Source organism: Lissotriton vulgaris, unplaced genomic scaffold, assembly GCF_964263255.1.
Source record: "Lissotriton vulgaris unplaced genomic scaffold, aLisVul1.2 SCAFFOLD_1289, whole genome shotgun sequence".
NCBI classification, from domain to species: domain Eukaryota; kingdom Metazoa; phylum Chordata; class Amphibia; order Caudata; family Salamandridae; genus Lissotriton; species Lissotriton vulgaris.
In genome coordinates, this window is record NW_028242064.1 from 244369 (window position 1) to 316457 (window position 72089).

Consider the following 72089-nt stretch of genomic DNA (forward strand, 5'->3'; position numbering starts at 1 on the left):
TTGTATTATAATTTGTTATCTTTTGACTTGCCTTTTTACATTTGATCTGAATTTGTGCATGTTGAAATCTTACTTATATTCAAAAACATACCAATGTGTAATGCATATATGTGTAATGTTATCATTTAACAAATGTAAATAAACACACCTGTATAATGTTATTGTAATTGTGAATTTTTGAGCAAGTAGCCTTCATGATAATGGACACTTACAAACGAATGGGTATCAATCAGAAATCATAAACTGAGGACACAGGTGTATTAACCTTATTTTGCTAAACTATAAAATCAGAAACATATGCATTACACATTAATGGGATAATTTAAATGTAATATAGTGTAGAAATTACACTTAACAAGGTGAAACTTCCCAAAAAATAACTGTAAAATCAATGTTAGTTCCAAACCCTAATCAGTTAGCATATTTATCAATTTAACATTTTCCCTTGTCCTAGTGCATTTCCAATATTTCATTAAGTGTTATTTGTGTAATTTTTATTTCAATGTGTAATGCATAATTGTTTATGTTTCTTCACTTATCAAGTACAAATGAACACATCTGTATTAACACATAAAAAAATGTATGACAAACCCATGTGTTGGTGTAACTGTCAATCATCATGATGAGCATTTGCCCCAAATTTTAAATGTCCAGCACATACTTTTCTTACTGATGAATGGACTTAGATAATAAAAAAAACTGTTGCATTTTCTGTCATAATTGTAAGTTAAAATATCTAAATCACATTTTAATCATTTATAGGATTCAAAGAATAGTAAATGAAAAATAATGTCAGGACATACTTTTTATGAAAAAATTAGATAAGTTTCTCAAATCAATATTTTATTTCAAAACATAAAATAGTAAAGATTGTAAATGTAACAAACACATGACGTTGAATTGTTGCCCCAAACTTGCCCCCTAAACTGACTGCTAAAGGGGAACCTCCTCAGAAACGGGCATCTAGTAGGCACAGACCAGGCACCTCAAGGATCTTTTTGGGAGGGGTTGGTTTGGGGGTTTGGGATTGGCAGGTGTGATGGCCAGGTAAGCCATGAATTGAGGAGGAGGAGTATGGGTAGGAGGGCTGTGAGAGGATTGGGCTTGGGAGAGAGAAGGAGCTGTAGTGTGTAATGGCATGTGTCTGTTGGTTTTGCAGTTGCATGTGGGTCTGGTGTATGTTTGTGTGTTTGTTTCTTGACAGATGCATGATGTTTTAGTGACTGTTTGCGTTTGTGTTTGGTGGGTGCTGGTTTGCGTGTAGGTGTGCTTGTGTGTGAGGGTGCTTGTTTGGATGAGTATTCTGTTGAGGTGGTTGGTGTGGTTATGGTCTCTGTGCTTGTATGTTTTGCAGTTGCATGTGGTGTGGTGTATGTTTGGATGCGTGTGGTTTTTCAGGTGTTTTGTATTCAGATGAGTGTGCACATTTGAGTTTGGTAGGCGTTGGTTTGCATGTAGGTATGTGTTTGGATGAGTCTGCTGTTGTGGTGGCTAGTGTAGTTGAGGTGCCTGTGGGTGTATGTTTTACAGTTGCAGGTGGGTCAGGTGTATGTTGGTTGTATATGGTTTTGCAGATGTTTTGTATTTAGGTGATGGTGTGCGTTTGTGCAAGGTGGGTGTTGGTTTGTGTGTAGGTGTGTGTTGGATGGGTCTGCTGTTGCGGTAGTTAGTGTGGTTGTGGTGCTTGTGGATTTGCTGTTGTTGTGGGTGAGCTGGTGGTTGTGGTGCTGGTGGTTGTGAGTGTGCTGATAGTTGTGGGTGCAGTGGTGGATGTTGGTGTAAAAGTGATTGTGGTGCTTGTGGATGTGATGATGGTAGTGGTTGTGTGGGCGTGGTAGTGGTGGTTTGGGTGCCTGTGGGTGTAGTATAAATAGTGTCTGTATGTTGTTTGGGCGTTTGCTTGTGTTTTTTTGTGTGTTCATGTTTATGTGTGTGTTGGATTGGGTGCCTGCAAAGAAGTGAGTGTGTTTCCCTCTTGGTTTGTAGGTTTGTTTCCCTCCTGCAATTGATACATCTGATCTTGTAGATGACACAGGCTTTGAGGGGAGCCAGTGAAGTTTCTTGAGAATCAAGGCGATATGGTTGAATGTATTCCACCTTTTGATGAGACATTCTGCAGAGTGTCAGTTGTCCTTGAGTAGGTTCAATGGAGCATTGGGAAGGCAAAGTATTTCCTTCATCTAGGTGGGACCATGCTAGTGCTTACCCTAATCAGCTGAGGTCAGATTAGGATATGAAGGCCCTGATTTACAAACATTTTGTGCTGGGTTCAGCACAATTGTTTGCTTTTAATTTACTTTCCAGTGCAAAGCTTGCTGAGCTCTGGAATGTTGACTGAAAATAACGCAAGGTAGGGCAAAATGCTGCTTTGCACTACCCTGCATCATCGGGGTGTTTCATAGGTGGTACATGGGTGATCTCATGCAGCCACCAATTGTTTTTAATGCAAAACCCTATCTACTAACAATAGTGGATAAAACTTTAAGTCAAAAAATAATGCCACTTTGATGAATGCTTTAAAAAGAGAAATGTTTTTATTTCTTCTCACGTTTTCCATTTTGTATGCGTGCTGCACTGTGCAGCACACATCTGAATTGGGCAAAGTATTTGTAGTCATAGTATTTGTACCGGGAGGGTAGCCATCCAGCACAAATCATATGCTAAACATCACACACACACTTGCACTATGGTGTGGCATGGCGCAAAGCAGCACAATTCTGCGCAAGTGCTAGGAGAGATCAGGATAGTGCTATTTCTCGTTTTGCTGCTCTCTACCTTTCATGCAATCCAGTGCAGCAACTGTGGGTGCTGCTATGTTCTGCACTGCGTTCTGTGACATCTTTCTTAATCTGAAACTAAGTGTTTCCCATTTTTTTCAGGAGGGAGAGCTCTTACCATGCTGTTTTCATTATACTAGTGATATGTTCCTATAAAGCGAGCTCTCCGTAAAAAGTGAATCGAAGTACTTTTGCTGATGGCTGAGGTTAAATCCAGAGATTAATGTCTGCTGTAGCGGATGAAGATGATGGGGCAATGGATTGGTCATTGAGGGACTCCGTAGTAAATGGGGAAGTTCAGGCATTTTGATGGTCCAATTTGGATTAATTGTTGGTGGTTATTCAGTTAAGAGATGAACCATTGCAGAACAGTCACTGCAAAACCAATGTATGTTGATCCATGCTTGGTGGTTGACTGTCCCATAGGAAGCAGGTCGGTTGAGTAGAATCAGAAGGGAGGGGTAATTTTTATGATTGAAGAGCAGGGCGATGTTGGCTACTTTCAACCAAATACTCTCCATGCTGCAGTATTGTCAAACACTAATTGGTAGATCTCTAGGAGGATCTTCGTGGTGATCTCATGATCTTACTGCCGGATGATGACTTTGTTTTCTGATGAAAGGGGGTGAGTGATGAGGTGGTGGCTTGCAAACGCTTCTACATTTAGAGGAAGGCATTCAGATGTAGGGAAGGATTTTCTCAGCATGGAGAGGATCTGTTCAGCTATGGACAAAACATCAGTGAGAACCAATGCAGGAAGTAGACCTAAACAATAAAAAGCAATACCCTCCTAGGCTAAATCGCTACATACAAAAACATGAATACATTTCCAAAATAATATTCAAGAAATGTTCAGTCCTCATCTGATGTAAAAGCAACATTATTGTTTGCCAGACTCATGAAGCTCATGTAGTAAGATAAATAGAAGAAACAAAATACGTTGGGATTAACCATTACAGTTATTTGTGAGGAGAAATATCTAAACCAATTTCCCTAGGCAGTGGTTTTTGGTGCTCTACTAGTAACATTTACAAAGGAGATGTAGATTTAAATTCACAATGTTGGTACATAGAAGGCAATGTTACCCTCTGGTGGTATTCTCAACAATATTCAAAGTAAAACTGGCAATATCCAGAACATTATCCTGTCAGGAAAGGCAGTGCTTCATACTGTAACCCCAATTAAACATCTCAAATTTGCTGATATGGCTCTTGATCACGGCGCTGAACTAGAACGCTAAAATGTGGCAAAGTATATGCCTGTCTCAGTAGGTAAACAAAGGGAGTAGGGTAGAGCCCTCACTGGCTGTGCAGGGGGAACTTCTACTGTACCAGGGTTTGTCTTCCATGTCACAGATGACTTTACAAAAGTAAGACAAATGCAGATAATACATTTCTGCTTGTCACTTCTACTGCTCCTCACTACTGTGGTACATTGCAACAATGATTACAAAATGCTCCGTACCTGGCACCTTACGTTACCAAGCATGTGTGTGTGCTGAAGCACACTGGATTATAATTCCTATGGGCTTTCCTACGAAGGTCCTGAGCTCCCATGTTCAATCATTGATAATGTGATACTGGTAGCCTTGATTTACAACAATATAATCACAAGTCCTGTTTTCATTTTTGTTTGGTAAGGGTTGGACACGGTTTATCCGCCATCTTGGCAAATACTATAATCACTCTCAAATCACGAATGCACAATAATGTAAGCCTTAAAAGTCTCATGTGCCAAGAGTCAGGTGTGATATGATTCTGGTACTCTAACTCTGCAAAGTCTTGCAAAAGACTAACAAAATTTTGCAGGCAAATGCCAGTCTTTGTCAAATATGTGGCCTCAAGTTCCACCCACTAGGGGGCTCAGTCCTGATGGTGGGAGCACCTCCTGTGAACAAAGCAAAAATATGCTTGGCAGAGATAAGGACATTACATTCTTATCCATCAATGTGCTCAGAGCCCTGAATGACTGACATATATTGGATCAGAGTGACTGATTTTGGTAAGGAAATACTACATGGATGTGGGTAGACATGAGTGTGCATATGACATCTGGACACATGAACCCTAAGTCTTGGGCAGAATGTCTGACAACCTGCCCCTATATGAGCTACTAAATGCTAATTTATTTTCTGTTCAATTGAAAAGCAAGCAGATATCAGCAATGGTATTATACAGTACAAAAGGTTTTCCAAGTGTTAACTTGCTTGATCACTTTCCATGACCGTCTGGACATTAAGGGTTTTCAGAAATGGCAAGTGCCTATGGATAGTGCCAGCATTAGGCAGAAGGTTTACATGGGCTCATACATTAACTATGATGAGTGCTTGATTTTATTTAAAAGCTTGCCACGCGGGTGTTCAAGTAGCTATCATCTAGATGGCCAGATTGTTAAAGGAAAGTAGGCATCTTCCTTACTGAGAGCTTGTAGTAGCCCTCTGGACAAGACTATCCTTTTCTTAAAAAGCCCCCTAATGCTGCCCTGGTGCATCCCAGAGTGCAGCAGAACACCAACCTCAAATGACAGAGCATGATACAGTGAAAAATTCAGCCATCCAAGTAATTGCAATTCCTTTTTTAATGATCGCATTTGAAGGGTAGACCAGTTTGAAATGTATTTCAGTCTCTCTTTCCAGTGTATCAGTTCTGTCTCATTGGTAGAAGTCATTAATCTGTTGCAAGTTTGCTACTCCACTGCAAAATGAGCACATTTGAGAAAGCAAACTTTCTTGTTCAGCGGAAAAATAGCCACTTTAACTAAGTTTGCCTAACCCACAAGGGCTTAGGCAAGATTAACAATATAGTATACCACACAGTCTTCACATTTTTAGTTCAAGTAAGCTAGTAAAATATCTCAGTCACAAGACTGGTCAATTTCCCAAAGTTGACCAGACCTTCAAGAGTCTAAATTTAGAGTGCCAAAAAGACTCCTACCAAACTCATAAACCAGTGCCAATGCACATATATTGTGTTTTAAAAATATATCATCTTTTAAAACAGTAGTAGTTGTTTTCTCTGGCAAAGGTGCCACTCTACCATGTGAGAACAAGAGATAAGAAGCTGGTATTAACCATCGTAACTAGTTGAACACGTTCTCTGAATTCCTAATCAGGGGAAACTTACATGTGTGTTATGTATACTTTTGAAATATTGGATAGTATGAGTGAAATTATTTTATTTCTAGAAATAGAAATGGCCACATAGTTCCTCTGCAGCTAGAACGTCCATTTTGTATGAGTAAATCGATGTTGTACTCACTTGTACATCAATATGTTGCATCATTTCCTCTAAAGGCTTGTTTGAGTCTCAGGTAAGCAGGTAAGACTCCCTTATAAACACAGCAAACCTGAGGAGAGCTCAATACTATATACTATACTGTTTGTACTTTACAGCCAAAAAATTGAAATTGTGCATAGGATTTGTGATGGTCGTCAAGAAGGTCTAGCATATCTTTTGGCTCTGAAAATATATTGGGAAAAGGTGGTTCAATTTCTCGACGGTTTTATGGATCAGACAGTGACTTCAACTGAAAGGTTTTTGCTCATGTGATGTGAAGGGACGATAAAATGTGAAGACAGAGCTGAGCATATGATATTTCTGAAAACTTTCAGGGAGTTAAACACAGTTACACAAAATTAGATATCAGAGCATCTGCTCACCTCTGTAGATAAATTGCAACCACTGGTTCAAATTAAGCACATTCCTATTTCCATGGATGGCTATCTTGATGAGATTGGTGTCAGTGACTCATTACTTTCATGGAAACATGGTGTACGGTCCTATTTAATAAACCTGATGTAAAAAATATGCTTAAACACATTATAAGGTAAATATAAATGAAGGGAAAAATACTTGCAAAGACCATGAACATTTCAATAAAAATTATATAAAAACCTAAAAATAATAATAATCAATTATCATACCATAGTAATGCATTGTATGTTGATTGTTTTCACTTTTTTCTGCTATTTTATTGTTTTAAATGAATTGTTTATGATTTATAGTTTGAAAGAAGGTAAATGTTTTTGTGGATGCAATTTCTGCATTACATGAGGTAGGGATACTGATTTCCATGCATTTTTAATTGAGTTCATATATAATGCCAAACACCAATTTCCTGAGGGCCAAATTGGAGTAAAGTATGCACTACAAATGGCAAATCCCATTATCCCCCAGTGAGGTAGTTACTGGCCGGGTAAATGGCTTCTAATCCACAAATCTCTCTTGGAAATGATGCATAACATGAGGAATCTGTATTTAAAGCACCACATTCTACATGGTTTGCCTATTTTCTGGGTCCTTTCTCCAGATAAATGCAAGCAGGTGTGAAATGATTAAATCTGTCAGGGGAAATCCGCAGTGATGTGATAGTTACATAACTTCAAATTCTTATTTCTCTACAAGTCCCACAAATTTGACTTTAAAAACCAGCTTGTAATCTGTGCCAAAGCTATTTTTTTTGCCAATTTCCAGTGTTTAGCCCTATTCTGTCCAAGGAGAAAGCATTCAAAGTTGAAGGAAAATTAGGCAGCAGAATTTCTGCTACATCTCACAGAGTATCTTACTGCAGAAATAGAGTTGAGTGAGTTATATGAAATATGGTGTGGATGATTTTATTGGCCAACAGTAGTTGAAGCTTCATATGGTATCCCTTGTGAGGAACAGGCACATCAATCCTTGCCTGCATGGCAAATAGAGTAGTCTGGATGGTGTATGTGAGGGAGGATTGCACTATGGAGTGTCAGTGTGCATGGGTCAACTTATGTCTTAAGTTAAACACAGTAGCTCAAAACTGAACCCCTCTCACATGTGTGTCAATAAATTGTGAATGTCATTTTTTTAACTAAGGCCAAGGCGGTGGGTGAACTTTTCAGAGGAGCAGGCGCTATTTATCATACACTATAAAGTCCACCAAATTGTGAGACGTTATTCAATGGGTGCACAAAATAGCACCCATTCCACGTTTTTGATGCTTATTGCACCAAAATCTGAATGTTAAACCACATAGCATATTGTTTTCTCATACTAATTTTCGACATGTTTGACCTGCCAAAATCTATGAAATGATAAGGCGTTTAATGCACTTACTTACTTAGTGTGGTAAATATCATACAACTCGGAATTACAACCTGTGCACAAACAGGGTTTTGCACAGTGGTTGGAAAACACTAACCCACTCATTATGAGGGCCTAAAAACCTTAAAGTTAAAGTCTATGTATCAAATGTTCAGTAGAAAATAACATTTAAATGTGTGACTAAATGTACAAGAAAATTATTTAATGGAACTGAAGAACAACTGGGTGGTCTAATTCAGTTAATAGATTGCAAGTTAAACACTGTATGCCCTTTGAACTGAAATATTCAGAAGGAATGACAGTCAATGGGTGATGGATGTAAAAAAAGTAGTTAATGAGATTGAGATCCCTTGACAAGGAGAAAGTAAAGATCATCCTCATCTGTAATTAGATTTAGACAGGTTACTAGCATGAAGTTTTCAACCATCTGTAAATTTGAAGTTCTGAAGGTGCAATAACATCCAATCTATTTGTCACATACGTCACTGCATCTCTTAACAATGTTTGCTGTTCAGTGGTTTTCCCGCATACTTTATTTTAGTCCCTCCATTATCTCAACCTTGTTTATTTTGCTTTCGCCCCTTAAAATTGTATTTTATTGAAATGAATGACACACACGATAAACTGCATTTATTCACTGAATGAACCCTAACCATTTAAAGTAACTTTACACATTTAGGTAGAGATTAAATATAGGAACATATTGGGAATATTCTCATAGTTTTTTTTGTTATAAAAAGTATTTTAGTGTAAATTATTAGTGTAAATTAATTTAAAATATGTATTAACCTCATAATAATAAGTGTATAATTAATAATTATTTAATTCAAGTTTATTAAGTTTATTAAATTAAAGTATAAACAACTTAAAACAAATAATTTGAAAAACATTACGCATTTGTTTTTATTTCCTATGTAGTACATTTTGTTATGTGTTGAATTAATTTATTAATTTAACATTTGTAATGATAGTTTAAAAGAGGAAGCAGTCTGTTTGTTGACTTCCAGTATTCTATTGTAGCTCCACCACCATGGTCCAATGAACAACTAGAGTGTCAGCATTTTACATTCAAGACACAATAGGCTTTCGTGTATTAAAATCCTTAAATTTTAGCCATTCCTATGGAACAGCCTGATATTCCTTGCCCACATTAATCATCTTTTCTGGTACTTAATATATCCTCAGTTTTAAAATAGTAACATTTTCTTACATATTAACTTATTTCAATCTTTCATTTGCATCTATGGGGTTAGATTTTTAGAGGTGTGGGAAGCAATTTACATACATATTGAAAACAACTAGATTTGTGTTTCAATACTTATTGAGACCCTCTAAAAGAGTTGCCGTTTGGACACTTTATTTGTTCTTTTTAGTTCTTGTACTTTTTTTCCCAGTTCCTCTTGATAGTAGCTGAATCTGCCTGCATGAATATGATTGAGTTCAAAATAACTTCCATAGTCAGTCAAATATAAGGGAATGGCACACGTATCAACTACATATTTATTGTATATAAAATGTTGCTCTGCATACCTTATAAATAATTTGTTTCAAGGTTGAATAATTAAAGCATATTATAAAACAAGTAGCAGTGAAAATCAGAAAGCCCGACAAGGCTTCTATATTTAAAAAACAGTGAAAACTATCATGGACTAAACAGCTGTCACAGATGGGGAACAATTTAAATATGTAACACAAACAAATGGTAAGGAAGGTTTTGAATGCTAGTTTATTTCAGGACTTTGTAGCAGCAGCGATAAGAAACATTTTCATGAGCATATTCCGCTCTCTTCAAAGGAAGTGAATGATTCTAAAGCTGTGTGCTCCAGCAACATGTCTTTCATTTTAGACACAGAAAAATGTGTTTATTTTTTGGGAAAATTCTAGTTTCCTAAATCTGTTGCTAACTAATATCAGTAGTAAGTAGTAATGCTTTATTGATTGATTAATTAAAATCTTTACAAAAGGGCAAATATTCCATTATGTACATTTGAATTACAATATCTCATTAAAATTGCCTTTTAGATAGCAGTAAGTCTTTAAAATTATATATACTCATTATTAAAACTGCTTAAATAAAACAACTTCATATGTTTAAGAGTTAGTGGAGAATATAATCATTATAATAATCAATGTTATATTTGTTCTAATTTTATCCATACAATTGTTAAAAATGTTGTCAAAGCAGTAATAATGGGTACATCGTCTGGGCAAAGACATCAAATCAATGCCTGTCTGCAAGTCCTTATCCCTCTTTCATTAAATAACCTTTTTAATAATGTTAGTCTTTCATTTTTTAGTTCTGGACAACGGTACAGGAGATGTATAATATTTTCCTCTCCAGATTTACACAACCTACACAATATGTTGTGTTCGAGTTTTTTCCAAGGTAGTGCATGGGATTCTCCTGGCCATATTCCAAATCGTGCTTTGATGAAGATCTGTTTACTTCTCAACGACCATGCCGTGCCCAGATATTGCTGAGGCCTCTTTTTTTTATAGCCATTTATTACGTACCATGCATGTTTCCTTTTAAAAAAGGTATCTTTATCGCTTATCAATGATAAGTAATCTGTTGTTTTATTTTTTTTATTCACAACTTTTTTAAACGATGTCTGAGTTATGGTAGAGGTCCAAATCCGCCTAACCTCAAATTCGTCCAGAGCTGTGTCCAGATATTTCCATGCGGATGATTTCTTGTTGCCTTCAATTTCTTTCCATAAAAGCTGTGAAATTAAGTTCTCCTTATCAATTTTCACTCTGTTCCATACTTTGATTGTATGACCCTTTAATGCAAATAGTTGATTATTCAAGCCGAATTACAACCTAATTTGGGCTTGTTGGCGTTTTTTGGTAGGAGAAAGAGAGATCGAAATGTTTTTGAGATAGCGTTGTTAATATTTATTGCTTCTTTTCCGTTTAGGGCCTCACGGCCATAAGTTATTGATGGTAACAATTTGGCCGATATTACCTTAAGAAGTGGTTGATAAGTTAGATTACTTGTAGATTTTTTAATTATCCCAAATGCACCTGTTAAAGCTTTCCTGGTGATATCAAGTTTCTGGGGGATGAAGTTACCAGTGTCGTTGAATATAACTCCCAGGTATCTATAGGTATTAACTTGTTCCAGGTTCTCCTTTCCCAGGAACCATTTGGAATTAAACTTCCGTCTTGAATTTTTTGTAATAACCTTAACTTTAGATTTGGATTAATTTAGTTCCATATTATTTTCTGTCGCATATTCCTGTGTGCGTGTTATTAAACGTTGTAAGCCCACCTTTGTGTTACTTAGAAGGATGACATCATCTGCATAGAGTAGGTTTGATATATGTTTATCGGCAAGCTTAGGTGGGTGAGCATTTATGTTGTTCAAGGCCTCCATCAAATTGGCTAAAAATAAATTGAATAATAAAGAAGCCAATACACACCCTTGCTTCAATCCACCTAGCTTTGGCATTTCCTTGGTTAATGACAAGCGTGGAGAATCATGACGCGCGCTCTTAGGACCCGGCCTCTCCGAACCCCGCCCGCTCCTGGTCTCTGGTGGTTGGTCGGGCGGACGGCCCAATCGGCGTCCGACCGACCCATTTCCGCTCTGGTGATATCGCGTGACCCGAGGGTCAGGGTGTAGAGACTCTGGGCCTATTTAGGGTCAACTCCCTGTGACTGGGGTCTCTGTTCCCGCTATCACTCCTGGATTCCTGACTGCACGCCGGCTCCTGACCATTCTCAAGACCCAGGCCGGCTTTCCGAAATTCCAGAAGCAGAAGGACTGAGCATCGTTTGTGTAGCCAGGTAAGGGGTCGAGTGCCTCGGGGGCCTCGTGGGCAGCCGTGAGTCACGGTGGGTGCAGGGTAGGGATTGGAGTGTCGCTGCCTTACGGGGCTTACGGCTGTGTGCGGGGTTCTTCGTGGTGCGGGCTCCTGCCGGGCGGCGTGAACGGTGCTTAGGGGTGTGGGAACAGGGAACTCAGGGCGCGTTAGGTGCTATAGCGAGGTAGTGCGAGGCACGCGATAGTTAGCATGGCGCCAAAAAAGGGTGGACAAAAGCGAAAGGACTCTGAACCTGAATTAGCGCAGATTATGAAATTGCTGCTAAAAAAGTTGAGCAAGGAGACCCCCGATAGCGGGGACGAGAGTGATTCTTCCCAGGGGGAGCAGCCCAAAGTAGTAGAGCGGCCGCGCAGGGGGGTGCGACCGAAGGCTGCTTGTCCTCCATTAAAGAAGAAGGCCAAGGCGCAGCCAAAAGGGAAAGGGACGAAGAATAGGCCTAACCCTGCTGGGGGGATTCAGGACGAGGGATCAGTAGGTCCCGTCCCCACTCCTACTCCAGATGCAGAACGGGTCTTTCCTTCAGACCCTGAGCCGGGTGCGGACACACCAGAAGACCCAGTGGGGTCAGTTTTGTCTGCGATTAGGGAAGCGCTGAGGGCGTTGGCGCCGGTAGGCGCGGTACCATTAGTTGCGGTCCATCCGGCACCACTCCCACCGCAGCCGGTGGCCGCAGTGGTAGCCTGGGTCTCGAGAATAGCCAGGAGCCGGCGTGCAGTCAGGAATCCAGGAGTGATAGCGGGAACAGAGACCCCAGTCACAGGGAGTTGACCCTAAATAGGCCCAGAGTCTCCACCACCTGACCCTTGGGTCACGCGATATCGCCAGAGCGGAAATGGGTCGGTCGGACGCCGATTCGGCCATCCGCCCGACCAACCACCAGAGACCAGGAGCGGGCGGGGTCCGGAGAGGCCGGGTCCTAAGAGCGCGCATCGTGATTCTCCACGCTTGTCATAGGACCCGTACCCTCCAGATATGCCCCCACCGCCCAACAACCCTAGACATGCAAGATCTCCACATTTGAAATCACCAGAGATTCAGGTGGGGTTAAAAAGGCCATGTTTATTCACACATTGTATAAACATGACAAGCAATAACATGCATATCAAAATCACAAGTTATAACATAACTACATTTATGAGCATATCAGCTCGATGAGCATATCAGCTCCATGAGCATATCAGCTCCATCACCTTCCCAACCCTAAGGGAGGAACACCATCTGGTTCACATCTCGCAACTGGGTATCCTACGCCAAGTGCCGTGCACCTACCCCTTAGAGTGGCGGGTCCCGCCCTTCTATCCTTGTCCGCCATTACCGGGGCCCACCTCTCGACCACCAGGCTGCCCAGGGTCACCCGGGAGGCTTGAAATCTGTCACCCTAGCCTCCCCAGCCGGTGGCCACTTCCTCCCAGTGGAGAGCTTGCCATATCCCCCCTCAGATCTGGCCTATAGAGCCCAGCAAGCGGGCTCCCATCCATCTTGTTTAGCCACTATTTACTGATTGCAGGTCTCTTCTCCGCCACAAGGGTGGCCAAGGCCCACAGGTCTGACACCCTCCCCACCTGCGTTCAGAATAAATGACCAGAGTGCTTGGATAAACGTATCAGTTCCATAGTCCGACAAATGCACCCCATCCTGGTGGTACATTGTTTCTCCGGAAATCATCCGGTGCTGGAGGTAGCGCAAGCGGCCCTTCACTGAGCACAACCTTGCTAGCTCGCCGTTCAATCACCTCACCAAGACGTTCAAAGATCTAGGACGCACTCCTGGGCCCCATGCCCTGCGTGATATCATGCCAGACCAGACTAGTTTTGTTGATGGAAACACATGCCCCAGCCAGGCAAACTCCACTAGTAGGGCTTCCTTGACAGCCAAGCGCCCCCTGTCGACCATGTCGTTGCCTCCCAAATGCAAAACAATCCAATCCGGCGATTTGTGCTCTCGTGCCCTGAGCTCCTCGACGATCCGCCTCAAGTGTCGGATCCGCATCCCTCCAACGTCATGCCATACGAATTCGGTCTCGCCCAATGCGGCCGGTTTCACCACCTCTCTTCGCTGCAAGCGCACCGCCCCGCGACGCACGAAAGAGTGCCCGATTACCCATACCACGGAAGCGGGCATACTAATCAAAAAGGAGAGAGATGGAACCGTTAGACACTGCACACATATGCATTACAACAATTCAGGCCTTACATATCGTTTGTAACAATCAGAGGTCCAGCGACCTACACCTTTCACCACAATGGGGGGGGAGACCCGCGCCAGCCGCTAAAGTTGCGGCGCCAATCCTAAAGGAATGAGAAGAATAGCCCGCTGCTCCCAGTACCAGGTTCCCCAGGGCCAACCCAAAGACTGCCTTACACTGGTATTGCGACAGGCAATCCCCGTTTTCGTGGACGAAAAGAGCCGACCCCCCCCTGCTGGGCGTCGAGCTAGGTACGCCTGCATACGGGATACTGGGCAAGCTGCTATCCCTGGGGCAGACCGCAATTGAATGTTGACCCCCTTTCCTGTTTGGTCTGTTTTGGACCGTCTTAACCGTACTACTAGGCCCCCCGGAGAAATGGAGATATCCTTGAGCTGCAGGCCCCCCCGTGGTCTACTCTGGAGGCATCCACAATCTCACCCAGGCGGAAGGCCCCATAGAAGGCCAGGCAGAAGGCCGCCCCCAGCATGATTCCCTCGAATGGTGACTGGCAAATAACAGACAGTACCCCAAAATATCAATCAAGGTCGGGAGATCCAAAGGCCTACGTCAGTCCCGCCTTGTCCCGTCTAATCGGGCCAATCCCGCTAAGGCCTTCCTGATCAAGAATGACTATTACCAATACGTACTCTAGCCCAAGTATTTGTGTGCAGAAGACCGATAAGGTGAATTAACTAGGGAGGAATCCCTTGAGTATGTTGTTTTTCCCGTAGGCGTTCTCTGTCTATAAAATCAAAAGCTGATCTAAAATCAACAAAGCATAAATACAAAGGTTGTTTTTTTGTGATTGCTTTGTCGATTAAAACAGATAGGGCTAAGATGTTGGTAGCTGTTCCTAGGCCTTTAATGAAGCCGGTTTGATTAGGCGGGAGAACGCTGTTGTTCTTTGCCCAGTCAGATAAAGTTGTTAACAAAAGCCCTGCAAATAGTTTTGCATCGGTGTCCTGTAGGGTTATTAATCAATAGTTTCCGGGCAACGCCCAATCTCCTTTCTTGTATATGGGAGATGTTAAAGACCCTCTCCAGGTTTCCGGTATCACCCTTTTCCTGACTACTTCTTTGAAGACCCTGGCAAGATGTTCTGCCCATGTGTCAGGATCCTCTTTGCACAGAGCAAAGGGTATACCGTTTGGCCCCGGTGCTCCATCTTTCTGTTTCTTTATTAGCTTGGCAACTTGTTCTTGTGTTATTTCAACATCAGTTTCTTGCCTTGGAATTAGTTTTTCCTTCCATGAGCAGTGCTCTTTGCTTCTAGGTTTAGGTGGTGCCCCAAAAAATTCACCCATTCCGTCTCTGTTAGTACCGAAGAGACTACAACTTTGTCAGGCCTGGTTAGGCTATTTATCATCTTCCAGAACTCCCTTGAGCTTCCTTGATTACTGGCATAAAAAATTTGAGTCCACAGAATATTATTTGCTTTAGTTTTTTCAATCCAGATTAATCTCCTTAGGTTTTGATTTAAATCCTTTAAACCAGCTTTAGTTTCTTCTTTATTCGGGAACTTTGTCAGCCCTTTCCTTAGTCGATTTCTAGTTTGTTTCATTTTCTGAACCGCATATGGAAGATTGATAAGGGTTTCCCTTTTTTCTGTAGTCGCATATCTGTTTCTAGGGTCGCTGTGGTTACGATTATGACTAGGTAGTTTGGAAATAAAACTAGCCCATTGATTGATTATTGATGTAGCTGGCATCTCTTGGAAGCATTCCATAGCCAATTTTAAAGCCAAGGCACTGGTCAATCATTTGTTGTTTGTTTCCCAATTAAGTTTCCGGTAATTAGTGGCTCCAATCTGACCTTGCGTTGTAAAATAGATTTGATGTTTTTTATTTATAAATGATATGGTGATGATTTGCTGACTGTGATCACTCTCTGGGACCTTCTTTAGATGATACGAAGTAAAGTTGTTAAAGATATTCAATGATGCCATAGTATAGTCAATACGAGATTTGGTATTATGGGTATAGCAGGACCGTGCCAGTGGTGAATCCGTTGGGAATCTACCATTAAGTATTCGTAGTCCCAAAGCTTCCATATCCTTCAGTAAGTTTAGGCCTATTTGATTTTGTCATTGTAGACACACTCTGTGAGCTAAGTGAACATTCTAGTTCTATATTAGAAATCCGTGATGTTCACAGGCAGCTGTGAATTGTAATAAGGAGTAGTGATAATGTAGTTTTATACTGTAATGAGGTCTGTCTCTGTACTGGCTTTGAATCTCCTGAGTAGGTATCCATCAGCTCCGAACCAACCAAAATGCAACATTTTTATTAGTGTACAGCAGTATGATTTATAATTACATATATATTACAATATAGATTTAGAGCCAACTTTAGCAGGCTCTACCAGCCATTCAAGGTTCGAGCCAAAGGGAAGGCCCTTTAACAAGGCAGCAAGCAAATAATGGCAGGTAGAGGCCACTACAGAGGGCTCTAAGGCTCTTAGAACATTCCGCCCCCAGAGGGCAGAATGCTCTAACAAGTAAAACAAAGGTCTCACAGAGCCCGAATGGATTAAAATCCCCTCGGGCTCCTTGAGGCCTTTTGTTCACAGCAACAGCGGTGAACAAGCATTGGAAATTTAGAGTTTGAGGCTTCTACCAGCCATTAGATTCCAGGATCACTCCATTGTCTTCAATGGAGCTCCCAACATTCAAATGCTCTAATATGCATTAGAACATTGGAATGTGGAGCACTCCATTGCAGACAATGGGGTGATATGTGCTTTTACAGGCCGGTAAAGGCCTGCAGGGCAACATTCCAATGTTGTTGAAACAAAGACCTCTCGGAGTCCAAGGGGATTTCAATCCCCTCGGACTCCAAAAGGCCTTTGTTTAATTTGTTAAAACATTCTGCCCTCTAGTGGCAGAATGTTCTAATAGCCTTATAGCCCGCCATAGCGGCTCGGGTTTTTGATGCTGGAGCGTGCCTTTAATAGCCGGTATATATTATCTATATTAACTCATTGTTTGGAAAATATAATTAAGGATAAAGACAACTTGCACTGTGCCCTAAAGAAGTGAACCCTGATGTGAGTGCTCAGCATTAGAATGAGGAGATACACGTCGAAGAATAATGTGACATTGTGCTAAAAGATATTTGCTACAGCAGAAAGGTGTTTTATTTGCATAATGTGCTGGTATCACAACAAAGAGTAATGTCTTCATGATAAAGACCTGGTTGCCCTTCGAGTGGAGCAATCCACTTTAAACATTTGCTACATCTTCATCAAACCGAGCCCTTTATCATTTGAGCATTGATAAAGTGAGGTCATGCCAGCCAGGAATGTATACGCTGAAATGTTTACTGATAAATTGCTGAAAGGTCTTTAAATCTGCTTGTATTACAAACCACCATAAATGCTACATGAAAATCATATGCTCTGCCTTAAGAGTCTCCCTGTGTTTATAAGGGACGCGTGTTATCTACTTTAGTTTCTGCTATGCTGTTGAGTAACCCCCTTCCATGGGTTTTATGGGCAGGGTGTAGTAGCTTACACTTAAAGGACCCAAATAAATGCTGGGGATGCATTTGTTCCTGCATATTTCCAGAGGAGACAATGTTATGGTAATTACTGACCGCCTCAGCATTTTCTGACATTGCAAAGGTTGAGCTTTATTTAAAGTGTCCTATCTGACCCTCATTTCAGAGATGTGGGAATTTTCCATTGTATTCCTGCAGGGCATATTGGTATTTCTACCTTCAAAGGTCGAGGAAATAGGCCCCTGTGTTCGGAATTACTTTTCATTCACTGTTGTGCAGAATTTTAAAAGAAATGAGACAGAATAATAATTTCCATAATGGTCCTTTAATATGAACAACTATGCTTTTATGTGGAAGAGCAAATCCCCTGCCCATCCTATGTACCTGTCCCTTTTCGTGTGGAAACCTTTTAGTACAGGAACATTTACAATCTACATTTAAACTTTCACTTGATTAAACCAGGCGCAGGTGCCCTCTGAATGCACACCCATTGTTCCTTTGATTGTGCTCTAAACACACTTCAGTTGCACCATAACTGGGGGGAGAGAGGGAGGGGGTTATTAGGAATATGTATCCCTCTGAAGGGCGATTATCAGCCGTGCCCGATACACAGACAACAAAACGTCGACAGACCTCTCTAGATGCAAAATCTGCACTTAAGAATTGCTGCCATTTGACCATATGGGGAACGATAGTAACAAGTGTTGTTGTTGGTAACATTGCATGCCGCGGCCTCCATCTTTATATAAAAATGGGCACTGCCACCTGCACCAGCTGAGAGCAAGAAGGTGGCAGAAGAAGCTGTCATCAGGCTGATAAGTCTGAGCAGATTGTGCCCCTGCGAGTCAGGAAGGCTACCTTGCTCTGGAGCCAAGCCTCCTTCTGCTCCTCTGTTCTGGTGAAGTCTGTTTCCATCTCTGTGCAGAAGGCAGCTAAAAAAAGCCAGCTAGTAAATGGCACGGGAAGCTTTAAAAAGGTCCAAACGAGATGAGAGACGGGTCTGCATTTAGGAAAAGCTCAGAACTACATTCAAAGAAAATGCTGCATTGATACAAACTCCAATTCAAAAGTGAGCCCGTATTAATCTACTTTGAAATGTGTTTGAAGAATAGCTAATCGTATTGCAGAGAATGCGGTGCAATTTCTGGAAGCATAGAGCCAGCCTGGATGTTATAGGTCATGGAGTAGCTGTTGCCATAGCAGCCCCCTGTGCTTTGGCTTCAAACTTTGTACATGTAAAAATGCATTTGTCAAGAACAGTTCAATTTGCATTCCAGGCTCACTTGAGAAGACATTGGAACTCGTGCTGTTAAAATGCTAAGATTAAACTTTATTTTGCTGTTTAGTACCACAATTAAATTGTCAAATGAATATGACTCTGGAACTGGTACCCAAAATTCGTTTATCATTTTTACTTGTGGAAAGAAAGAGTGCTCATGTATGGTTTTATTTTACTTCAGCCTTGCGAGTTAGGACGTCATTTGGAGTTTCGCTCCGACAGAGACTTTTGCACCTAGAAGTGTCCCTTCCATGCGAGCAGCAGCAGCTCAGCCAATGCGATAGACAGGACCAATATGAACAATTACAAGGGATTTTGAAACGTACAAGGACCTTCAAGCGCACATATCCCTGTGGCGTTTCACAGAGTATCATCTTCACCCAAACCATGGGTTCTTCTTTTCATTAGATCACTAGCACCGAGTTACCACTGTTTAGGGTTACACTTCAGATAATTATCTAACTCCTATTACACTTTTACCAGGGTGTGCGACTGAGGAACTTGCACTCATAGGGACACCTATCCACTCAGCAACTCTACCTATTAACTTCATGTTAGACCTGGGATTCCTGGTTGGCTGAGGTATGCACCAGGCCACACAGGAACCGCCACTCTAGTCAGGGGAAGCGAGATACACAATAAGATAACCTTGTGCTCACCCTCTGGTAGCTTTGCACAGAGCAGTCAGTCTAATCTACAAAGGCAATGTGTGAAGTATTTGTGCAACCTACACAAACATTAACACAATGAATAGACCACAAAAGGACTCCACACCGGTTTGCAGATATAGGTTATTATATTCTGAACAAATCAAGAAGAAAACAACATATATTCAATCAGTGGATCTCATTATATGCTTCTTTAGAGTAAAAAAGGTTAGTTGTGGTCACGCAGACCGGAATATTGCGTGACAAATCCCTCAGAGGCTCACCAGAAAGACTTGATCACAATTGTGACGGACCAGACACCCTAAAAGTCACCACTGATCCAATTGTTAATTCTGGTCAATGAGACCGAGGTATTTTTACATGTTCCGCTGCTTGCAAGGGAGTGCAGGCTGTCTACAGGCACCCGCAGGTCCCGTAGCACACAGTACCTTAGAGGCTGGGCCATGTCGGTGAGTCTCTAGGACAGGAGGGCATAGTACGCACAGCGTGGATTCTCCTTACTTAGGCGGGCAGCGACTTCAGTCAGCCTGCAACATGAAAAGCACTGCACCTGGACACACTCCACTGCCGGAGATACAGCACTGATCTTAGACAAACTCTGCTGTCACTCAGGCACAAAGCGCTGATCGTAGACAAACTCCACTGTCACTAGGGCCTGAGGCACTGATTGCAGACAAGCTGCTGGGTTACTCAGGCATGAAGGGCAGCGCCAAGCCACTGCGCAGGGAAAAACAAAATCTTTTTTGTCCCTGAAGTTTTTTGAAAAGAGGGCAAACCAACAAGCCCCTGTAGATCACGTGGCCGAAGACAGAGTCCAGCTCTCCTTCAACAGAGTCAGAGAGAAGTAGGCAGTAAGACAACAAGCAGAAAAGCAGTCCTTCAAGAAAAGCAGTCCAGGTGAGTTCTTCAGGTAGGAGAGCAGTTTTTATGGCAGAGCTTCTTTTACAAGTACAGTAGTGTCTGATTTTAGGGGGTCAGAGACCCAGTATGTATCCCCAAAAGTGCTTTTGATGTGGCGGGAGACTTGAAAGCAGCTCTCTGAAATTCACAGTTCCTCTTTCAGCCCAGTCCTGTCTGCCAGGCTATATATGGCAGGTAAATAAGCCCTTTGTGTTGGGTCAGACCATTACCTGCTCAAGACACACCTATCCTTCCTGTTTTGTGGCTGTCTAGAGGGAATGCACAAAGTGCAGCTGTCACCCACCCTAGATGTGTACTGGAGACAGGCTCACAGAGCAGTACGTGTAGAGAAATGTAGGCCTGGGCAACTAATTCCGTTCTGCTTGCGGAATTTGCGGAATTTGGGTAATTTCGTGATACGCGGAAAATGTGAAATTGCCCAAAATTCTGCGTTCCCCGACTTCGCGATATTTTTTGCTTGTTTGCATTCACAAAATGCATGTTCGCAAGATATTTTCCCCCGAGCACGCAAACAGCGATTGCGAACGGTAAAAAAACATTGCAAACAAGCAATTCCGCGTGTTCGCGGAATTTCTGAGTGTTCGCTGTGATTTTTTACAATTTCATCGAGATTTGCGTGACGCGATTACACGAATTCCGCCCACCCCTAGAGAAATGTCCACTATCTAAAAGTAATTTTAAATCCAACTTCACCAGTAGGTAGGATGTATCAATGCCATTCCAAAGGTGTGAAACATGAAAAAATTACTCCTCTCCGAGCAGGAATTACTGCTTAAAAGTGTATTAAGGAATTCCCAATACCAACCTATAGGAGGAGTAGGCCTCACAGTAATGAAAAATGAAATAGGACGTTTGTTACTACCAAGACATTCAAAACGTACAAGTACATGTCTTATCTTTTAGTTACATAGCACCCTGCCCTTAAGGCTACCTTAGGGGTGACTTATATGTAATAAAAGGGGAGTTTAAGGTTTAGCATGTAGTTTTAAATGCCAAGTTGAGGTGGCAGTAAACTGCACACACAGGGACTGCAGTCGCAGGCCTGAGACAGGTTTAAAAGGCTACTTCTGTAGGTGGCAGAATCTGTGCTGCAGGACCACTAGTAGGATTTAATTTGAAGCCCCTGGGTATACGGTATACCATCTTACAAGGGACTTGTTACATAGCACCCTGCCATTAAGGCTACCTTAGGGGTGACTTATATGTAATAAAAGGGGAGTTTAAGGTTTAGCAAGTAGTTTTAAATGCCAAGTTGAGGTGGCAGTAAACTGCACACACAGGTACTGCAGTCGCAGGCCTGAGACATGTTTAAAAGGCTACTTCTGTGGGTGGCAGATTCTGTGCTGCAGGACCACTAGTAGGATTTAATTTGCAGCCCCTGGGTATACGGTATACCATCTTACAAGGGACTTACCAGCAAATTAAATAGGTCATTCAGGTGCACCACTTACACAAACATTTAGGGAAAACCCTATTCACTTTAGCACTGGTTAGCAGTGGTAAAGTATTGAGAGTCCTAAGGGTAAAAAAAAGTTCAGCAAAAAAAGGAAGAGGAAGGCAAAAAGTTTGGGTGACCCTTCAGAAAGGGCTATTTTCCAACATGTTAGAAATAGGGGTCTCTAGTAGGCAGAGGTAGGTAGCTTTGTCCAAATAGGAACCCTTGCTTCTTGTCAGGGTAAGGGGGATACACACTTTTGATAACCCCTGCTCACTCCCTGGGAAGCTTGGCATGAGCAGACAGACTTATCCTAAAGTAAATGTATAAAGTATTTGTACTCAAAACACACAGTGATACCACCACAAATGGAAACCACACCAGTTTAGAAAAAGAAAATATGTTTATCTAAACTCCATAAAAACTAAAACAACAAAAATCCAACATACATGTAATAAGAATATGACTTTAAAAAGGTTTCAAGCAACTTAGTCCATAGAAAACTATGGATATGTGATTTTTCACAAGGTACCTGTGGATGTGACAAAATTCACAAGGCCAAACAGCTGCAGAGATGGGAAGTGTCAAGAAAGTAAGAGAAGGGTCAGTTCCCAATACCTTGGGGAGGTGGTGCAATAGTTCTGCTGCACGCAGGAGAAGTGATGCGTAGATTCCAGTCTGTAGGGAGAAGTGATGCGTCGACGCCAAGACGATTCTGGTCCGTGGGTGATGTGTTGGGAAAACTTGGCGCACAGGTACGATGCATGGAAATCCGGGATGCAGCAGAGATCGATGCAGCAGTGTTGAATGTCGCTGCATCGGTTTCTTCAGCCATGACCCTCACGATGCATCAGTTCTTGCAGCCACAACAGGTGCTACGGCAGTTCAGCGGCGATGCAGCTATGCATGGAAATTCTTTTCGCACAGCAGTGCTGTGTCGGAAAAAAACTGCCACAAGAAGAGCGATGCATCGATTTCTTGAGTTCTTTATGTTTCTTCCAGCTCCCAACAGCAGGAATAACCTCCAGAGGCCCAGAACTGGAACTGGCACCTACTGGCAGGTCAAAACTCTCAGCAGCAGAATTCAGGTGAGCTGGGTGTGAAGTTTTTGTGTCCTTGAGACTTCATAACAGGAGGCCAGAACACACAGACCCTTGGAGATCTTCTTCAAGCAGGTTCAAAGCAAAGTTCCGGTCTTTGTCCTTACCTTGGCAGAAACAGCAACTGCAGGCCAACCCCACACAGCACACAGCAAAGGGGCAGTACTCCTCCCCACAGCTCCTCAGCTCTTCTCCTTGGCAAAGGTTCCTCTTGAGTCCAGAAGTAATCTAACGTTCTGGTGTTTTAGGTCTAATACTTATGCCCCAAAATGTCTTTGTTCTCTTTGTGCAAGGGTCTCTAAGCCGAGGTCTCGCCAGTTCTGTCCTCACTGGTGCAGTCTGACCACAGGGGTGGAAACAGCAATGCACAAGGGAGACAGGCCATATTCAGGTGCAACGAAATCTCCTCCCACTACTCTAAAAGTAGTCAAGCCCCATTCATCTCAGCCCGAGTCATCCAGGAAGGGCCAGGCACAACTCAACCCCCACAGTGGCTGTCTACAGTGAATGCACATCCCCAGCCCCTATAACTCCAAAACCAGACAGTCAATAAACAAACAGACAGAGCCATTCATAATGGTTAGACAAGAAAATGCCTACTTTCTAAAAGTTAGAACAAGGAAAAGTGGGAATCCCAATACACCCTTGGAGACTGCAGGGACAGCGGCACGTCGGAGGAACATCGCCCAACAATACGCTAGACGGTTGTTAGCATAAGAACAAGCAAATCCACGAGGATTGCTCCAGGTGGGTTTCATCACAAAATACTTTGTATGGACCTACATCAAATATGATAGCTTTCGTCAGCTCCACCTTCTGGGAGATAACGCTCATGGAGACCTGCAAAGCTTTGCCACACTTATTCATCTGAGCCACAGGGTAAGACTTTAACCTAGCCATATCAATCTCCAAAACTTCGGGTACAGTTGCAGGTGTAGGTTCTCCAGATTGAGACATAATTTAGAAGCACTACTCAACATAATTTACAATGCATTGACCAGTTACTGACTTCTCAAAGGTGGTGTGTTAGACTTGGCATCTTTTGGCATGTTTCCCCTGAGTTTCTGCGCACTCTTCTCACTGCTGATCAGTGGTAAAGTGCAAGTGCTCCTGTGGTAAATTGTGTTATGGATTGGTTTTTCGATGATTGAATATTTGATTTACTTGTTAGACCCTAGTTAGTACCTAGTAAAGTGCACTGAGTGTGCCAGGACCTGTGAATCAAATGCTACTAGTGGGCCTGTAGCACTGATTGTGCCACCCATGTGAGTAGCCCTGAAAAGGTAACTCAGACCCGCCATTGCAGAATCTGTGCGCAGTTTGTAACTACCATGTCAACTTGGCCAGTGCAAACTCTTTCCAGTCCCTCACCTTCCCTTTTCTTAAATGTCAGCCATCCCTATGTAGGCCCTAGGTACCCATGTGGGCCATGCAAAGTATATGTGAAAGGTAGGATATATCCTGATGTGCATGGCATGCCCTGATAGCGAATTACGGCCAATTTCATTTTTTGCTATTCAAAGGCTAACTGTTCCCCATAGGACAGAATGGGGAGTTTGTTTATAACAACTTATAAACATAACTGGCCCGGGGAATTATGTGGGAAAATAAAGTTTAGTATGCCTGAACACAGAATCTAAAGATGCATCTTTTAGTGAAGGTGATTTTTACATTCTGTGTTTGAAAATACTCTTTTTAGAAAGTAGGTATTTTCTTGCTCAGTCATCCTTTGTGCCTCTGCTGGAATGTGGATTGCCTGTCGGGGTTTTGTATGACAGAAGGCTGGGGACCAGGATTGGCTCCAGATAGTCTAGGTGGGTCAGGAAAGGGTTAATAGACCTGGACTGCAAAGGGTGTGGTCTGCCTCTGACCATGCCGTCCCCGCCTCCTGCCAAGAAGTCACACCAGAGAAGGCAGAACTACCACTTTGCGGTATGCTTTGCTGTGTTGGCCTGCAGTGACTGCTTCTGTCTCGGGATGTGAAAGGACTGGACTGAACCTTCTGAAATCTACTTTTGTGAGTTTCTCCAAGGGCTTGAGGTAGGGCAAGTTCTTCTGCCCTCAGCACTGGGGCCTGGGTGTTTTGTTTTGTGCTGCAACAGAGGAAAAAGCATCCCGACGCCGTCTACGATGCCGCTGCCGACTTCGTGTCCTGAAGGCACCGCAGAGGGCACCGTCACAACGCGACCCTGGTCTCACCGACGACGCCTGCTGATGCTGACACCGAGCCGATGCTCACACCATGACCTGTGGACACCGCACTCCACACTTCCTCACTTCAAGACGATGCCTTGGCCTCACTGACGACTGAGCTCCACGCCAAAATTAACGCCTCTGCTTGCACCGTGGATCGATGGCACCACTCGTAAAGTTACACAACGCACCACCTTCATCCCGCACCGCAGCCTTGGCCAACCAACGCCGGCGCTATTGACTACAGACAACAGCACTCCAGCAACGACGACGCCGCTGCTTGAACCACGACCTGCCAGCACTGCGACGAGCACCACATTCACTTCACACCGCAACCCTGGTCTCACTGACTATGCCATCTGATGCCACCACCAAGCCACTGCTCGCATGGCGACCTGGGGCACCGAATGCAGCATCGCTGCACTTCGCCCCGCAGCACCCGATGCCTGCTGACGCAAGCGCTCCTTACTTCAACAGAGAGGAGTTCGATCTACAATGCATGTGACTTCGAGGGCCCGACGTCTCCTGCACCGACCTCCGGAACCGATGCCTGCGGATGCTGTGCTGTGCTTTCATAAGCTCAACAATAGGTCGCCGACACCCTGCATTTCTAAAAGGTACTGTTTGCGGGTCTTCCCGACACCGTAGCTGACCCGCGACACCTCGGTCAGCCAGAACTGTTTGGATTTGTTTGTTCACGACGCCGTGATAGCCCCGAACGGAGCCATCGACTTCAAGGAACTGTTTTCCAAGGTTATTTGGATAACTGAAGATTTCTAAGTACTGTATTGTGGATTTTTATCGTTTTTGGTCTTGACTTAAGTATCTAAAAATGTTAACAATGCAGGCGTAGGGAAAGCTCAGTCTACTAGCCCCTTGGGTAAACAAGCTTCTAGAGAAACGCCAAGCATTATTAACACTATTCCCCATTAAGATCACCACCAGTTAAGGGAAATGTTGTTGGGACTCCTGTTCCTGAACTGATACCAACTGGCTCTAAAACAACCTCTAACTCTCAAAACCTTCCAGTCAATAATAATATTTCAGTTGCACCGCCCCAGGTTAGCGGTAACCGTATTCCTAAATCAGCTTCGTCCCTGAATAAGGATGGAAAAGTGGGCAGTAGAAAAAATGCAGTGGTTAGGGGTGCCTCTGAGGCGAGGGTAAACCATTTGAGCGAAGAAGCCAAACACAATAGAAATATTCCAGTAAAGGAATCATTAATTGAGCTCCCGACCATTGACCTCCCTCGAGAGTCCCTACCTTTTGTAGTAGTGCTTGCTGGGGTCCCACCCTTAATCCAGGGGAAAATTGAGGATCATATTGATCTCAAAAACAAATGTATAAATTGGATTAACAACAATAGGTCTCCCCCCTCAAATGCATCTGGTGAAATACTATGTCAGAAGAGTAGGATGGATTGGGTCTGGTCCTAAAACTATTGCAGGAAATTGTCTCATAACTAATTTCAGGCTTACTTGTGCTGTAGAACACATCTGCAGTGGGTTGCCAACTTGGTCTAATACCCAAATCCTTCCCCTTCATTTATCGTATTTCTATCCCACCCCATGGGTGAGGAATAGCCAGAGTAGAGGTGTCCAGTATGAAGGGGGCCAAAATAATCAAACACATAGATTCCAACAGGGGAGAAGGACCTGGGAGGGTTTTGACCCGTACATCCCTCAGCCATCAATATTTCCCCAAAGAAATAGGTTCAGCATATTGAAACAGGTAGACTGACTCCCTGGGAGGCAAGACTGCACACTGGTAAAAGGGTACACCTTAGATAACTGTGAAGCTACACCCAAGGACAACGCTGCTATCACAACTCAGGTTAATTTAACAGCAGTATATGATTTGCCCGATGATGGTAGGATGGCCTCGATTGAGAGGGCATATAATCAGGAGATAGACACATTAAATGTTGCACTAGTAAACGGTGAAACTAGGGAAGGGACAAACAACTACATGGTTTTGACTGATACTGGTAGTTTGGAGAGTGGCAATAGGAAACGGCCAGCAAATAATGGGGTTTTAGATGGTTGTATAAAAATTCTGTCATGGAATGTGGCCGGTTTGAAAAACAAGATGCTTTTGCCTGAGTGAAGGTCCTTTATGGCAAATCACGACATCTGCATGATGCAAGAAACCTGGGCACTGGAGGCTAGCGTAAGTCCCAGTTATTCAACATTTGATATTTTAGCTACGACTAGGGGTGGGGGCGACCATCAGGAGGCCTATCAATATGGGTGGGTACACATTTAGGTGTTCAGGCTGTTCAAATACCCACCCATTCCCTTGATGTCCAGTGTGTTCTCTTAACCCCCCAAAATATGCCTCAGGTGGCCATAATAAATATTTATTCACGGCCAGTTAAATATGGGCAGGAATCTGTTACAATTGATGTATTAAAGGATTTTATCCAGTTTCTTGACCCGGCAACAGTTATAGTGCTTGTGGTGACTTTAATTGCCAGTTTGAGCCCCTTGTTAATGTTGAGTTGGGTGAATAGGAAGATGAGGACCTTTTTTGGCATGTTCTTGACCCACAGATTCCACCTGTCAGGGCATGGACCCCGCTGGTCCTCCAAATAAATTCATTGTCCCTTGCAACGTCCTTGCGGGCGTGCAATGGGAGGCTGGATCCTGATAGACCGGGGTCTGCTACATTCAATAGAATTGAGCAAAACTCAATTATCGACTATATAATGATGGAGCTTAAATACTGGGATAGGCTGAAGGAATTCAAAATCTTCCCTAGGAATGACAGCGACCACAATGCCCTTGTTCTAACACTTAAACCCGGGAGTTTTGGGTTGACAAACCCTGGACCCGAAACCAATTCTAATTTGCTGCCTCTTACGGTAGCAAATAACAGGCGCAGGGTTAAATGGCCTCAATTCCAGGACTCCCCTACCAAACTCGCTGAAATTTATAAGATAGTTATACCTCTGATTTCTGCGATGGAGGACTTGGGCCCTCAGGGTAGAGCTGTGGAAACCCATGAGCAATTGGCTGGTGCCCTAGCGAATGTGTTTAGCCCTGTGAGTGGGAATAAACCCCACCGGGCCAAGACACACCCCTGGTATGGCGACGCCTGTAGGAAGGTAAAAAAAGAACTCCTCTTGGCAATTAAAAACAAAAGTATTTATTTATTTCAAGGGTTTTATATAGCGCTGCTGGACCCTGGAGTATCAGAGCGCTTTACAACAGAGTTAAACACAATACAAATAAATATCAGTATATGCAGAGTTAGAAAACGGGATACAGTATTGAAGAAGGTATATGATAAGGGGGAGTAGGAGACAGGTAAAAATTAGAATTAAAAACAGGCGAAACAATTAACAGGGGAGAAGAAGAAGAATTCTGACAGGGTGGGGGGAGGGTATAAGAGTAGAGAGAGTGGACATGCTAGGTGCCCCAATATTTGTTGTGGAGAAGTAGTTTGAGTTCTTTTTTAAAAAGAGAGTAAGAGGGGTTGCAGCGAAGGTCTTTGGGGAGTGAGATGGTAGGAGCATTTCCAGAGAATGCACGAGATTGAGTTTTTTGACACTTTAGTCTGGGTGGGATCAGGAGAAGGGAGTCGGTGCTTTTCAGGGACCTGGTGCAGCCTGCTTTTTTTTAGTTTAGTTGCACGGTAGGCGGGGGTATTTTGATGAAGAGCTTTGTGGGTGATACAGGCAATCTTGTAAGAGGATCTACCTTCAATTGGGAGCCAATTAAGATTTTTGAGGACGGGTGATATGTGGTCAAATCTTTTACAGTCTGAGATAAGTCGGGCAGCTAGATTGAGGACCGATTTAATCGGTGCAAGATGGGATTTAGGGGTGCCGGCAAGGGTGGCGTTACCATAGTCAATCCTGGAGAGGACTAGCGATTGGACAACCATTTTGAAATCATCAGCTGGAATGAAAGGTTTGACTTTCTTGAGGTGGAGAAGGGTGAAAAGAGCGCTTTTGGCTGCATTTTTAATGTGGGGGATGAGGTTCAGATTCTGGTCGATGCTGATGCCAAGTGATTTAACAGAGTTAGAAGTGGTGAGGGAGTAATTGAGAGCTTTGATGTCATCGATCCAGATTTGGATGGGAAGGGTATTGTTTTTGGGGGTGAAAAGAATGATTTCTGTTTTTTTGGGGTTCAGTTTAAGGTGGTTTAGATGGAACCAGGCTTGTACTTTAGTAAGGGTGTCGTTGAGGTGAAGGATGTCGTTGTGGGATTTGATCTTGTAGTATAGTTGGGTTTCGTCGGCGTAGAGGTGGTAACTTATTTTAGCTTGTTTGAGAATATGGGTGAGTGGTTCCATGAAAAGGTTGAAAAGGGTTGGGGAGAGGATGGATCCTTGAGGGACCCCGAGTGAGACAGGTTGAAGATTAGAAAGGAAGTGGCTAAGCTTGATTTGTTGTGATCTATTTTGAAGGAATGAGCAGAACCATTTGTGAACAGTGCCTTCCATGCCAAATCGATCTTTGAGGGTGTTTAGAAGGGTGGGATGATGGACAGTATCAAATGCCGCAGAGAGGTCAAGGAGGATCAGTAGTGAGGATTCACTATTGTCAAGGGAGCGATGAATGTCATCTGTGATATTTAACATAGCAGTTTCAGTACTGCAACCTCTTCTGAATCCTGATTGAAAAACATCAAGGAGATTGAAGTCTAGGATATGGTTCTCAAGTTGTGATAGGACACATTTTTCTAGGGCTTTAGAGAGGAAAGGAAGGTTAGAGATAGGGTGTAAGTTGTTAAGGTGATTAGGGTCGGCAGAGGTGTTTTTCAAGATGGGAGAGATTTGACCAAGCTGAAGGGAGGCTGGGACGCAGCCAGTGGCAAGGGAGGAGTTGATGATATTGGTCCAGATAGGAGCAATGGTAGTTTTGAGGTCTTGGACCAAATGGGCGGGAAGAGGATCTTTGGAATGGGAGGAAGGTTTGAGTTTAGTCATGATGCTAATGATCGATGACACAGAAACTGGACTGAATTCACTCCAGGATGCATTATTTTTAGTTATGAGTCTATTAGGAGAGAGGTCTGAATGTGCAAGAGCAGGAAGGGTAAGAGATGGGTCGGGGAGAGTGGGAAGAGTTGACGAAAGAGATAAAGGGGTGTTGGGGAGGGTGTGTTGAGTGTGGGAGGGTTGGAAAGAGGGGGGGAGGGAGGAGAAGGATAGTTCTATCTTGTTGACTTTGTTGCTAAAAAAGCTGGCGATTTCTTCACATTTGTCAATAGAGGCTGATATTTTAGGAGGGCCAGTGAAGGTTTGTTTTTTAACAATGCTAAAGAGTTCTCTAGGTCTGTTTTTAGATTGGTCAAGTTGTGACCGGAGACAGGAGGCTTTTTTATTGTAGATGTGTTTTTTGTATTGGACTCTGGCAATTCTGAGGAGGGTAAGATTGTCATCGGTGGGCTGATTTCGCCAAACACGTTCAGATTGTCTTAGGGATCGTCTTTCATTATTAAGTTCGGAGTTGAACCAGGATTTGGGAGGGTTATTTTTTTGTTGTTTGAGTTTAATTGGGGCAATTTCGTCAAGGGCTTGGAGAATAGAGTCATTATAATGGTTGGTTAGGTCATTGGTGTTGTCAGAGAGAGGGGGGCGAAGTAGGCAGGTTTTGATTGTGGATTCTAGGTCAGCAAGAGGATTAGGTGAAGGTTGCGTGTGGTTTTCTTGGGTTGGGTGTTGATGGGCGCGGGTTATTCATGGGTCTCTTCACGTCAAAGAGGACAAGGTAATGGTCAGACCAGTCGATAGGTATTATACTAGAGAGGGAGGCAAGATCAATGCTAGTTATAATAGCATCTAGGGTGGAACCTTTATTGTGAGTGGGAGAATGGCAGAGTTGGGTCATGTTGGTGATTTCCATGGTATTCTTAAAGGTGATGATAGCAGGGTCATCAATTTTGTTCCAGTGGACATTGTAGTCACCAAGGAAGATATTCTTAGAGTGTGATAGAGAGGATTGGATAATTAGGTCGGACATCTCTTCAGTAAAAGAGATACAATTTCCAGGGGGGTGGTAGATGGTATGCAGCTGAGTGGTGGGGGAGTCGTGAGTAAAGAGATCTGCGGAAAGGTATTCAAAGGATGAAGGGTCTTGAGACTCGACACGCGTGATGTTAAGTTCAGTTTTGAAAATGAGTGCAAGTCCTCCTCCAGTTTGTTTGATTCTGTCTTTCCTGATGATTGAGTAACCTGGAGCAAGACGAGGATCGGAGTGGAGTGGGCGGTGAGCCAGGTTTCGGTTAGGAATGCTATGTCGATGTTTTCGCTGAGGATCGTTTCTGCGATCGCAGTGGTGTGTTGGGAGGCAGATCGGCAGTTGATCAATATGCAATGTAGGGGAGAGGGGTCAGGTTGTTGTGTTGAGGGGCAGGGGGGGATAGGTCTCAGATGCTGAGGAGGTCTAGGGCACTTAGTAAGGAGGGGGGGGTCTGCTAGTACCTAGGAGAACTGGGATAGCAGATTGATGAGTGGGGATATGTTTCAGATGTTGAGGAGGTCTAGGGGATTTCGTAAGGAGGGGGTCTGCTAGTACCTAGGAGAACAGGGATAGTAGATTGATAAGTGGGGTGCATAGTGGAAGTAGATTGAAGAGGAGGAGGCTTAGTGGCTGGGGGTAGGCAGGGAGCGGAAGGTAAGTTCGTGGGAGTTATACGTTCTGGGGTTGTTAGGCAGGTATCCAGTTGAGGATAGTGTGGCGTGATGGCATTATGGATTGGAATGATTGAGGAAGGTTGGTCAGGTGTGGAATTGGTGGAGGTTTTGTTAGTGAGCGGGGGAGTGTTGTTGATGTTTGTAATCATGCTAGGGGGGAAGAAGGTTGAAGGGTTGAGATTAAGATTGTTGTTAGTGAGCGGGGATAGGGTGTATTGTGAGGGTGTCGGAGAAAAGGTATGAGTGGAGGCGATGGCATTGGTTAGGAGAGAGATAGCGTTTATGAGTGAGGAGAGTTCTGAAACGAGGGATGAAAGGAGAGGTTCAGTGTAAGGGGTTGTTGAAGTGTGGATTGGATTGGGTTGAGGGGGGATCTTTATTTGAGTATGGGGGTGTATCGGAGGAGGATGAGGGAAAGGTATTACTATTGGGCGAGTAGTTAGGTGGAGGTGGTATGGGGACAGTAAGAATTGGCGTAGATGGAAGATTGTGTGTAATTGAGGACAGTAAGGGGGTGAGAGAGAGGGGTAATGTTTTGAGTTGAGGGGGGATCTTTATTTGAGAGTGGGAGTGTATAGGAAGCGGATGTGGGAGAGGTATAACTATTGGGTGAGTAGTTTAATGGAGGTGGCTTAGGGACAGTAAGAATAGGTGTAGATGGAAGATTATGTGTAATTGAGGATGGTAAGGGGGAGAGAGAGAGGGGTAATGATCAAGGGGGTGTGGGGGCAGTTAGGGAAGTTTGGGGGTTGCCTGGGTGTGGGGTGGTGGGACGTGGAGAGATCGGAGATGGGGTGATATTGGAGTCATAGGAGGGGAGGGGGGTAATGGTATTGGAGAGAGGAGAGGAGGAGGGTAAATCAGGAAGGCATGAGAGGAGTGTTGGGGGAATGAGGGGAGAAGAAGGTGGTAACATTTGGGGTGAATCAGAGGTGGAGGGTAAGTCAGGAAGGGGTGAGATGAGTGTTGGGGGAATGAGGGAGGAAGAAGGTGGTAGAATTTGTGGTGAATCAGGGAGACGAGAAGAGGGAGTAGGGGAAATGTTGGGAGGTGATGAGCCGTGAGAATGAGGCGGTGAGGGGGTAGAGTTCAAGGGTTGTGTGAGAGATAGGGAGATAGTGCTAAAGTGTTGTTCAAAGATATCAAGGTTATTTTCTGATGCTTGAATGAGAATGTTACCGGATTTGAAGATGGAGATATGTATTTCACTTGGAAAGGAGGGAGACGGAGTGGTGGAGAGTTTCAGGCCGTATGGGATTTTGCGCGAATTAGATATAGGGAGGTGACTCTGAAATAGGCTTTTCCATTTGGATGGGCGTTTGGTGAAGAAGATGAAATTGGTGGTAAGTGAGGAGGTTAGGCTGTTATGATGGTCGGCAAATAGGGTTTCTGGGTGGAGGCAGAGAAGTTTGTGCTTAAAGTTTTTCTTGCCGTGTTTGGATAGATGGGAGGGGTAGAGGATGGACCACGAGAAAGGGCCGAATTTAGAGATGGGTGAGTTTGAGGTCCCAGGGGGGGAGGGGGGCGAGGGGTGGGGGGGTGAGAGAGAGGGGTGGCATGATTCAGAGAATATGGGGAGAGAGAGTGCAGTAATCTATGAGGGGAGGATGAAGGTAGAGAACCTAGTATAGAATAAAATGGATAATCAAGAGAAATAGGGCATCAAATGAGGAGGAGCAGTAGGCAAAAATAATAATAATAAATAATAGTTAAGGAAAATAGAGCACAAACATAGTAATACAATAAGATGTGATGAGGACTAAAATGAGTAGTTTAGGCAAATAGTAAACAAGTATAGCAATGCAATAACATAGCAAAACATCAATTAATAAGGTGCCAATAAGAGAATTAAGAATTGCAGAGTATACAGACAAATGAAGTAGTATAAGAGTATAGTCTAGTATACATTAATAATGTGTCAAAAGAGTTGGATAGTTTAGGCAAATTGAAAACAAATATATCAATACAATAGGAAGTTGTGAGGCCTAAATTGAATCGTATAGGCAAATAGAAAACAGGTATGGCGATATAATAAAATAGCTAAATATAGATTAATAATAGTAAGGTGCAAATAAAAGAATTGTGGAATGCCGGGGATAAAGGTAAAATACAGCAATAGAAAAAATAATATAGCCGAATACACAATATTACAGTGCAAATAGAAGACTTAAGACTTGTAAGGGATAGAGTCATATAAAGGAATAATGCATTGCAGGGGATATAGACAAGTACAGCAAAAAATAATATATAGCCAAGCATAAATAATAACGTGCCAAAAATAGAATTAAGAATTGTATGGGATAGGTTAGAGGTCAGCTGAGGAGGGTGTGGAGAGGAAATGAGGAAGTTGGGAGAGAGGTAGAGTGTAATTGGAGAGTAAAGTAGTATAGAGTAAACATAAGGGTGGGTAGTAAATTGGAGGGGAGCGACAACAAAAAGATAGATTTAATAAAACACAAAACCTGCATAACCTGTAAAATAAAGAACATATAAGCTGTATGACCTGGAGCGGTCAGAGAAATTCGAAACCATACATACAGTGATGATGGTCAGCAAGCAGTTGTGGTGAGGTAGATCGCTAAGGGTATATGCAGTAACAAAAAAGTAGAGTTAAAATATTTGTGGTGAGGTTGATCGTTGAGGGAGTGGTGAGGTAGATTGTTGAGGGTGTAGGCAGTCACAGGTACAATTTGACAAAATTCACTCATCACTGTCAGAGTCAACAAAATCAGTGTCAGTCAATAAAATTACAGGGGAAGTCATTGGTTAAAATAAGACATGTAACCTGCATAGCCTGTAAAATAAAGCACATAACCTGTATGACCTTAAGTTCCGGGTAAATCCCTCTGGACCATCGTCACAGCAGGGGTGGGTGGGGGCACTCTCACCATACCCCCGAACATAGCACCTTCAGCCTGGGAGGCTCACTTTGGCACATTATATGCCATTTCTGAGCCAGAATATGTGCCCCTCTCTGGTTTTGAACTATGTCAGGACTGGAGTACGGTGAGAGCGATGGATCAGGTCCTGGGCAAAGCTAGGGTGCCTCCACCACTCGCTGTGCCGGACCCCCGACATGAGTATCGATTGCCATGGGCTCTGGCTGGCGAGCGGCGGCAGGGCACTTGTGAGGCAGAGGATGAGTGTCATTCTGCAATGCTCGAGACCATTACTCTGAAGGAGGTCGAGTTTGCACTACTCAGGTTACTCCCAAATAAAGCCCCCGGCCTTGATAAATTACCTAGGGATTTATTTCGCTCCCAACCCAAAATATGGGCACCGTACCTGGTCGTCCTATTTAATGCTATCCTCTCTGGGAACGATTCACCGGGCACTTGGTTGGGAGCTGGGATCGCCCCCATCTATAAGAAAGGTTGCCCACTAATTCCATCTAACTATAGGCCCATTAGTCTTATTGATACAACTCAAAAACTAATGGGCAGGATAATCCTGGACAGGATCCTTGGGTGGGTGGAAGAAAACGAAATATTGTCCATACTCCAGGCAGGGTTTAGGACAGGTATCTCAACCATGGACCAAATATTCCGGCTCCAGACCCTATTCTGGAAAACGGTAAAAGTGGAGGGAGGTAGCCTCTACGTTGTCTTTGTTGATCTACGTGCCGCTTTCGACCTTGTCCCTAGGGAAAAGCTGTGGCAAGTCTTAGCATCCTTAGGCCTCCCGCCCTATCTATTGGACATGTTAAATAGATTACATACTGGCAATTATGCCCGAGTCCGATGTGGGAGGTATGGAGAACTTTCACCACCTTTTCCAGTCTTAAAGGGTGTACGTCAGGGTTGCGTCCTGGCCCCCACGCTGTTCTGCCTTTATATAAATGGGCTTGTGGAACATCTAAATGGGATACTAGACAATGACGCACCGAGGTTGGCTACTGGGAGGTTGCCCGCTCTGATGGTTGCGGATGACACTCTGTTGTTATCCAAAACATCATCGGGCATCCAGCGAATCTTGGACGGTGTTGCAACGTTCTGTGCTCTGCATGGATTGGAGGTCAACTTGGAGAAGACCAAGTATATGATATTTAATCCGCCGAGACAGACCCGCCCAAACCCTGTCCTCAATTGTAAACCTCTGGAACGTGTTAAAACTTTTGTCTTTTTGGGTATCACCTTGACAGAAGATTTTGATTGGGGTTGTCAGATCTCTAAGTCAGCTCTTAGGCTAACACAAATAGTAGGGGGTATCAGTAAGCTCCATAGAACATCTTATTTCAAACCGGCTGGCCCGGTGCTTGAAATTTATCAACTCCAGGCGAGAACAGCCTCAACGTATGGTGCCGCACTTTGGGGACATACGAACATATCAAATCTTTTGAGGGTGGAACATTGTTTTATGAGGAACTTGTGGGGTCTACCACAAAGTGCACCTCTCATCCCTCTAAGGTTTGATTTGAGCCTGGAATCAATGGAGGACCTGATAGTTGCACGGCCTTTGCTATACTGGAAGGGGCTCTGGTCGGTTCCCGAGCTGGCCCCCTATAGAACTGAATTCTTGGAGGTCTGGGGCCTCTTAAAAAACAAAAACATCCCCTGGCTTAACCACATCAGGGTCCTTAGCGCCCGGGTAGGGTTGTCTTACCTCTGGGAGACCCCGGAGGCGAGCTGCCCGAGGACATCTAGACTGGAAATTAAAATTTTTGTTGAAGCACCATAACTGTGAAGCCTACAAAGATTATCTACCCTGGGTAGGCTGTCTGTAGAATTCCTCTTAGTAAAAATGGAATCACGATTTGAGGAATTCCTAGATAAAATTCAACCTCCGCTAGCGAGGAAGCTTTATATACAATTAAGGCATGGTAGCCTACCACTCAGGGCATTTACTTCAAAATGGGCACACTTGAAGAATGCCACATGCCCAGCTTGTAATTATAAACAAGAAGATGTCCCCCACGTTCTGTTTTTTTGCCCAGCGTATCTCGCAATAAGGAAAAGCTGGCTGATCCTACTATGTAGGAACATGGGGTTTAGACACTATAATCAGGCCTGTAGGGTTTTAATGTATGATACCTCTCCCCAAATAGTATTTGGTATGTGGCGCAGAAGGAAAAGCTTTGTATAACCCCTGTGTTTTAAATCATGTATTGAATATTCCTGGTCTTTGATAACTCTGTGTTAAATTGATTTTTATTCTAAACACTGATATATTTTTTTTTTTAATCGTCTGTGCTTTGTATGTATTTTATCTGCACTTTTATGGTCCTCTGGACCGAAATAAAGTTATCAAATTATAATTATAATATAAAAATATTGGAAATATTTCTAAACTGTTGTGGTGTCTTTTTGTAGTGCTAACACTGTATTGGTTATGTGCAAATGCTTTACACAGTGCTTCTAAGATAAGCCTGACTGCTCGTGCCAAGCTACCCAGGGGGTGAGCAGGGGTTATTTTAGGAGTGTAACTCCTTTATCCTGACTAGAGTGGTTGTTTCTGCCTGGCTTTGGCACATGCCCTAGCCTACCAAAAATCCAATTTCTAATATGGTGACAGAGCGTCCTGTCTGGAAAACTGACCAATGTGTTTCTGACTGTAGTGACCCCACTGGTACTACCTTCAGAAACCATACATCAATGGGTCAATAGAGTAGATGTATCAGACTGTCCATCCTATTTAGAGCGGGTGTTCTGATGCATTTTCTTTCAATTTTTGAACTGCTAGGGAAACCATGCAGCCCAAACTAAAAACCTAGAAAAATTACCTCCACATCCTGGGGGAAAGCTCCAATGGAGTTAGGGTCATTTATGTTTTGATTTACAAAGACAAACTCCCACTCTCGGGGTTTATTTTTGTGCAACAAATAACTTGCTTAGCAGCCACCTGAAACTTGGTGGCTATTCATCACCCACTACCTATGGCAGGCCGCCCGCCAAATCAGGTACACATGCTCGTTGACAAAACCCATAGGCTTGACATTTGCTCTAATATAAACATGAAATATTTCCACATAGCAGCGTGAGAGATAAAAGCACTCAAGACAAGATCAAAGCATCCCACACAATATCACATTATCAACAACAGAAAGTGATCAAACAATGAATAGGCACAATGAGGAATTCTCATATTCTTTGGATATAAAATCAACTGGGACAAATGCTTGCTAACCGAATACAAGTTCTCTCAAGAAATGACATAGAGGATGAGAACTTCCAAAGGGTGAATCATAAATTAAAATATTTAGGCATCACGATGAATAAAGTCTTGGATAAGATTTTGAATGCAGCTTCATCCTGCTAAGGAAATGCATAGGGACAAACCGTGCAAAATGGACAAGGCACAACTATAGCTATCGGTTTCAGATAATAAAACATTTCTAGCTTTATTGTATATAGAGTAAGCTGCTGCCCTTACTACATTGAGTGACAGGGTGCACTATTGCTAATGATTTTGCATTTGTTTGGAAAAATAAGTGCCAAGGGATGTTATAGCACAAAATCACGCTGCCACACAGACTGGATGCATTTGGCTATTGTCACCTAGCAACACAAGGTTCTCAGTTGCCTCCTTGGTTTTGTAAAGACAATATAACCCATCATGGGGAACAGTTAACATACATTAATAGCATATGGTTAATTGAAAGCCAACTGTGTTCCTGAAAAGCTTTCAGTGTGAAAGATGCACAGAAAATTGGGCAAGTACTTAATGATGGATAACAAATGTTGCTCTTTGCAAGATGAATGAATAGGTTCAACTTCTTGGAAAAAGAGACCTAGAAATAAACACTGATGAAAAAATGTATGTGTAAATTCCTCTCGTTCACAAAAAAAGAGATCCTTCTTGGTTTACTGTTTCTAAAGACCTGACACAACAGGGTGGCAGCTGTTGTGGCCTGAGCGCTTCTGTGTATGTCTTGTTGTTTGAAGAATAATATAATTCCATGATGAAGGTATCAACCAGCAACAATTTTAAACAGTAGAAGTTAATACAAGACAGTCAAAAACTCAAGCAAGCAAGATTTTATCTTGAATGAAAGTGCTGGAAGCTATATTTACGGTACCACGACTTACTACTCATCGTGTGGAACTGCCCAAAAGTCAATTGAAACTAGTGACATGTGACAGACCTTTTCTGATGACACAATCAAGCTTAATTGTTCGGTAAACATGAATGCATTAACTCTTTAAAGTGTGCATGTGTAGAGTACAGGGTCTAAAACAATTAATCTGTTGAAACATGATAATAGGTAGCAGAGCGTGCAAAACTTCCAAATATTTTAGAAGTAGGTTGGCATTAGTCACACTCATAAAAATAACAGAAATTTAGGGGAACGCACTTCCATTCTGCTGTGCAGAGAGGTACACGTAGTGGGAAACATTACAAAACTATCCTCCCTTACACAGAGCAAATGTGGAAGGAAGCATGTTTTGATACATTTGCTTGCCTTTCGAACGTGTCTCTGACTGATTGTATGTGACTTACCATTAGTTAGTATGGGGACATTCTAATCAATTAGTGAATACAATACCCAGGAGTCTGTCAATGTTATAGATGTAGGGGCTAGATACAGTTTAGGCCACTTCATCAGAGATAGTAGGGATGTGCGATATAAAATGCTTTGGGATTTTCTAATGTTCATCTTATTCTATGCAATGGCTTCTGTGATTACTATGACAATTACCATCATTCCAATTCACAAGGTTTGATGCTGATTGTACCTAATCCCGTATGGCTAAAAAAATCTTTCCAGAAGTGGTCTTCAATCGGGGTTTACAACACTAGCCCCAGATCCAAAATAAGATCAGCACAAGCCCTTTAAAGCAACAAATGCAGTATATGAATAGGGCATGATCACAAGACGTCTGAGGAGATACCAAACTATTCTAGTAAAAAACGATGGTGGCAAGCTACAATGATGGTCAGAAAGAGGCATATGTTAACCCCTTCGATGCTGATGACGAGCTGAGCTCGTCATCAGCCACGGGGGGCGTGTGCGGATGACGAGCTGAGCTCGTCATCTTACACGGCTTTTAGAAAAAAGCCGCGTAGGTGAAAAATAACCGACGCAGCGATGCGGTTACGAAATTTGAAATATCCACACCTATGACATTTGGTTCTCCTTTATATTCATCATATCAACATCTGAGCTCAAGGGAGGCAGGTTCCGGCGATCAGTAAATAATATTTAGCTCAATCTCGCAACCTTTTTTGGATGCATTATTTCTGAAAGAAGACGCCAGGCCATTAGTATTACTAATAATATATAAACTAAGGATATAGCACATAATAAACCACTCCCACTGCTAAACATATTAATACACTAGGCCCTGTAGAAAAGGTATCCCCACCTATGTAAGCAATCCATCAGAAACTCAATGGCAAAATGTGTAGAATGCAGCACACAGAATGACATTATGTTTTAAACCAAAATAAACCAGAGGAATTGCCAGTCAAAAGCTTGTACTTACTCCTTGTAAAAGGAAGAATCACATTTATGATTCACTGGCTCATGTATGAATGCATTAAAGATAGAGCCCCTACAGTTCTGCAAGTAAAAAAACCCCTCAAAATACAAACTATGATTGGCCACTACTGAAACATCCTCCATATATGATTTCACCATGCAGAATCACTGATGGAGTTCAGGTGGAGACTCAATACTCGTCTGTACTAACCACAACAGTAGCTGCCCCCACTGCCTCCTTTCCAGGTATTGCTTGTTTTATCATTGTTTTACTTTTTTCTTTCTCTGTACATATGCCATTGTGCTAGAATAACCAGTCAAGTAATTGTACATTGGACACAGCATTGTAGCCAGCTGTCACCCGTGCAGGTAAGAGCGGTTGGGTGTTGGGGTTGAGTGGGAATGGGGGTTTTGATAGACGATGACGAGGGGAATATAATAATTTCTTTAATTTCGTTAGTCATTGTCTGTGGAAATCTCCCCCACCCGGCCCCACCGCTCTTACCTTTACGGACCACGGCTGTTTGTAGCCACTGTCATGCCAGCTACTTTTGCATCATCATGTAACCAGTCTGAATATATGAATTGTATCTACAGTCACATTTGCCTTATTTAAGGGCTCAAAGCCAACAGCAGCAGTGTGTGCAGTACTAGCAAATAAACATAGACATAACATTAGCAAAATAGTACAGAGGGACACTTATATGTCTCTAACTATACCACCACCTACAGTCTGACATCTTCTATTTCATCATGTTTCAGTGCTGCATTCCCTCCAAACCCACAGGAGCATTAGAGGTGATGAACAATTGTAGTAGAGCTTGTTTTTAATATTTGACCTTCCATTTGAGCTTTGTTTATCCCTTTGGTGGCAATGACATAAACAGTTTATCTCTTTCCATATGGCATGGTGTCTGCTTGAGTTCTCTCAAGTTCCTCCATCAGATGAACACATTTTCAGGTCTGGGTTTGGTAGCTTATTGCTAACAATATACATAGAGTGAGCTTTCCATCCACCTCTTTCAACAATGTTCTCTTCTGATGCATTTGGTGGGCTTGGCTATTTGTTTTAATGGGTGGAGTGGCGCGTTAGAAGGGGAGGAAAAGCCACTAAGCGTTCCTCGCTCACTCACCCAGCTGTGTACAGGAGTGAAGAAGCATGCTCTGGGTGTGAGGGAATCTCCTGGTTTCACAGTCCAGTGACTGCTGAGGTATCATGCACTTTGGCATTCAAATGCAATGGCTAGTTCACAAATCTTTAAAGTGTAGTATACGTATGGTGTTATGTATACTGGGCGAACCATTTGCAAATATCCAATGTCTCATCCAGAGCAGGCACCACTGAACCACCCTTCAAGGTAACTACACCACACATGAAACCATGCTTCTTACGTTCACCTGATATCCTATCTCTGTGTCCCATTTTGCGATGGTGGCAGCATTGCTGTGAAGGTGCTCTATGAATGGCACCACTAGGCTGTCCGTCTTAATAAAAACAAGTTGGCATACAGGGATTTCTGAGACTTAATAGGGAAAAAGACAAATTTCAATAACACAGCAGGTTCAGTACCGGCTGCCCCCTTTCTCACGGCTTTGATCCACCTTCTGCACCACTTTGGTTGCCCACTCTAGCCTAGGCCTGTGGTGTCGAAGTTGCTCCAATTGTCCTTGTTTTTTTTCTCCTGAAGTCTCAGTGTCTCCTTCCTCACTGGAGCCGGAAGTTGGAGAGGTTGCGCCAGGGGGAGGCAGGAGAGGCTTAGATAGGGTCTTATTTACCCCAAACATGTCCTCAGGTTTTACATGTCGGAGGATGAGAAACTGGGTACAACTGCTTGATACACGTGAGCCAAAGGGAGAAAAAGTACACTTGTGCCTGAAGGGACACACTTCTCATGGTCACTTAGAGAGAAAAGCACATGCGATACATAGCAAACAACTGGTTGCTATCCTTCCTTAAGTCAGAAAATGTAATGATAAACAGCTGTTCTATGATATTACGAAAATAACTATGCATGAGTTCACCTAATTTTCCATTGTCTAGGTTGACACACTGTCAACCAGCAAACTAAGGGGTAGATTAGGATCGCGGTTTTCCCGCATCCTCCGGGCCGGCGGAAGCCACCGCCGGCCCGGAGGATGCGGGAAAACCGCTGCTGAGCCACAAAAGACCCACCGCCATATTAGGATGGCAGTGGGTCTTGAAATCTGTCCGCAGCTTTTCCGCCGAGGTCGCCTTCCGACCGCGGTGGAAAAGCTTTAACATGGCTGGCGGTGTCTATCAGACACCGCCAGCCATATTAGGATGGTGTAGAATGTATGCTTTTCCACGGCGGCTTCTCTGCCGTGGAAAAGCATACGGACCTTCACTTCGGGGGCCCGTTGCGGGCCCCCTGGGTGAAGGGGGGGTGGGGGGTGCACATGGGGGGTACCTATGGTACCCCCTGCATTTGCGTGAACAAAGCAGCAGGCACCGCGCGGTGCCTGCCGCTTTGTGCACGCAAATACGGTGCATGGCGGGTGCAGCTTGAAGCTGCATCCGCCGCAATGTTAAAGATAGAGGATGTGACCGCCACCCTAGCGGTCACATCCTAATCTGCACGGAGGGAACGCCGCAGCCCATGCGGACGTTCCCTCCTACTCTGGGGTCGCGGACGGACTCAAGTCCGTCCCCGATCCTAATCGACCCCTATGTCCCTTGCAGTTGCCATGTTACAGTCGATCTGCTCCTCTCTTCATGACTGCTGTAGAAACCAGCACTGGGAGACTGTTGGCAGGGCACGGAAAGTTCTTGGAGCTCGGGGTGACTTTACCTGCCCAAACACCCCAGGCTCCACCGCCCCTCCTGTGCAAGGTTAGATTGCTATTTTACAGTGAGTTGTTTTAAAGGAGTGGGGTGTTCCTCCTCTCTTCATGGACTTTGTGTCCTCTTTGTACATTTTCCAGCCTTACAGAGTTGGGGAAGGCCACAGTGACATGGCGCTACCAGTAATTTCCGGTCCATTTTTTACCAAACTCTGTGCTCCAAGTGGAACGCGGAGGGGCAAAACTTCACAAACTCGGCCGGCAGAGCAGAATTACACACTCACCCCAAGCACAGAGCTAAAACGGCCATATATAGTAGTATATTTTATTTTAGACCTATTAAGTGTACTATATTAATATATGTGAAGCGTGGGCCCTAAACTCTGTTGCATAGATTTTCGTCAAGTTTATCCATTATTTTTTAACATTTAATTTCTATACTACAGATACAAGGGGAGTGGTTTAGGTTAATTTAGAGATACCATTAATCTTGCAAAATTAATTAGGGAAATTTTCCTTTGGGTACTCTGATGTTCTTTTTTCAGTGCTTTGCTTCACCCAAACTGTAATTGCAGCTTCCGGTTCTGTCACTGTTACAGTTAACTTGCTAATAAGGCTGAATATTACTTTCCAGATGAGTAATATCTCCAGTTAAGATGCTGGCACATGATTCATGCATGCTTCCTTTTTAAAATGTATTAGTTCTTTTGAGTGTATTAAGCCTTTCAACTGCACAAAAATTATGATGTTTGAAGGTGGATGATGCTAAGGTGGAAATCAGGCTTTTTTCTTAATATGGCATTTCCTATTCAGTTATACAAATATCATCTTTAGCTCATTATTCACATATATCACAACTTCCATTTTTTTTCCTCAAATACAATAATATTGAATTGTTGGACTATACTAGTTAATAAGCTTACATGTGGAATATCAATTACACTTAGAACTTGGCAATTCTTATGTGAACATGCCTCACATTATATTTTTACGAAGCCTGTCTGAGAAGGTGACCCTTAGTTTGACGAGCTTTGCACATACCACTGCCTTTCCAAAAATGATCAAAGTATGGCAGTACCTGGAATCAGAGAATATGCGATTCTTGCCAACATCTTGACACTGGTGTGAATAAAAACATATTGCCAATGTTCTCCATTCATTTCAGAATTATCACATGAAAGTCTTAGTATGTCATCAGAACTATCTATCATTTTACAATGTGTCCAAGCAGATATATTGACATAAAAAATATTATGAATGCTAATTGCAACACAGGAAGAATATGAATTGTCAAATTCAATGATTCAGGTTTATATTTTGAGCCCTGAATAACACATTAAAAAGAAGCAAAAAACACTTGCATTCAATATACCATTCCCCTAAGGGGTAAAGAGTTTAAAACATGACAATTCAGTCTGCCCTTGAGATATGTCACAATATCAGCACTCCATAGGAGGTGGAATGATACACCAAACAGCCGACAGCATGCTATGAGACAAAAGTATTGCTATTGGACAGCCAAAGCCTATTAATATTTTAAAGAATTGTTAAAAAGAGGCCTGCAGTGCTGCTTTTTGAAACGGAACCTAAAAAGAAAGGATCTTGGATTCCAGTTGCTCTACTGTCCGCCGCATTGTAGACATTCCCAAAATCATGGCTTCAACTTTCAAAATAAAAATATGTTTTTGCTCTTCCATCCATTTGCTGCCTCTGTTATAACCACCATCTTCAATTGGGCTCTCTGTCACACAGAGGTTACTGACTATTAACGATTAATACTAGGACTTCGCAATGATAATGTGAACCTGCTTGTCTCTAGGGAAAATCCTCAAGGATACTCTACAACCTCTACATCTCAGAATAATACACAGTTATTTTTGCTTCATTTAATTAGTCTTGAGTACCTCATAGTGTCTAGATAACATTGTATTATCGTATTGACATCCCTTCCATTGGTCGTGGTATTAATAGTTAGTAGTTTAATGTCATGTTTGAGGTTTCACTCAATTAGTGGATATTGTGTAGATTAACATTTTTAAACAGTGGTTCTATTTTATGTACCTTGAATTGCAGGGCTAAACATTACGCAGGTAGGTCTGATTTTGATGCTAGTGTGTTAAACATAAGATCTTTTTTAAAGAGACTGCAGTGAAATATAAAATCGTAATTAAATAAGGAGTTTTTTTTCACAGCCAAACCAATGGCATTGACATGCTGCAGCTTCTTTTATTACTAAGGGCTTGATTGCGATTGAGGCGGTCCGACTGCCGGACAGATGTTGTAGCAGCTGGAGGAACATCCTGACTGCTGCATTACGAGTAAACCACCGGGCCGGCAGCGTGATTACAGTCTTTTCAAGGTGGCAGCATTCTCAGAGACTGAGCCTGAAGGCAATGGCGCCACACTGCAGCACCTGCACTGTTGCCAGGCACCATGCCATGCATGGCACACAGTTCATGCACAACAGTGTAGACAGAGGGGGGCACTATAAATGCCCCAGCACCAATGCCCAATGGGCAAAATAACCGGGGGCCCCTGTTTGAGTCCCCTTGCATGCCGTTCCCCTGACCTTTTCATGGCGGGTCCCTGCCATGAAAAGGTTGGCGGAAATGTGACTCGTAATTGCCACGGCAGTGCAAGGATTGGTGCTTCATCCAATCGCCCCCACCTTCCTCACCACTGCAGCGGGAACCATGACCCTGGTGGTGGGATGGTCTTGTGGCAGTCCGACTACCATGTTCATAATCAAGTGGTTGGACTGCCTACTTGTCGGCAGTGTTTCTGCCTCCTACAGGTGGAGAAGTGTGGCTCAATGGTTAGAGCGGCAGACCCTGATGCAGAGGTCTGGCCCGGGACCAGGGTTCAATTCCCTGCCTCGGCGGGGCTTGGGCTCAAAATTCCACAGACCTGATAATTCTCGCCTCGGTGACTATTCCAATCATGGAGTCCTACTCTGCAACTCTGGGCAATAGCTTGCTTAATCTCCACAACGGCCCCCACAATGCTAAGGATGCCTGGAGTGGACGCCTCACAGGGAAAGCCAGGATGGGTTCCACAGCGGTATTCATACAAGTGCCTTGAGACCCTTGCGGGTGAGTAGTGCGCTATACAAGTATCAATTTACAAATTTATTTACACATGACAGCAGTTCCCGGACCACCAAATTCATAATCAGACCCTTACAAATTGTCATTTGTCAATATCTGTGACTAGATATTGTGACTGTATCTGTACCTCCCATCTCTTCTTACGGTTAATCAATTGACCGTCCATATAGTTAGATTTAGTGTTGTCATCAGAAGTTAATATTGATACAGTTCATAACATTTACAGATGCAATTTCCTTTTTCCTGTACACATAAACAATAAATATAGAAACACATTCCTAATAACTTCAAACAACTGTGTGTGCATACAATATGTCTACCTCTATTGAACATCATAAAAGAAATATAAAATAAACAAGTAAAGTGGAAAACATATGCACACATTTTATCCAGGATGATTTAAACTCATCACTTAAGGTATCTAGCATTAATAATATAACATAATATGGCACTTCAGATTATAATTAAAATATTCAAGATGATATCATTCTACGACTAATTGTACGGTGAGCCATAATTAAACTACAGATACATATTAATTAAATGCATTATTGCTGTATCTTGCAGCTTCAAAGGTATTTATTATTCATTCATTTCTAATGACCTACTTTGCATTTAGTGTTGCTCCCTGTGACACTCTTTTCATTACTGGTTTTGTAGGTAAATATGAAAAACTAAAGATGACTTTAGATTTTTGATTCAGGCAGCTTTTTTTATCGAAAATGTTTCTGTGTGGTATAGCGGAGCATGATCAGTATAAGAAAACAATTTTCTTTACTATCATCATCAACAACTTTATTTCGATCATTTATATGTTAAAAAAGTGCATCTCACAAGAGTGCAAACACAGAATTAAACATACAACATAAAAAATCAAGCACATTAATAAAATACAAATAATTAAAAGCACAAAATGCCATCGAAGAGAGAAAGTACCAGGTATCCCACTGGCAACAGGATAAAACTACACTAAGGTAGGCATTGCATTTAAAAAGGGGGAGGCCTAAACATTTAAAAGTGTACATCTTCACTAGATAAAGTAATAAAACCATTGAATAATAATAGAAAGATACAGTCTCCAAATGGTCACATATCACACAATATAGGAGCCCTAATAAAAGAAGACACTTTGAGCTTCTAATCCAGAGACCCATCAAATTTTTGCCAGACCAAAGACCATAACTCTCCTTGTGTCGGTGCTAAGGATTCTAAAGGCTTCAAGATGATGTCTAGTGCCAATGTTCATACATAGAGGAAAAATTCACTTTGTCCTCAAATTTTTGTAGGGGCAAAAAAATAATAAATGCACTAAGTATTTGGTCCTCCCGCACATGCTGGGCACTGAGCATCAGGTGGGACTTGCATAACCATTTTCTGCAGAACATTTTAGTAGGAAGTGTCCTACATCTGAATTGAAGTAACAGTTCACCATAGCTCGAACAATGTTGTCAATAATTTGTATGAACCAAGGACAAGGTTTAAAATCTATGAACTCTAGGGTGAGTGGCCTAGACTGTTTGGTCACACTCTCCACTAAGATATGTTCCCAATACTTTTCTTTGACCCTACCTCTGGATATCAAGCACAACTTCTCCAGGACAGTCCAATACAGTTCTAGCCCCAATTTCCTTAAAGGAGTCCTCGAGGAGAGCAGCCAGGGGATTTTACTAATGAATGGGGAGGTGATAAAATCCATGAGGCCCACACAGTAGGGGACAAGTGCTTTTGTAGAACACACCTGATCTTAGAACATTAGGAGACTGCACTATATTTTGTGTGCCATCTTCCTATGGCCCAGATCCAGAAACACAGAGGCTAGGGGAGTGCTCACTGGGAGATTAAGTAGGGATCGAATGAGTCGAGAAGTAAACAGTCATCATTGCCATAATGATGTTTAATATTATTAGCGTAGCTGTATCATGCTATCAGCGGCGGTTTCTTCGTGAGGTCTCAGGGGCGTCGCCCCCACCAGTTGTGGCTCTAAATGTGAAAACTAAAATGGCAAATAAATGATTTTATTGCCATTTTAATGTTCACGTTTAGCAGTGCAGCAGTCTGCAGCTGGGATTAGTGGGGGGTGTCGGCAGCAGAGGAGGATTGGAGGAGCAAGATGGACTCTCCAAAGTGCATATGTCACTTTGGCCGGATAGCTTGAGCCGGCCAAAGTGACATGCACACTTTGCAGCTCTCCACTCAGCTGTCTTAGACAGCTGGCTGGAGACCAAGCACAGGCCTAATGGGCCTGAAGGAGCATCCAGCCAGGATGTTGCATCCAGTCCTGGCTCTGCTCTCATGCTGGTGACAGTAGCACCAGGATTGGTTAGTGGAAATTCCTGGAGTTGGGAGCCATGGAGCCGACGGAGGAGGGACCGATTTGGAGTTTGGACATGTAACTTTATTTTGTATTATTTATCACATGTCTTGCCTGCATGCACACACCCACCACTTAGTTGCCCGCCACACCAGTGCACATACGTGCCAGCCGCTCCTGCATGCTAAAAGAAAACACTAAATAAACACAATTGAGGAGGTATGTTATGTAATTTTATAGATGTTTACCTAAATGTCATTAGTGCATTAAAGATAGCCACTCTCATTACGTGGCCAATCGAACAATGTATTATTAAAGCGAATGATTGCCTGCATGGTACGAAATAATTCCCTGTTATTTACAGTAATAATGTGGTCCTGATTTGTAGTCTAGCATGTAAATTAATATTTTTGGAAATGCTATAAAACAAACCTCAAATATCACTTTTAGGTCTATATCATTGCTGTGCATTTCACATTCCTAGACATATGGAAGTACAACCATCTTATTGCAGGCATCTCTCTTACAATTATAGATATAGGGCACTTATCGTGACTGAAGTGAGATCAGTTACAATTTGTTTTGACTCATACATATTACATTTGGTGTTGTGTAGCTCGTACCCAATTTGTTTTTGCAACATTTTACAGTTGTATTAAAATATTTGAAACTGTATATTTTTTAGAGTATGTTAAACACTATTGTAATGTATATGGTGGGTTCATAAAATTGTTTATGTTTGGTTGATTTTGGATAATTTTCTCCCATAATATTCCCACATTTTGCACATGTTTCAGTTTTAAACAACTCATTGAGTCACCAATATCTTTATGTGGAAAGCATGACAGTTGAGGCCACCAGGGTGAGGGCTTTAACCATGCCAAGTGTGTTAATGCATTTTGTTTGTCATTCATAAGCATTTATATATGCTTGATTTTACAACCCAACATAACCTAGGGCGTGTATGTATGTGTGTTTTGTGTGTGTGTGTGTGCATGTGTGTGTCCCACATGGGCACATAGGCTCACATACTGAGTTTCTGCCTGATTTTAGCTTTGTCGTTCACAACCATTAATGTTTGACAATGTGCACGTTTCAACTGGGCACAGTGGCCTCTACTTACATTGTTTAGCTCATTTGTAGACATAAAACACATTGTTGTATTGACACTTGACCTTTATTTTTGCTTAAAATCTCAAAATATGCCCTGATTTGACCTTATAAACTAACGCCTGTCAAATTATGAGATCATCATTGGCCTTGCAATGACATGTGTGCTCTCAGCATTGACGTCTCCTCTAAAGGCACTGACAATTTAGAGCAAAGCCACCTTCCTTTAGGTGGCTTTGTACCAAACCTATGGTGCCAACACCCTAGTAGTTTTTTCGCAGAGTGTGGGGGTCCGTCAGGTTTTACCTTTCAGGAATGGACAGAAAAAAAGGACAGCAGATCATCAGCTCTAAATAGGGAGGGCGCTCTGATGACCCTTCTATGGTTGCGCCTTTGGGTCAGTTTTCCAAAGGCAGTCAGTGGGGGCACCACCATCAGAAAGATGATGGTCAGCCCCACTCAAAATAAAGCAGGCAAACATCATGTTTGTGACATACCTGCCTGCCAAACTCTATGTTCACAAATCTCGTACCGGTCCTGTAGGTGTTAGTGACTCTTCAGCTTTCCAATTAGAAGTGAACTAATAGTGAATGAGCACTAACCGAAGAGACAGAAATATTATGTTCATTCATTGTTTCCGTTTGTGAATACAAGCCTATACATTCTACTCCAACACCTCATCTTACAAAAATATTTTACTATCACAGCCCTTGAGGGTTCAATCTTTCTCCAAGTCCAAAACATAATGGAAAAATGCTGGCTCTAATCCACTTGGTGAGCAGATAGATGATATTGTGATATCAAGTGCAACCATTGTTTGCATTGTGTTAGGTGCAAACATACATGGCTAGTTTTTTGAGTCACTGTAGTGGTGGGAAACTCCCAGACCTCTTATTTCTATGGATGAAACTTTCTGTTTAATATCCCCACTAATATCTGAAAACTATAGTAAAATAAAAGGTGGAAAGAAATTATGTTAGTTTAAGTTGAGCTATGTTGAGCTGGAGTTCAACTGAACTGTCAATTGTTGTTTTTTACAGCAGGTAGTATCTGCTGTTGTTGTTTTTATCTGCAGGGAAACACCAGTTAATAAAACATATGTTGGCATCCAATCATCACTCTTTACTTTGGATGACATATATAAAAAGATGTGCATATAATTGTTTATGCAAACCAGTTGACCATTTAATGTTTTCTGTTCTTCTTGCCAATTGTATGACTTAACAATACATGCATTTACCATGTATGCCTTACCATGCAGTTAAGAAAAGGGTTCCCTTTGGTCAAGACCTATATCATGCCATTCATACACCATAAGCACTCAATCCACCACCAAGCATCATTCCTCAGTTTGAAAGTATCAAAGCACTTATATGACACCAAAATATACAAAATATATATATTTTAATCAATAAAAACCTGTCTATTTGTACAATTTATATAACGACAGTATATTAAAAACACTTTAAAAAAAAGACATACATCAAAAAACTAAATTCCGATGGCTCGCTATCCCCGGTATATGACCTGGATCGTGGTTGATACAATAGATAAGGAGAAAATATCTTTACTTGTCCTGAAGAAGGTGGTCCAATTGAGAGTGTACCACTGAAACGCGTCAACGCCCAGCTTTTTGTTAAATTTGGACAAATCAGCAGTGAAACAGAGACAGGGAATTAAGAACCGTGCACTCTGCTGTCTATAATGGTTCCAAATTAACGCTTTTCATGACAGAATTTATTGTCTGTGATTATTATTCTCCTTTAGGGATATTGTAACTATTGAATATTGTGATTTTTGATGTATGTCTTGTTTTAAAAAATATTGTTTGTTATACATTGTAATTATATAAATTGTACAAATAGATAGGTGTTTATTGATTAAAATACAGATACATTTTGTATATTTAGGTGTCATATAAGTGCTTTGGTACTTTCAAACTGAGGAATGATGCTTGGTGGTGGATTGAGTGCTTATGAGGTATGGATGGCATGATATAGGTCTTGACCAAAGGGAAACCTTTTCTTAACTTTACAGTTAATGGGAGCTCCATCTCTTTGGTTTATGGAGCCCCCTCTCCTTGTTTTCAAGGTGCCTTACCATGCATCCATCATCACAAAATGCTGTTATCACGCATTGCCTTTGCAATGCAAGCATTTACCACAAATATGCCTCTATCACACATACCTTTACAATGAAAGGTAAGTATATATAAGGTAAGTGATATCCATATGAATTAATTTAATATTTCTGGGTCTTGGGTTAGTGCTCAGCAACTAGTAGTTGAACTCTAACTGGAAAGCTGAAGAGTCACTAACAAGTACAGGTTTTGCTTACATTACCTTCAGACCAATTTGTTAGTAGCAGTTTGAGGTTCCTCCTGTGCCACTACTACTCAGAAATGTTGTCTTCCAAATAAACTGCTTGCCATATTAAAGGGTCTGTCTAATGTGTGTTAAGCAACATGGAATTTTATAGCTCTAAATACTCAGAGGTCAAGTATCTGATGTATGACAAATAACTTACTGCTCTGTATCAGTAACAAAACGATATGACCCTAACCAATCTGTCACATTAAGGCACCAAGATCAAACTTCTGGTTCCTCTTCTGTCAGAAGAACAATTATAACAAAGCAAACCAAAGGAAGGACACTGCTGAAATAATGTAGGCTTTAACAAGAGGTGAGATCATACAGAAAATACTGCACTTTTTGCATGATTTTTTCATAACTTACAACATTACAAGTAAGTAAGTTCTATGTGAAGAGACACACATCTGTCTTTGCATTATTTTGAGTGTTATAGTAGTAAGTAATCCAAGATGCCAACGGACGCTTGGTCAACTCACTTGTAGGCTATATGAATATGAAGATGCCATTTAGCCAATCAAGTTTAGACCGCATGATCATGGCAGTCAGGTTAATTCAACTACAGAGTAGTATATACATACACAATATATTTTTTTTAATTGCAAAAATGTAGCCTGCTACCATTAGATAGTGTCTTGCCATTTATGCACCCTCTACTCAATTCGGGACATGAGCCCCACTTTGATTTCCTGGAAAAGAAGTGTAAACCTATAAAGCTTAGGACACATTTACACCCATTACCAATTGCTTTAATTGCTCCGTTAAATGTATGCTTCTCAGCTTCTTGTTAGGTCATCAAAGGCCTCTAATACTACTATCATAAAGCAGCAGTCTATAATGGCAAGTCATTGCATGTCAATACTTAATAAGGCGCCACACTATCCAGGTGAAACAACAATAACCATCTCTTTGCACAGGCGCTTTGGCAGCCTGGCTCCAACATTTCCACCTGGCCATCAACCCATCTCTTAGTAAGAAGGAGCAGTATTTTTCCAGATAATTGCTGGAGAAGGGGTCATGACCAAACAACAAACTAAAATATAATGTAAAACTTAGTGTTCCTCCAACTTGGGAAATAGATATAGGGGATTATTGTCAACACGATCAGTTGGCCTGAGAGGTCAAAAATGTACAGATACTTTATAGATCTCGATGGAACAACGTAGTCAATATTGTTTAGTCAGTGAGAGGGGCCTGCCAATAGGAAACACCAACACCACTATCACCATGTGCCCCTTTGAGTTCCGTCTTTCACCTTCTTCTATGTTATAAAAATCCACCTATGGTGTATTTAATGCTGCATGCCTTCTGTCAGAACAGTTCTGTTCACTGTTCGGTTAATGTAGAGACTTTTCAGAAGTACAGGCATGTGTTCTCCTAGGACAAGGTAGCAATACAGAACCAGGTTGTAGCCAAAACACTATTCTTCAGTTCACACTCTTAAAGTGTGTCCGTATTTGCAGCACTCCTAATGTAAGCATCAAAAGCACAACCTAAGACTATAATTGTGCTGACCCAAATTCCCAGCCGTTATGCCAAACTATTTACACCCCCACTAAACAAGGACAAACACAACCATGCATGAGAGCCCTCTCAAAGTATGTAGTAGAAAGTGCTGGCATCATGCATATTCCACTCAAATGCTACACTTTGCTCTGGAGTGCTGGTGCAGAATCTGCAATTTTGCACTGCACAATTGTAGTATGTTGAGCACTATGTGCAAGACCAGTCAACATCCAGGTTCAATACTGCAAATAGTAGAAGTGGAAACACTAATAGAAGAACCAGTGATATTGGTTCCAGGCATAAAAACAACAGTGGAGGTTGAACAACTGAATTCGTTATTGATTAGCTAATTAAAATACAAATAAAATGCAATATAATATGCATCAATAGCACATTACCATGAGATAAAAGATCGAAGAAAAAAATCAACCTTAAAAAAATGCTAATACACAGGTTAACAGCAATGGCGTCCCTCAACATTTTGAACAGGTGCAACACCAAGGCTCAGATTGCAGAGCTCCTGGTGCTTGTGCACTCCAAATCTTTTCTAAGAGAGTGCCACATATGTATCTGTAAAAAGCATAGGTACTTAGTCGTGGCTGGGTTCTCGAAATATTACAACCCTTCAAGGTCATGGCTACTTCTAAATTTGTGAAAAACTAAAGAATTGACAATTAGACTCCACCAATTTGTAAATGGCCTCGAACCCTTCATTTTGCTCCATTTTCACAATTAAATTGCTTTGTTGTATCTAGAACTAATCACCGCATTCATTTAAGTCAATAATCCTGCACAGGATTTTCTCTTCAGACCTCATCAGCAGGTCCTCTGAGACAATCATGTTTAATTGTGTAAATTTGTTTTCTCTGGAGTAATTTAAAAAAAATGATCATTTCACATTTTCACTTGTGATGGGAGTATATTAAACACATATTTATAATTAATGCGAATGAATCACATAAGTCATTTTTCCAGAGTCTCAAAGCAAATTGTAAAGGAGACCCTCAACCACACTACCCCACACTACCCCAATGGCAGTATACCTTGATTCTCCGCCGGTGTGATTTGGTGGATTGCATCATCATTGGGTCTTAACACCTGAATGTACCTTTTCTCCAGGTGCTCCATTGTCCTCCACCAGGAGGGAGGCTGTCTGTTTCGCAACAGTGGTGAGTGGTGAAGTGAAAATAATTATCTGCTCTCCTGTGTGTTATACCTTTATTCTTTCAGCAGAGGGATAAGATTAAAAATTGCGAAGATCGGTGCTTGTATGGGTGCTTTATTGGTCCATTAAACCTAATGTAGGGTCAACATATTTCAGTCAGGTAATGCCCATGTGGGTCAGGGGGCTTTCATGAGGACCAGAGAAAAGCTGTCTCTAAAATTAGGAGGCTGTGCAAATATATAGGTGAGTATGCAGGTAAGTAGAGCCACTCACCTCTCTTCGTCAGCGAAGTGGGGCTTGAAGAACTGTAGCAGAACCTGCCGACATATCCTACAATTGAGGATTATCACTCGCACTGCCGGCTCCCCGAAGGATGATGCACTTCTCATTATTCAAGTTATTTGCCAAGATGGCAACTACAACACATTGTCAGCCCCTGAGCCATTAAACTAGCTGGACCAATAAAGCATCCAGACTGGCACCTAACTTCGCAGTTTTTTATGTAATCAAAGCCAAATAAATCTCTCCTTCTTCCTCCCTCTTACATTTTGTTGGGTATATAAAAGGCAGCCATCCATGTGTGTATGCATCTGTGTGATTTAGAGAGTGAAAAATTAGAAGTTCCTGTGGAGCAGAGAGGCAAGTGAAGTGACAGTGTAAGGGAAGTTAATTGTATGGGAATGGCATTTGAAAGTGAATGTAATGTGTGTATGTGTACTTGTGAGTTCAGGATTTCACTAAGAGGTGAGTGTGTGGGTATGCAGGAGAGTGAGAATGGGATGTATTAAGAGTGTGTTGGAGAGAAAAGAGAGAGGGATCTTTTAGAAAAGGGTGTGAGAAGAAGGTGGGGTTATTAGATTTGTGCAACAAGGTGTGATAAATGAATGTATGAGAAACAATACTGAGATCACTGCCAGTAAGAGTAGTGTGTGTGAGTGTGGTGAGCTCCAGGGAAGTGAAAACAATCGAGAGAGCTTGGTGTGAGAAGTGCGCGAGACTAATATGTATGAGACAGCAAAGAAAAGTGGGGGGCTGATAAGGGAAAATGTGATGATGATGCATATAACAACAGGAGAGAGGATGAATGAAAAGAGAGTTCAAGAGAGTAGCCGTTCAATAGTGCTTGTTGAACCTCAGACAGCCAATCCTACTTTTACACTTATTCACTGTACACAAGCTCCGTGCCGAGTGTCATATGAATATGTTTCTTGAGTTTATGTATGACTATATAAACGTTACTTATCCTGTTTCAAATACTTTTTTGTGGTCACGATTTAATAGTATTTTTCTTTCACATTTATGCTTTTACTTTTTGCATTAATTAATCTCAAAAAACTTTATTTTGTTGGAATAAATCTGAAAGAAAAATAAATGAATGAATAAAGGAATGAGAAATGCTAATATAATGCACAGCTACTCCAGGAGTGTCCCGGTGCTTAGGTAAACAAAGATTGAGGTAGAAAAGGGGCACATCGGGAGTTCAACTCTCGCTACAATATGCCTCTGAACAAAGCAAAAGCGAGTGAGAGACCAATCAAACCCACATCAATGCAGACTTCGATACCTATAAATTGTGCACACATAAAAATATTACCAGTACAAGCAGGAAATATGGCACCATTACTAGAGTTGGCATTACAGAAAAATGGATCTTGACCTAGAGTGCAGAGGGTGATAGCAGTAGTAGAGAAGGAGAAGGTGAGTGAGCGCCAGAGGGATTGATTAAAAGAGGGACTAAAAGAGTGGGCAAAAAGAGAAGAGTGTCACAGCAGAATATATAATAGATTCATTTGAGGTAGAAGAGCACGAGAGAGGGATGGTTGTGAATGAAGAGTGTGTGGGAATTGAGAGGACGAGGAAAGAGTGAAAAGACTGGTGAAGGTGGAACTAGAGCAAAATGAGAAGAGACTGCAAAGATAGAGAAATGGAAGCTGAAGAGATGAACATGAGAGAAAGGTGTGGAGGGAAAGAGAAGGAAAGCAGAAATAGAGGTTCTCTCTCTCAGATTTAAAAAAACTACAAATTTCATTTTAACATTTTTCAAACACTTGTCTGAAAAGCGATAGGATCCGAAGAGGAACAGTATTCAGGAGAATCATTTCTCTGCAAAAGAAAATATTATGTGTGCCTCTAAGAACTGTGCCTACCACTTCCTCCATACTAATTTCGGGGCTTTTTATTCTGCGCTTACCTCAGTTTACTCTATCTCAAGGGAAAAACACTGCCCTACCATCCTACCGACGAGTTTCCTTTGGTATCTGGGGCCTCATTTATGAGGCCTTGCGTCAGTTTTGCGCTGCGGATGCGTCACTTTTTGTGACGCATCGGCAGCGTAAAACATGCTCCTTGTTGCACCATATTTAAAAAGTGATGCATCTAGGTAGATGCGTCACTTTTTAAACCCCTGCGCCACATTATACCTGTGTCAGGTATAATGTATGCAGAGGGGGCGTTCCCCCGCAAAAAGCCTCGTAATAGTGACGCAGTGAAATCTATGAGATTTCACTGCGTCACTTTTAGGATGCGGTTGCGTCAAAATCTTGCGCCTGCCTCACAGCAGGGGTAAGACTGACGCAAGCCCTTTCACATGGGGCTTTCCCCATGTGAAAGGACCCATCGCTGGAGTTGCGTCACTTTTGTGACACACTCCAGCAATGCGTCACTTTTGCGCTTACAGATACGTCAGAAATACTGACGTATCTGTAACTCCTTGCAACATGATGCATCATACATTAAATAAGACGCATCATTGGTGTCGCAAGGAGTGCGCAGTGAAAAGTGACGCATCGCTGTTTTCACGCAGCGATGCGTCACTTTTCATAAATGAGGCCCCTGGTAGGCTCGACCTTAAAAGGGATAAACTCAACTTGAGCTAAATACAAAACTCATTTCACAGTAAACACGGAATTCATAACCTCAAATGTTATATGTTTACGTTTGTTAAGCTGTACTTTCAGAAATTCAAAGAGTAAACAAAAAGAAAATGATGGATAAAGGTTCAAGAGGTATTGGTGGTTGTGGTGTCCGATGCGATTAGTAATAGCAGATAAATAACTGCACGACGCTAACCTTAAAAACCTTAAAAACAAAAAAAAAACATCCTTTCAGAGCAATAAAAAGATTATAATGATGCATCCCTTATTAAATTGGACCAGGATGTTTCTTTCACGTGTTGCTCTGCTTTCAATTACAAAGTATATTTTGCAGGACATAGATATGGTACTTCTTTTTGAAATATACCAGATTGTTGTATTTGACAAAAAACATAACCCTGTGTCATTTACTTCACATAATTAGCTTGGAGTGAACTTTATTGAGTGATGGATTCGCTGAAATAATGTTGACATGGGAAGCAATTCAGTTTTAGGATTCATTAGTATGATTGATTTGCTGTAGCAACATCAGCTTCAAATGGAAAAATAAATGTGTGCCTATGATTTTGTTTTCTTAGTCTGCAAACCACCCATAACCAGCTCCTTCATACTTGAAACAGAATGCATGCTTTCTTACAGCCTGCAGATCTTTGTACTCCTTTACCTGCCTTAATTCCGTGTCTCTGGAAAGAATACGGTTTTTTAATTTAACTTTTTTTTTAAATGAATAACCTTTTCGATTTTTCTAATATCTCATTTCCATTGTATCTCCCTATACCGCTATTAATAGGTTACAAAGAGATGTATCAAAGGGTTTTACTCTCTTGCACAGCTAGTACTGCACAAATAGCTTGACTGCGTGTACGAAACCCAAACAAAATGGACCCCATTTACAAAGCTGTTTGTACACCTTTAGACAGCTTCATATGTGAAACATCTCTTAGGTGCGTAGATTAGGTAATTTTTGAGGATTAAAAATACACTCTTCAAGAATTATTCAAGAATGGTGGAATTATGCCCTTGTAAATGGGATTTTCTGACATGTAAAATCCAACAGTAACGAGAAAATAATTGAAAACATATTTTCGTGTATAATAAATAATGTAACTCAATTTAAAATAATAATAATAATAATAACATGGACCTAATAAAATAAAATATATTGCACACTAATTCATCAAATTTATTGGGTATTAATTAATAAATTACCAACCCTCACAACCATATATATATTTTTTAAATGTATGACTAGTAGGTAAACTGCAAAATATATTTGTGGGTACCTCTTCTTTTCTTTCTTTTTTGAATCATTACGAATTTGTTGGTATATCTGATAATTGGAATTTTTTGATTGGTGGGTCTTCACTGTCTGGGGGGGGGGGTCACCTTGGGTGCAGGTCCAGGGCACCCCATAGTGTTGAAGGGGGGTGAGATGTGGTCTGCGTGGTTCGAGCGGTTCATAACATTTCAGGGGGGGTTCACAGGGTTTGGGGGGAGTTTGGGATTGTGGCAGTAAAAAGAGCAGTTTTCAAACAGTATTTATATGATTTGAATATGAGTTTGATTCTAGAAACTTTACTGAGACACTGGAAATATATGAATTATGAATTTATTTATTAGGCGTAGTATCATATCGTGAGAATGTTAATGGTATATTAAATGGACAGAACTATGGGTGCTTATAAGATGGCTTAGCACGTTAAAACCCCAAGTCCTCTTCATTCAAGAAACAAACCTAAAATCTAATCTACCGGGGCTTTTTATTCCGGGGGTATTTTCAAGAGCACTTTTTGCCTCAGCTGGAGTAGCAATGAGAGAGGTGGCCATTTATTTTAGCAGGGAGCTAGCTTGGGAGTTTATTCAAGGGATCCCCAGGGAAGACGGATATGGGTCATTGAGAGGCTTAATGGGAATATTACGAACTTTATTAGCTATTATGGTCCAATTTCAGATGATCCATCGCCTTTATTAAAACTTCATGAGTTTCTCGTCGGGGTCCCTGGACAGATGGTTTTCGGTGGGGACCTCTATTATTTCCAAGATTTAAGAAAACATACCTTGAATAAGAACAAAAAAAAGCTGAAGCCAAAGGCAAAAAAAGTCTTTGAGGCTTTAATACAAGATCTGCAGCTATATGACTCTTGGCATAAAATTAATCCTAATAGCTCTGAACATACCTGCTTTTCCCGCCAGTTTCAGACGACTTCATGAATAGATTATGAATAGATTATGATTTATTATCTCTAGCTTCCACTGAAGTTGAAATTGGCGTGAATGCTTTCTTAGACCACTCTTGAGTGAATCTTGAAATTGAGGACTTGGGGATGAGGAGGTCCAGGTGGCAGATAGACCACCTCCTTCTCCAAGATCATCAATGGGTAGAAGTCTTTAGAGAGTGGATACATCACTTTTTTTAAAGGAATGAAGGGTCTGCTGAACCTTTCTCGCTATGGGGTGGATTCAAGGTGGCAGCTCGATGACAGATTATTGCTATGTAAGCAGCACAGATGAAAAATCGATGCATGAAAATTGCGGAATTACAGCTAGCCTTGGAAAACGCGTCAAATCTGATAAATTACCCCTCACGTGGTCATTGGGGAAAAAGCAAAGAGGGCATTGAGGGATTACTTACTATTGAGGAAATGAATAACTCACAGAACTATCAACAACGGGTCTATGAAGAAAACCAAATGGTGGGAAAACTTTTGGCATGGCCCACGAAGACACAACAAGAATCGGTTCTTATCGTGGAGATAGTAGATCCTAAGACCAGTTCCTTAGTCACTGAAGGGATTGTTCATTTCTTTGTTGAACACTATCAACAGCTCTACACCATTAAATATACGGTTAGCCAGGAAGCGATAGAGGAATATTTTGCAGGGGTACATCTCCTGAGGCTATCCAATAGCTTAATTGAACAGGTGCAATGTGATATACTTCCAGCAGAGATCTTGGCAGCCTTAAAATCCATTGCCGGAGCGAAGGCTTGTGGCTAAGACGGGCTGCCTATCGAATTTTATAAGGTATTCGCTAGCGAGCTGACTCCTTTTTTGACGAAACTGTTTAATCATGTTAAGCTTGGAGGTTTGATACTCATTGAGTTCAAGAGGGCGATAGTGGTGAGCTTTGTGAAAAAGGATACGAATCCCAATAATGTAAATTCATATAGACCTATCAGCTTGTTGAAAGCTGGCTGCAAGATCTTGATGAAGGTATGGGCACAGCATTTTAACCCACTAGCCCAGGAAGGGATTCATGATGACCAGTCGGGGTTTGTTGCAGGGAGAACTATGTCACCCATCCAATACAGGTTTTCTGATTCAAGTACTCAATTATTTTAATATTATTAAGACGCCAGCTTGTATAATGATGGTCGATGCTGAAAAAGCATTCGATCTGGTCAACTGGGATGCACTTTTTTTGGGATTGGGGATGTTTGGTGTTCCGTCTCAAGTCACTACAATGCTTCGGAACATCTACCAGGGGGCCCAGGCTCAGTTGATTATTAATGCAACTCAAGTAGAGTCAGTACACATCAATCGAGGGACCCGACAAGGATGTCTGCTTTCGCCCCTACATTTTACATTCTTTATAGAACGTCGGTCTGTCAAAATCCGAGCTAAGATGGATATCCAAGCCCCAATTCAGGGCATGGCAAAATTAAAACTGTTTGCTGACGACGCAATATTATATCTCAGCCCTGAAAGACAGGACATTAGATCAGACGTTAGCTGAATTTAGTCAATCCAAACTTATTGGGGGATACAAAATTAATCAAAATAAAACTGAGATTTTATTGCTGAATTCAGATACAGATTTTCTCCCTGCAAATTTAAAACAACGGGCTCTTAAATCAGATCCAATAAGGTATCTAGGGATCTTTGTCATGAGCCAGTATGGGCAGTTATTCAAATTGAATTACGAGGCAACTTGCAGAAAGATTGAGACACTATTGGATAATTGGTCATGCCTCCCACTAACTTTGATTGGCTGTGTTGCACTGCTTAAAATGTCCATACTCCCTCTTTAAATTTTCCTATTTTCTGATATACCTATCAAGATTAATACCAGCTATTTTAAAGGGCTTGAATTAACAATCAGATCGTTTGTTTGGAATAAAAATACTGTTAGAGTCAAACTCCCAGTGTTACAACTCGATATAAAACAAGGTGGGCTGGCTCTACATCTTATTAAAACATATTATGAGGCCGCAATATTGGATTTAACTGCACGTTTGCTGTTGAGGACAGTACGATCAGACTGTTTTTGATTCGAGAAGCTGGCTCGCAGATTCTAATATTTCTTAACACTTCAAAGCTCCCAAAAAAAACTAAATATAAAACTCTTCTGGAGTTTTCTAATAGATTACAACTTTTTTTTAAACAAAGTGGCTCTTCTGCATTTCACACTTTAAAATTAAGTGTGTGTAAAAGCTTTGGCCTTTATATTCACTCCAGGCATTTTAAGAGTTGGAAGGATTGTGGGTTAAAAGTATAGGGACATTTCATTATTCTGGAAAGAGTGATCACTTGGGAGGAAGTACAGACTAGATGTCGGGATAGCATTAAACCTGTCTTTTTTGTATGCCTTCAGATAGTAAATTTTATGAAGAAAAAAAACTAACCTTTTATCTTGTGGTTCGCCAACCAAATTGGCGATTGTGTTATTTGTCACCAATGTTAGAGGGGTGGGCAATTGGTATCGGCTATTGCGCACCCAATACGAAACACCATTGGTTGAGAAGTTTTTGGAGAAAGCTAACCAGGAGATCCAATGTTCCTTCTCTAGTCTATAGTGGCAGGCCTTATCCATCACAGGCAGTAAGGCCTTAAGAGCAGACAATTTTAAAATAATGGCGTTTCTGTCTCGCTGGTTGGCCTATTTTACCCCCAAGGTGTTGAATAAAATATATCCTGAGGTGGAAAATAAGTGTTTTTGCTGCTTGGCAGAAGGTGAAGGAGGATGGAAACATACTTTCTTCCCCTGTTCAAAACTCAAGATGTTCTGGGATAAGGTTTTCGTAGCCATAAGCCGGGCATTCCAGAAATCACTCAATCCAACAGCAGAGGCAGCCCTCTTTGGTATAACAAGCAGAGAGATTAAGGTGTCAAAATCCGAAGGGACTTTTTTAGCTATTACGACGCTAGTTGCTCACTCCTTAGTTCTACAGAACTGGAGATTGACAGTAGCACCTTCACACGAGAAATGACTTAAGAAGATGAAGCGTACCAGGACTTTTGAAGAAGCTTTTGCAACACGTGTCAGGGCAACCAAAAAGTTTACTGCGACTTGGCAATACCTAGCTGCTATAGAAATGTAAATCAGGCTGTTCTTATGCACTTTTTCACTTTTGTACTTTTGCACTTTTGCACTTTAGCACTCCTGCACTTTCGAAACCCAAAAGATTTTATTCTAGGTAACACCTTGGGAATCTAGGAGAGAATGGAGCTAAAATAATATTAAACTGAAGGCAAAAGTAATATGGGGCGAGAACTGAGTTTTAGTTAATGATTTGAATCGGTTCTATGAACTCGCATATGAAGTTATTTTTCTTGTTTAAGCATATATAGCATCAATGTAATTGAAAGAATCTGCTCATGTGCCTCTAAACCCTGCTTTTATGTATTTGATGTGATTTTTAGGCTAGCCTCACTGTAATGTATACATATTTGTTTACTTGATCTTTATCCTTGTTGCTCTGCTCAATAAAAATACATAAAAAAAACCTCACAACCATTTTTAATTAATTTGAATACTTTTTTAAATTCAAGATTTACGGTTAATTTATTGATTTATTCCGTTTGTTAAATTTAATAAAAGTAATGAATATTCATAATTTTTCTCTCTCACTCAGGCCCTAAATCTAAGCCATAATCTCATAAAAACCTTGTGATATGAACCTGTCTTGAATCTTCCACCTGTTATATTATGAGTAGTATTCAATGGTAGTAATACATTAATCACTCAAATAATTTTTTGGTTATAATGTCACCTGAGAGCTCAGAAAGTCCACCTCTAGTGCCAAATGGAGGCAGCAACTGCAGTACTGAGCATCAAGGGTGGCTTATGTTTATGCCTAGTTGATGAGCAGAGTCTTTGAATCAGTGCAAGATATTCTTGAAATGTATTGTTTAAGTTAATCGTGTAGTTGCAGGGGTGGGTCTGGGCGAAAGTGGAAAGAACGTCCATCATAATGTAGACCATACTGTGCGAATTTAAGCACTATACCTTGAACATGTGGTAGCATTAGTGGATGGTGTAAGAGGACGAACATTTCAAAACTGTACCTTTAAAACATGATTTGTTACGTAGATATTGATGTCATGATAGAACCATTTTGTAAAAGCATGAATAAAATAACTGATGTCATTAATTATTTAGATGAGATGTCATCAGTGATGTCCGCTATGGCATTTAGGACCTAAACAGCGACAAACGGCGAGAGGATGCACAGCAGAGGAGTCAGTTATGGTCTAGGTAGAGAACCACAACTGGTGAATTTCAGAAGCTTTTATGTTTTTATTCGTAATTCTAACATCACATTAACTGTATTGTTTTAAACAGAATTTCAGTGTTTTATTTCTACTAAATATATTCTAAAATTTTAGGGGAACATCGTTTACAACGCTGTGTTTACACCGCACTACCTTCACCACGCGACCATTACAACGCAAGTCGTTACTACGACTTGCGCTGGATGGCGATGTTGGTTAAGGAAGATTGTAATTTTATATTCCAACACCTTCCCTACTGTTACGTGGGCTGGTGTTGGAATATAAAATGATAATAATCCTCAATCCGCGCCCTCCAACGCAAGTCGCTGTAACGACTTGCGTTGTAGAAACTGGGTTGTCAAGTACCGCGATCTAAAAGATCGCGTAGTATTGACATACATCCAATATTTTAGTAGCAAATGGAATGGTGAGGCCATGCTGCTTGTGCTGCTAAAGGTGGGTCACAATTCCTCCCAGAAACCTGTTTACCTTTGTGGTCCAGTTGTTTGGAGTTTGTGAGAGTCCGTTCACATTTTACATCAACTCTGTGGCCTCTGACTCCCACAGCCAAAATGTTTGTTCCCTACATTAGGTTTATAGAAGGTGTCAAAGTCAGCTATAGGGCTACGTTTTGGGTAAGGAACAGGGTTCAAGATAAGGTTAGTATTAGGCTCCGGGTATGGCAATGAAGATGGTTAGGGTTGTCGCAGAAATGTAGACGTTGTGGTGTTGATTTTGTGTCTACTGACATAATATGGATACCCAGTCAGAGTAGCGTTAAGCCAGTGTACTATCTCCAATGTCAGTATATAGTAGCATTCGATGTAGTAGCAAACAAACATCCTTTCCTTTTTGCTGACTCTCTGGTGCTTGTGTCCTTCCTCATATGTGAAGCCTGCCCTTCCCCAAGGACAGCCTTTCACCACCAAGGACTCAAGAACCCCTATTGCAACATCAACCACTATACTTTAAAGAGATAGCTTTTGGATGCAGGGCACCATCTCATTGAGGTCTTCATCCTGAGGTAAGTCCCCATGCAGTAGCTGTACAATCAATATTCCTAAGTCACAGGTGATAGATACACTTTTGCATAATGGACTTTGCCTAACATCAAAACTGCCATCAACCACCAAGCCTCGTGGTCAATCACCTTATGATAACAGAGCGATTGCTTTCCTTTGCTAATACTAGTGCTCTGCACACTTGTCACATACATACTGTTGAATCAATTAAAATATTCCATAAATTATATATTCAATAACATTTATAATGAAGCTGATACGAATACCTCTTCTGTCAAGGCTGGTAAGATAAGAGAGAATCTGTGTCATGAACCATTGTTCGTTGAAAGGTAGCACAACCTGCAATGCCTCTTTGACATTGTGTAAAGCACAGCCACGCGGATAAAGATGAAACAACTGAGTAGATCTTTAAGAACACTGTGTTATCTGAATGCTAAAAGAATCATTTAGGATTGCAAGTTATGACACAGAACCAGATGCTCATACCACCCCCTAATGTAAAATGTTTCACAAAATGACAAGTACATAAGGGTGCTGAAGGAGCGAGAACTGGAAGAAATGGAGAAATACACATTTTGGCAAATTAAAAGGAAATTCAGCAAAAGTTATTCTCTCTCAAAACGTTGGTGGTGGGATAAAATGACTAGGTTAAAGCAGCAGTAGATGAATACATGAACTTGACAAGAAGATTGAACTGTAAGACTGCAGCATTCAGATAAGAGGAAATAAAGCTTTAAAAGTGCTATGCCTAGCACATACAAAGGTGTTCACAACTGGAAATACATTACCAATGGCAGGTGAACAGACCACTCTACGACTCAATATTCAGCTTTAAAAGCCCAGCATGAAAATCAAGAACACCATGTGCCTTAGGAGATCAGTGGGGTGTGTGATCTGTGGTGGATATTCAGGGTGAAGTGGATATAAAATAAACATCTATTTTCCAGAGAAATATACAAAAACGGGCTATGGGTGGACAAAGGGAACATCGGAAGACAGCCCAATGCATAAACTCTACAGTTGTTTGGGAAGAGCCCTCGCCCGTCAAGGATTTCTGGCCACTAGCTCTGCACCTAAATCAGCAATAACGAGTGAATCTACAGTAAATGGAGACCAACTTGTTTTCCCCATTCAAATTCTACAATTCCAAATTTCAGGTATTCAAGGTAGATTAACACTTCAATGGGGTCAGGATAGCCGTGCGGGTCAGGGGGCAGTAGAAGACATGTGTGGAGGGTGACAAGGGACTGGCAGGTTGGAAGATGATTGAAGGAACTATTCCCTGCTTCCCCTGTTGCTATAGAAAGGGGTTGGATGGGGGCCGGATACTGTTTATGCGCTTTGATTGTTGCCCAATCCACATGTAATTTCACATGCTGTGTTTTTTTTGGCCGGTAAAATCAGGCCTGGTGTTTCCACACACAGAAAATCTTTGTGCAGGAACACCAGACCATTTGTAATTAGGCAGAACGATGTCCCATCGCTCTGCTAAAGTCATGATCTCATATGTTTTACCATATAACCCAATAAGCAAAAACCATTAAAAGAATGGAGTGACGGAGGTCCAAAGGTATTTTATGGTTGTAAAACCCTATGCAACTTTTCTATGGATTCCTAGGAATATTTATGAATTCCATAAATGTATGCATGTGCACTTGCACCTTGGTGTAAATCTGTGAGAGCAAATTTTCAAATGTATTTGTGACTCCGGCCCTTAATGTTTTACAAAAATCCCTCGATGAGCTATGTAGCCATCTTGTTGAAAAGGAGCTGATAAAGGTGTGACAATCATGAAATATAAGAACTCCAGAATAAGATTCATGTTCAAATTAATACCAATCTTCTGAGATTAAAAGAAAACCCCATATTAAACAATCACTGGCAAAGTCAACGGGCCTAGAATTGGCCTTTCACCTTTATCAATGCTTCTTTTGATGTGTCATCATTTTTTGGAAAATATTATTGTTGAGGGATCAGCCAGGCCCTTACCAATTCAAAAATAAGACTAACTGTAAAAACATTTCCCGTAGTAGTCCCTGCCGTTGAGGGGACCTACTTTGTGAGTGAATGTGCTCCTTGTGAATAGGCAGAATGCCCTCACTCACAGCGAAGTTAATGAATGGCTGAAGTGGGCTGACTCTTTGCCACATGCTGTTGAAAGTAGCGGGCAAAAGAAAAATGGGAGTGACACAATAACAGACCAAAGGATGAAAAAGGCAGGCTAAGAGTCAGTATAAGTATCTATAGTACACATATAATTTAAGTAAAAATTAAAAGTTCTTGGCTAATGTCGGACTTAAAAAGGTATACAAATTTGGTGTGCTACACATTATGCCTAGAAAACAAATATAACAGATAGTAACTGGGAAAATGTTGACAGAACGAGCATTTTGAGGAATCAACTGGCTCTTAAATTTAGAAACTTTCCACCATAAGTTCTCCTTGTGCCACAAACCCCGATGAGCAGCAACTATGAGGTATCGATAAGCAGAACCAGTTTAAAAAGATTAGCAATCTAAAATTGAACATGAAGATAAAAAGGCAATCAACCCTTCAAGACGAGAATGACATGGTCAGCCATTTAATAAATTTACATTTAAATGACGCTAAAAGGCCAGTCTTTTCACAGAAACTGCAGGGAGCAGGACTAATCCCACAAATAGTGCATTAATGTATTCTGATACCAGTGACAATTTAGAAAAGGTTCTGCAGGCAAGCAGAAATTCAGTCAAGATGATGGAGATCATACTGTCTCCACTAGCATGCAATATGATGATATAGATGTGCCAAGTTGGGTATCAGTACTTTGGGGGCAACAGCTTTACTAGTCTTGTAATTCCACAACCCATTCAGATGTTTCCTGTCACCTGTACCAGAGCCAAACCAACTTTTCATTTTCTGGTGCTTGCTCCTGTAAACAATCGAAATCTTGTACAGTGGGCATGAGAGGTTGAACAGTTTAAGATACATACACTGTCAGGCCTTCCAGAAGATTAAACAACCATTTAGCTGCATTACCAGCAAAAGTGTTACCTTTGGACACTTCATGTTGGGTAAATCGATGGGGACCAGCCTTAATAATGGCCACTTTCTGTGGAAATTGAAGAGCATTGAGTAGTCCTTTGACATAAGACCCATTTTTGCTCGGGTCCTGCAGTGGGAACCCTTTGTTGAATTCAGAGGAGCCCAAAATTGCTGGCAACATTACTTGCATACTTTCAATCAGTAAAATTGGTCACCTTTTTATGGCTAGCTAAAATGCAGGCACAAGTGAGGGTTATTAGTTCAGTTACTTGTGCAGACTATTCTAGTGGTAAACATCAACTCTCAACAATGTCATATATGGTGCATAAAGCATCAGCAGCAACCAATGTTCACTTTTAATTTCTGAGGCAAGAACCATAAGTATAATACATAAGATCACAATTAGGCAAAGACGAATCAGTGAGATAAAGTTGCTTCCTTGTGAAATGAGCAGTTGTACGGATATAATCCATAAATTCCCCCCTCTTGACAGATGGGAAACAAGGCAGAGTGCACTATACCAATGTACTATGCTATAAAGAGAGCCCTATTATGTAACTCTTAGACACTCTAGATATTAAAAAGAGGTTCAGTTTTAGTCATTGATAGCAATGCTGCTGTGGCATGAGGTACCACAGCAGTGAAGGGTGACCCAATATCAATGTTTTCAGACACTACAACAATGTGCGTGGCCACCAAAACAGGGCAGCCCAGTCACCATAACATCAAGAGTGTAAGAATAATTAAATCTGGTTTGTTTTGTCACCATAGTCTTGTACCAACCCTCAGAGGGCAAGCCATTCCCTTTTAGGCCAATGCAAACCAAACTGTTTTGGTAGTCTGGTAAATCCAATACATTTGCAAAAGACAGTGCATGTTTCAAAGATGTAAAGCTTGCCCTGCTTCTGTGAATCTGGACCAGATTCAGGGTATCATTTGACACAAAATCTGTATTGGTTTCACTTGAGTAGCATATCTAAAACAACATTATCTAGAGTACCTGCTCATCCTTAAAAGAGTACATACCTTCGAGATTGTGACAGTTTGGGGTAGCTTACGGACTGTTTCTATACAAGCAGCAGACAGCTGTCTCTCTCTGGATGAGATGGCATGACCCAGATAGGAACTATGTGGTTTACAACATTGCAGTTTCCTCTAGAGGTTTTGTGCCCATACGTACATAATTCAGTGAGCAGATGTAAAGAATCACATTTGCAGTTATTCTAGGATTAAAAGAAAGAGACAGCATAAAGGAACAGTTTTAGAGGTGTAGAGGGACTTATAATAAGAAAGTAGAGCATAGATCAATAACAGTAAATCATGTGGCAATGACCAGGATACATGACAGTGACAGTGTCATAGAGTGTAGTGTGGTAAAGTCTAGTGTTGTGCAGTGGAATTGAGTATATTGGGGTGGGCTGGAGTGGCATAGAGTGGATTATGGTATAGTGCACTGGTGTAGAGTGGAATACTCTGGAGTGGAATGGCGTAAAGTGGAAAAGCGTAGAGTAGAGTGAAATAGAGTGGAATGGCATAGAATGAAGTAACATGGACGAAGTCAGGTAAAGTGTAGTCATGCACAGTGGAATAGAGTAGAGTGTAGTGGCATATACTGCAGGGGCATATAGTAGAGGGGTGAACAGTGGAATAGGAAAAACTAGTGGCATAGAGTGGAGTGGCAGCCAGTGTGTTAAAATTGTAAATTGATACTTGTATAGCGCACTACTCACCCGCAAGGGTCTCAAGGCGCTTGTATGAATACTGCTGTGGAACCCATCCTGGCTTTCCCTGTGAGACGTCCACTCCTGGGCACCCCCAAGGTGGAGGCCAGGCATCCTTAGCGTTGTGGGGGCCGTTGTGGAGATTAAGCAAGCTATTGCCCAGAGTTGCAGAGTGGGACTCCATGATTGGAATAGGCACTGAGGCGAGAATTATCAGGTCTGTGGAAGACCCACCGAGGCGGGGAATTGAACCATGGTCCCGGGCTATACCTCTGGATCAGGGTCTGCCGCTCTAATCATTGAGCCACACTTCTGTATTGTGTATTGGGTTTGACTGATGTGGTGCTGTCACTATTGATGCTTGAGGCGAAATTTTACGAAGCCTTAACAATCTGAGTTGGAACATCGCGGGACTGAGATAAAAAAATCTGACCCCTTATGGCGGGATTTTATTAAATCCCATGATATAATAGCGCTACAGGAAACATGGGATACGGGGGCAAACTTCTGGGTGGATGGGTATAGGTCTTTTTTCAAACCTGCACGCCCTGCTGCAGCAGGAAGAGCAATAGGAGGGCTCCTTCTTTCTCTTAGAATAGAGGGTTCTCTTAAAATGTTAGAGGCTGAGTCTCCAAGTTGTCTGGTGGTAGAGGTAACCAGGTCTAGTGGCTCAAAGCTAATATTGGTAAATTTTTATAATTCTGGAGAATAGGACTTCAGGAACCAACACTTGTGTTTTCTTAATTCTTTTTTAGAAGAATAAAGGTTAAAACAATCCACGTCTTATTACATTTTGTTAATGGGCAATTTTAATGTACACCCTTGTGTTGTAAACTGTCTTATAAATGATCCTTTAGGACACAGTAATTTGGAGACTCCACATTTTGAACATTCATCATGGGGGGGGGGCCTTGGAGGATCTTTTTGCCGAAGCAGACCTCTTTGAACCCGGCTTTTCTAGCCAGTCAGAGTGGTGTCCTACCTTTAAATAGAGGAATAAAGACACCATTATTGACTACATATTTCTGTCCTCCAGGTGGTTAGATAAAGTAGTTTCCTACAAAGCCAGGTTGTCACGATATAGTGACCATAATCCCGTTATTTTAGTACTGGACGGCAGGACTGGCATCATGGGCCGGGGGCGGAATGTGGAGCAAAATGTTTGGTAACATGCACCCAGGGGAGGAGGCCTAAATGGTCTAAAGTAACCCATGACACCTTCTTTGCTGACCTCTGCTTAAAGGCTCAATCAATCAAACAGTGAACTTGTAGAGCGCGCTACTTACCCGTGAGGGTCTCAAGGCGCAAGGGGGGACGCTACTGCTCAAAGAGCCAGGTCTTGAGGAGCTTTCTGAAGGTGAGCAGGTCTTGTGTCTGTCGTAGATGGATGGGGAGGGTGTTCCAGGTCTTGGCGGCGAGGAAGGAGAAGGATCTGCCGCCGGAGGTCGTTCGTTGGATGCGCAGGACGGCAGCAAGGGTGAAGCTGGCGGAGCGGAGCTGGCGGGCGGGGGTGTAGAAGTTGAGTCTGTCGTTCAGGTAGGCTGGTCCGGCGTTGTGGAGTGCCTTGTGTGCGTGGGTGAGAAGTTTGAATGAGATCTTCTTGTTGACGGGGAGCCAGTGCAGGTCTCTTTGGTGGGAGGTGATGTGGCTGTGGCGGGGGACGTTGAGGATCAGTCGGGCTGAGGCGTTCTGGATGCGTTGTAGTCGTCGCAGGTGTTTGGCCGGGATTCCTGCGTAGAGTGCGTTGCCGTAGTCCAGTCTGCTGCTGACAAGGGCCTGGGTCACCGTTCTTCTTGTTTCGGTCGGAATCCACTTGTAGATCCTGAGGAGCATGCGGAGGGTGTTGAAGCAGGAGGAGGAGATGGCGTTGATCTGTTTCGACATGGAGAGGGAGGGGTCGAGGATGAATCCTAGGTTGCTTGCGTGGTCTGTGGGTGATGGAGCTGTTCCCAGTGCGGTCGGCCACCAGGAGTCGTCCCATACGGAGGGGGTGGGGCCTAGGATGAGGACCTCCGTCTTGTCCGAGTTCAGTTTCAGACGGCTGCTCCTCATCCACTCGGCGACGGCCTTCATTCCCTCGTGGAGGTTGATTTTGGCAGTGAGTGGGTCCTTGGTGAGGGAGAGGATGAGCTGGGTGTTGTTGGCGTAGGAAATGATGTTCAGGTCGTGCTGTCGGGCTACTTATGCGAGGGGGGCCCTGTAGATGTTGAACAGCGTTGGGCTGGGGGATGATCCCTGTGGTACGCCGCAGATGATATCGGTGGCTTCGGAGTGGAAAGGCGGGAGGCGGACTCTCTGGGTTCTGCCGGAGAGGAAGGACGTGGTCCAGTCCAGGGCCTTTTTCTGGATACCGGCTTCTTGGAGGTGTGTTCTTAGTGTGCGGTGGCAAATAGCGTAATAGGCGGCAGAGAGCTCCAGGAGGATGAGGGCTGAGGTTTCGCCATTGTCTAGCTGGCGCCTGATGTCGTCTGTGGCGGTGATGAGGGCAGTCTCGGTGCTTTGGTTGCATCTGAATCCGGACTGGGATGGGTCTAGGATGTTGTTGTCCTCGAGGT